The sequence below is a fragment of the Nicotiana tabacum genome, chromosome 3 (assembly GCF_000715075.1).
Source record: "Nicotiana tabacum cultivar K326 chromosome 3, ASM71507v2, whole genome shotgun sequence".
NCBI lineage: Eukaryota > Viridiplantae > Streptophyta > Magnoliopsida > Solanales > Solanaceae > Nicotiana > Nicotiana tabacum.
Window position 1 is genome coordinate 18,150,486 of NC_134082.1, and position 54,192 is coordinate 18,204,677.

General features: G+C 39.0%; 1 protein-coding gene across 1 annotated transcript; it reads right to left on the reverse strand.

Annotated features, from left to right (window-relative positions):
• Positions 1-26,651: 26,651 nt before the first annotated feature.
• LOC107821858 (uncharacterized) lies at positions 26,652-31,376 on the reverse strand. The gene is made up of 5 exons (XM_016648313.2): positions 31,153-31,376; positions 29,415-29,666; positions 28,060-28,203; positions 27,289-27,978; positions 26,652-27,163 (listed from the first exon to the last, which is right to left on the reverse strand). The coding sequence occupies exons 1-5, from the start codon at positions 31,258-31,260 to the stop codon at positions 26,924-26,926; spliced, it is 1,434 nt and encodes a 477-aa protein (XP_016503799.1). The 5' UTR covers positions 31,261-31,376; the 3' UTR covers positions 26,652-26,923.
• Between the last annotated feature and the right edge of the window lie 22,816 nt (positions 31,377-54,192).

Consider the following 54,192-nt stretch of genomic DNA (forward strand, 5'->3'; position numbering starts at 1 on the left):
TGCCCTTTTTCCTTTTCAGATTCCAATTAGTTATTTAAGTATTAACCCCCATCAACATTCCCTGGCAGACTTAAATTTTAAAAGGTTTAATACTTTTAAACTAAAGCAAGGTATGGGCAATAGAATCTATCTGACAGCATATGCTATCAAATTATTTAAAACTTGACAAAGACCTTTATGCAGGCCACAGGTTGTGCACAAAGCACATGAGGTGCACCAATGCACATGCTGTGCACGAGTGCACATGCCCTCCAATTCAGAATTTAAACCAAACATCCCTCTCACATTACTGATCCAATTCGACAGCTATAAGTAAACAAAAACTGGTTCTTAATTGATTCATCAAATGCTTAGCAGAAGTAAGTCGATTTGTTATTGTTCGGATAGCTGAAACTAATTGACGACACATGTCGACTCGACTATATTAGCATTAACATACACAATCGTAGCCAAAAATCAGACATTCAAAAGTATGGGACACATGACTCGACTTATACTGATTAAACAGAATTATACTTCGAGGAATCAGTTAGTCAGTACAAATTTGGAATACAACCAATACACATGCCTTATCAGAATAGGAGGGGTTCAAAACAAACACAGTGGTTCGGGCAAAGTGGACAAACAGAAGTTGGTAAAAATTCAAAGACGCAAATTGAAACAAAACATGGACAGACATTTAATCACTCACATGGACCAAACAGAAATAAGAAAGAAAACAAGACTCACCTCAAATCTTAAAAATCAAAAACCTTGACTCGGACTTGGACAGACTCTTCTTAAGGCTGAACGGACTTTAATCGAAGTGTTTCTCAGATGAGAAACACTTCGATTAAGGTCCCTTAGACCTTAATTTCCTTGGCTCGAACGGGTATGAACCAGTGACGAGGAACCTTGTGGTTTCAAATCTCAGATCTAGGATTCGTGCTTCTCTGGTCATATTCGGACCAAACCAAGTATGGTTTGGTCACGAGGGGGGTCTGGGGAGTATCTGGTATGAATTTAGGGCCGATCGGTGTAGATTAAGTTCCGACTCGAATCTTCAAATGAAGATTAGAGAAGGTGGGATAGGATTCGAGGTGTGTGGTTGGTAGATTCGGGTTCAAGACGGCATGGGGGTTCTATGGTGTTCAGGTGGAGGTCACCGGCGTTCATGCCGCCGGGTTTCTGGTGAAGGTGTGCAGGGGCGGCTAGGGTTTGAGGGGAAGGGTTCGTGGAGATGAAGGCTGGGGTTCGGATGGGGGGCAGGGTAAAGGTTCTGGGCTTATATAGTTAGTGGGTGGGTTGATCTCAACCGTTAGATCAATCTAGATCTACGGTTTGGATCTGATGGTCTTAAGTGGAACGGTGTCGTTTTGAGGGTAAAGGGTTTTGGGTTGGTCCGGGTGAAAACGGGTCGGGTTCCTCAGGTGGGTTGTGGGGAAGTGATCTTGGCCGTTGATCAATCTGAGATCAACGGCCCAGGTCACACTGGACTAAAACGGCGTCGTTTGGACGCCCTGGGTATCAGGTGGTCTGGACCGGGCGGGCCTGGGTTTTGGGCTGTTTGTTTGGGCCAATTTTGTCAAAATTGGCCCAAGTCCGGAAGGGGTCTTTTCTTTTTCTTTTCTTTCTCTTTTTTTTTATTTAAAAACAAAACTAAGCAAAAAATCAAATTAAAAAAATTAAATACACACTCAATACAATTATTCACACACACTAAAATATTTCAAAACAGGTAAAATCAAACAAATCAAAATCACGGACGAAGATGCCTATTTATGATTTTCTTTTTTTAACGACCGGATTACGGTTCGAATTATGCCTGACACACACATTTTGTATTTTAAATAAATGAATAAGAAAAAATAAAAATGGGCAAAAGTCACAAATAAATCAACAAAGTGCCGCACAGAAATCCGAAAATTGTACAGCAGGGCGAATTATTATTTTTTATTTCTTTTGGAGCGATTGTCGTGCGAAACAAAAATCACGTGCTCACAGCTGCCCCTCTTTGTTCGGAAACACGAAGAGTTTTCGTGCAAAGATAAAGTGAGCGTGTATGAGCGATTTTTGCCTATGGACCACTCCGTATGAAGCATGTTTTTGAAAGATCTGACCGAATCTTGCTTCAAAGATTTCCTACATATCCTGGGCTAAACAGGAATCAGGTCAATGTAGTTCGAGAAGTTTTGGTAGCTGGGACTACCATGGGATTGCAATGCTTGCTGCTACTGCTGTTGCTGTTGTCACTGCTGCGTCACTGACCGCCTTATTACAACCAAACGAAAATTGGAAACTGAGCTAACTACTTATATGTATGTCAACTGCTAGTTACAAGATTCCTATCTATGATTCTTTTACGACTTGATCTTGGGTCTTAGCTGATTCTGCTTGTAGACTCCGATCTGAATCTTGATGCTTGCGAGTTGCGGTGACCTGTTTAATCTCTGGGATACTGAGTGAGACGCGATCGGCAGGGTTCAGGACCTCGGCCAAATGTTGGAGTCAATTTTCCTTCCATTTACTCCGATATCTCGGGACCTTCTTTTTTCTTTTTCTTCTAGGACTCATCTCGTGGGTCATTTCGATCCATGTGGCTCGAGGTTAGACCTGCGGGAGAAAACAAACAAACGAACGAAATTTTCTGCCCCAGTTTCACTAGGAAAATTTCGTTAATTATTCGCCAGGAAGTTCGTAAAATTGATGAAGGAAGATAAAAATGTTCAGTTCAGGGTTAGAGCCCTAATACCGACTAGCTGGGGAAAGGTTCAGCTTAGGGTTTAAAACCCTAATGCTGGCTGAAAGGAAAAGTTCAGTTTAGGGTTTAAAACCCTAATGCTGACTAAAAGGAAAATTCAGTTTAGGGTTTAAAACCCTAATGCTGATTGCATGGAAAAGCTCAGTTTAGGGTTTAAAACCCTAATGCTGGCTGAAAGGAAAAAGTTCAGTTTAGGGTTTAAAACCCTAATGCTGACTGTATGGAAAAGCGCAGTTTAGGGTTTAAAACCCTAATGCTGGCTGAAAGGAAAAAGTTCAGTTTAGGGTTTAAAACCCTAATGCTGACTAAAAGGAAAATTCAGTTTAGGGTTTAAAACCCTAATGCTGACTGCATGGAAAAGCGCAGTTTAGGGTTTAAAACCCTAATGCTGGCTGAATGGAAAAAGTTCAGTTTAGGGTTTTAAAACCCTAATGCTGACTAAAAGGAAAATTCAGTTTAGGGTTTAAAACCCTAATGCTGATTGCATGGAAAAGCTCAGTTTAGGGTTTAAAACCCTAATGCTGGTTGAAAGGAAAAAGTTCAGTTTAGGGTTTAAAACCCTAATGCTGACTAAAAGGAAAATTCAGTTTAGGGTTTAAAACCCTAATGCTGATTGCATGGAAAAGCTCAGTTTAGGGTTTAAAACCCTAATGCTGGCTGAAAGGAAAAAGTTCAGTTTAGGGTTTAAAACCCTAATGCTAACTAAAAGGAAAATTCAGTTTAGGGTTTAAAACCCTAATGCTGATTGCATGGAAAAGCTCAGTTTAGGGTTTAAAACCCTAATGCTGGCTGAAAGGAAAAGTTCAGTTTAGGTTTTAAAACCCTAATACTGACTAAAAGGAAAATTCAGTTTAGGGTTTAAAACCCTAATGCTGATTGCATGGAAAAGCTCAGTTTAGGGTTTAAAACCCTAATGCTGGCTGAAAGGAAAAAGTTCAGTTTAGGGTTTAAAACCCTAATGCTGACTAAAAGGAAAATTCAGTTTAGGGTTTAAAACCCTAATGCTGACTAAAAGGAAAATTCAGTTTAGGGTTTAAAACCCTAATGCTGACTGCATGGAAAAGCGCAGTTTAGGGTTTAAAACCCTAATGCTGGCTGAATGGAAAAAGTTCAGTTTAGGGTTTTAAAACCCTAATGCTGACTAAAAGTAAAATTCAGTTTAGGGTTTAAAACCCTAATGCTGATTGCATGGAAAAGCTCAGTTTAGGGTTTAAAACCCTAATGCTGGCCGAATGAAAAAAGTCCAGTTTAGGGTTTAAAACCCTAATGCTGACTAAAAGGAAAATTCAGTTTAGGGTTTAAAACCCTAATGCTGATTGCATGGAAAAACTCAGTTTAGGGTTTAAAACCCTAATGCTGGCCGAATAGAAAATTCAGTTTAGGGTTTAAAACCCTAATGTTGATTGCATGGAAAAGCGCAGTTTAGGGTTTAAAACCGTAATGCTGGCTGAAAGGAAAAATTCAGTTTAGGTTTTAAAACCCTAATGCTGACTAAAAGAAAATTCAGTTTAGGATTTAAAACCCTAATGCTGACTGGCTGGGGATAAAGCTCGAGAATACTACACGATCTATTTTTTTTGAGTTTTCCTGTTTTAATAGAAGATAAAAGGGAGTTTCGTGGAAGCTTACCTTTCGAGTGAATTCATTATTGCCGAAGTACTTCCTGTACCTGTGTACCTTCTTCTTTGGGCGACACCTACTTCTTGCACGGTTGTCTTGGATCGGACCTGTTTCAACTTTTCAGACAAAGAATCATTTGTTAGTTCGGAAAGGACGGTCGGTTTGGTGACCTTGATCGTTCCCAGTTGCTTTCTTGCGTCTTTATTTTTGTTGTGAAGTTCCGCCATTGATTTGATTCGAATGGCGAAACCTTTAGACTACTCAGGCTTGTATTTCCAGATTCTGTGATGACTTGCCTCGTAAGGCCTCTCTTTTTGTCCCGTTTTGATTGGAGGTTCTCAACGGGGATTTTATTGGGGGTGTTCTGTGGGAATTTGTACAAAAGGAAGCTCTGTGGGGGGGATATTTACAAAGTGGATTCTTTGTGCGGATTCTGTACAATGGGGTATGCTGGGTTTTTTGTTTCAAAACGAGTTTCCCAGGGTTTGTTGGGGCAAGCTTGTTGGGGAATATTTACAAAAGGACTCGCTGGGGATGTGCTGATGAAATTCCAACGGGGATTTTTTTCTTTTTTTTTTTTTTTTCTCTCTTTTTTTTCTTTTTTTTCATACTGGGGAGACTTTGTGGGAGATTGTACAAAAGGAGAAACTCTGTGGGGATTTGTACAGGGGGAGACTCTGTGGGGATTTGTCCGAAGGCGGGCTTGCTGGGGAAGATTTCAAGATTTCCTCTTTAAACACCATCAAATGTCATGACCCATCAGGCTTGGGCAATCGTACCAACGAAATGAGGCGCTTTCCTTCATGAGACGGGATTTCGTGCAAACAAACCTGCCACCTGCCCTTTCCGGTGTATCCTGAACTTGGGGTTAAAACACAAAAAGGATTTGAAAAGAAGCAAAAAAAGGAGAAAACAAATTTTTAGGAAGGGAGTGTCCTTTTCGGGACGAGAAAGACTTATCTGAGGAAGATAACGTTGGCTTTAGATGACATGACATGCTCTTTGGACTGGACGCCTGATCTTCCATGAACTTGCGTTCTCCTGAACCCGAACGGATCTGTGATTCCAAACCGGTGGCATTTTGCCGAAACCTTCTTGGGGTGGAGTCATTCTTTTTCGGCCAACAGCGCCCTTTGCGGGTTTTCGCTGGCTGACCTCTCTCATTTCTCTTCCTGTCATCGCTTGATAGCACTCTTTGAGAGTTTTTATTAAACAAGCTCTCTCATTTCGGTTTCTCTACTCCCGTTGCCTCGTGGTGCCCGAAGGTTTTCACCGCCGAGACTCTCTCATTTTATCTCTCTTAATTCAGAGTGTGCTGGTCTCCATTTGTGACGCTTATTGGTTCCCACCATATTTGGTAATTGATCTGAAGGCTTGTGCTTGGTAAAGAGAGGTAGTGATACTAACTTCTCAACTGCTCGACGTGCCCCGGTTTTCAATTTCAGGGTGAATGGGATTTTATTGTTGGTGTGACTGAACCTCAAGGAGAGGCTGCCTACGTATCCTTTCGGAATCAAGTCAAACGTAGTTCAGGCCTCAATCAATGTTTTGTTTTTGCTGTTGTTTTTTTTTTTTGTAAGTGGCTCAAAAATTGGTGGAGAGAATTGGGTAGTGTTTGGGGAATAGTGGGGAATAAAACCTTCGCCATTTTCAAACGTGTCGGGACCACTGGAGTATGATTTAGACGTAGTACCTCTTGACTGCATCTGCATTTACTGCTGTGTCGGGGTCATTTCCTTTGATATCACCTAAATACAAGGCTCCTCTCGGCAATATCTTCCTTACGATGTATGGGCCTTTCCAATTTGGGGCAAACTTTCCTTTTGCTTCTTCATGATGCGGCAGAATACGCCTTAGTACCAGCTGACCTACTTCGAAATTCTGGGGTCGGACTTTCTTGTTGTAAGCACGGGCCATCCTTCGTTGGTATAACTGTCCGTGACAAACTGCGGCCATCCGCTTTTCATCAATCAACGTCAATTGCTCCAGTCGAGCCTTGACCCACTCGCTGTCTTCGATTTCTGCTTCGACAATGATTCGAAGCGAAGGAATCTCTACCTCTGCCGGTATTACAGCCTCGGTCCCATAAACCAAAAGATAAGGAGTCGCTCCCACCGATGTGCGTACCGTAGTTCGGTACCCCAATAATGCAAAAGGTAACTGCTCATGCCACTGTCGAGAACTTTGGATCGTTTTCCTCAAAATCTTCTTGATGTTTTTATTTGCAGCTTCCACAGCACTATTGGCTTTCGGCCGATAAGGAGTGGAATTCCTATGCGTTATCTTGAATTGCTCACATACATCTCCCATCAAGTGACTGTTCAAGTTCGCTGCGTTATCTGTAATGATAGTCGCAGGAATACCGAAGCGACAGATAAGATTTGAGTGTACAAAATCCACCACAGCTTTCTTAGTGACCGACTTGAGAGTGACAGCTTCTACCCATTTTGTGAAGTAATCGATGGCAACCAGTATAAACATGTGTCCATTCGAAGCCTTTGGTTCAATTGGTCCAATGACGTCCATGCCCCAAGCGACAAATGGCCAAGGTGCGAACATGGGATGCAGTTCCGTGGGGGTGCATGGATCAAATCACCGTGCACCTGACACTGATGACATTTCCGAACGAAGCTGAAGCAATTCTTTTCCATGGTCATCCAGTAATAACCTGCTCTAAGGATTTTCTTCGCTAAGACATACCCGTTCATGTGAGGTCCGCACACACCTGCGTGTAGTTTGTGCATGATCTTTCTCGCTTCCTCGATATCGACACATCTTAGGAGATTGAGGTCCGGGGTCCTTTTATACAACACTTCGCCGCTCAGAAAGAAACCACTTGCATGTCGCCTAATGGTCCTTTTTTGATCTCCAGTAGCGTACTCGGGGTATTCTTGTGTCTTTAGGAACCTCTTGATGTCATGGTACCAAGGCTGCATATTTGATCCTGCCTCGATTACACTGCAGTAACCGTGTCTTTCCTTGATTTGGATTTCCAAAGGATCGACATGGGCGTTGCCCGGGTAGGGTAGCATTGAAGCCAAAGTAGCAAGTGCATCTGCCAGTTCATTATGACACCTCGGAATGTACCTGAATTCTATTGATGTAAAGCGCTTGCTGAGGTCCTCCACATGTTGTCGGTACGGGATAAGTTTGACATCTCGAGTTTCCCATTCGCCTTGAGATTGCCGGATGATCAGGTCAGAATCTCCCATAATCAGTAAGTCTTCAACATCCTGATCGATTGCCATATGCATGCCCATGATGCAGGCTTCATACTCAGCTGTATTATTTGTGCAAAAGAAACGAAGTCTAGCTGTGGCAGGATAATGCTGACCAGAAGGCGAGATCAAAATTGCCCCAATCCCTACACCCTTGGCGTTCACGGCTCCGTCAAAGAACATCTCCCAAACATGAGCTTCCTCCGAAATTACTTCTACGGTGTTTACTTCTTCATCTGGAAAGTAGGTATCTAATGGCTGGTATTCCTCATCGACCGGATTTTCGGCCAAATGATCTGCTAATGCCTGGGCTTTCATTGCCGTGCGAGTGACATAAACTATGTCGAATTCCGTAAGCAAGATTTGCCATTTAGCCAATCTCCCAGTAGGCATTGGTTTCTGAAATATATACTTCAAAGGATCCAACCTGCTTATGAGGAACGTAGTGTGGGCTTGGAGATAATGTCTCAGCTTTTGAGCAACCCATGTGAGAGCGCAGCATGTCCTTTCCAGCAGAGTGTATTTGGCCTCGTAGCCGGTGAATTTCTTGCTCAAGTAGTAGATTGCTTGTTCCTTCTTTCCGGTTACGTCGTGTTGCCCGAGGACGCAGCCGAACGAGTTCTCCAAGACTATCAGATACAAGAAAAGTGGCCTTCCCGGTTCTGGAGGGACCAAGACCGGGGGATTCGAAAGGTATTCTTTGACTTTATCAAAGGCTTCTTGACACTCAGGTGTCCATCTGATCGCCGCATCTTTCCTTAACAGCTTGAATATGGGCTCACACGTGCTTGTCAGCTGGGCAATAAACCGACTGATGTAGTTCAACCTGCCCAAAAGACTCATCACGTCTTTCTTCGTTTTTGGGGGAGGCAGATCTCTGATGGATTTTATCTTAGTTGGATCTAGCTCGATACCTCTCCTGCTTACGATGAAGCCCAGAAGTTTGCCCGACGGAACTCCGAAAGCGCATTTGGCTGGGTTTAGCTTCAAGTCATACTTCCTTAATCTCTCGAAGAATTTCCTCAAGTCTTGGATGTGATTATCTTGCGTCCTGGACTTGACTATCACATCGTCCACGTACACCTCTATTTCCTGGTGCATCATGTCATGGAAAATGGCAGTCATGGCCCTCATGTAAGTAGCCCCAGCATTCTTCAGACCAAATGGCATGACCCGGTAACAGTAGGTGCCCCAAGGCATGGTGAAGGCAGTTTTCTCGGCGTCCTCTTCATCCATCAGTACCTAATGATACCCAGCGTAACAATCTACAAAAGACTGTATCTCGTGTTTGGCACAATTATCAACGAGGATGTGGATGTTGGGCAGCGGGAAATTATCCTTAGGACTTGCTCTGTTCAAATCTCGGTAATCTACACATACTCGAGTTTTCCCGTCCTTCTTTGGTACTGGAACCACATTTGCCAACCATGTTGTATATTGGACTACCCGAATCACTCCCGTTTTCAGTTGTTTGGTGATCTCCTCTTTAATCTTGTCGCTGACCTCAGTTTTGAACTTTCGTTGCTTTTGTTGAACTGGGGGACAGTCAGGATGAATCAGCAATTTATGAACCACTAGATCAACACCTAGCCCCGGCATGTCATCATATGACCAAGCAAACACGTCTTTAAATTCGAAAAGAAGTTGAATTATCGCCTCTCGCGTTTTCTTGTCCGTGTGAATGCTTATTTTGGTCTCCCGGATTTCTTCCGGGGTTCCCAAATTTACCGGTTCAGTGTCATTCAGATTTGGCTTAGGTTTATTCTCGAAATATTCCAACTCTCGGTTTATTTCCCTAAAAGCCTCTTCTGCATCATATTCTGGTTCTGGGTTCATTAATTCGCAGTTAAATAGCTCATTGTGATCTGGGCGTGAAGTCCGCAAGCATGTCATATTTAAAGCCGCATTATTAAGACTGAAAAGAAAGATAAAAAGGAAAAATAACAAAAAAATTAGAACAAAAGGAATAATGGGAAAGCAAAAGATGATTTTTTTTTATTTTTTCTTTGGAAAGTTGGAAGACAACAATGTTTACAACTCAGGAATTCAAAACAACAATTGAAAAGGAGAAAACGTTCAAGTTATGTCCTGGAGATAACTTGTGACACAGGAAAGGTGGCAGGACAGTTCTACCCGGACTTCCGTCTAGTCGGGAATGGCGTAGCCTCCCAGTTTTGGAGTTGGGCGGTCGGCCCCATGTACAGCATCTCAGCAGTGCTCGTTCCTTCACCTGGCTGAACCATGTGAATCTCGTAGAGCATCTCCCTCATTGCCCTACATATCTCCTCGATTTCCTCAGCTGTGAAGACCTCATCATCTTCTTCAACATACCTTGGCCTGATGAAAGTCGCATATAAATCCGGCAGGGGTTGAGGTAACTTCCAACCCTCGTTTCTCCTCTTCTTTGCCCATTCTTCGTCTGCTGGAGTAGGTTTGAAACCTAGTCCAAAAGGTTTCTTGATGACTGGCAAAGTAATGGGTTCTGTTATTCCCTGAAGGGTTCGTCCAAGTCCCTTCCCTGGCCTAAATCCGTGCCGGATCATCTCTTTGGCCACCATGACCGAGGCGTTAGACAAGAAAGGCTGGGGGCAAGGTATTCCCTCTTCGTGCTGCTCTGCCAGTACAACCTCGAAAGCTTGATAGACCGTATGTTCGCCCCCTTCTCTCGGTTCAAGATACGGGATGGATGGATCCCGATAAATGGCATGTTCGTCTTTCCCATGGACCATGATCTCTTGGTCTTCGTACTCGAACTTCACCATCTGGTGAAGAGTGGAAGGCACGGCTCCTGCCGCATGGATCCAAGGTCTGCCAAGGAGAAAATTGTAGGATGTATCCATGTCGATCACCTGGAAGGTTACTTGAAATTCGACTGGTCCTATGACCAACAACAGGTCTATTTCTCCCATGGTGTCTCTCTTGATGCCGTCGAAAGCTCTTACGCAGACATTGTTGGGTCGAATTCTTCCGGTCCCCATTTCCATCCTTTGTAGCGTGGAGAGAGGGCAAATGTCAACACCTGAGCCTCCATCCAACATTACCCGCTTGACATAATAGTCTTCGCATTTAACTGTTAGATGCAAAGCCTTGTTGTGTGCCGCTCCTTCCGGGGGTAAATCATTCTTGCTGAAAGAGATTTGGTTGACGGCGAAGAATCTTTCTGCCATCCGCTCTAGTTGCTCCACCGAGGTTTCAACTGGTACATATGCTTCATTCAGGGTTTTCAGCAGGATCTTTTGATGCTCGGTTGACCTTATTAATAATGATAGCATGGATACTTGCTCAGGGTGCTTGCGGAGCTGATCTATCACTTCGTAATCCGGCATCTTCATTTGTTGGAAGAACACTTCCGCTTCTTCAACACTCACGGGTTTCTTTGGAGGGAAGCGCCTTTGTGTGGCGTTGTTCAGTTCTTGGGTATTTGAGTACCCTCCAATGAAAGTATTTTCTGGAAGTTCTCCCGTGACCTCTTTACCTTTGTACATTACCAAAGTCTTTTGATAATTCCACGGTACTGTGGACGGGTTGGTCATTGGCTTTTGTGGCACGCGTCCGATAACCACTGGCTCATTCAGCCGAGGTGGTTGAATCGTCCCCCGGACCACATAGGCTCCTTTTGGCACGTACATAGGTTTTGTCTTTTTGATCCCGAAGTTCTGCGCCTTTTGCGCTCGACCTCGTGGTATGTAAAGAACTTCATTTTTTACAGGTACCACTTTCTTCTCTACCTTCTTTTCAGGCTTGTTCTTTATAGCCTTGACCTCTTCCTCCTTTTCTGGTTTCTGGTCCATTTCGGGCCTCTTCCCCGTGTCGACAATGGCAATTATAGCTTTCAGAGCAGGATCGAACTCTTTGTCTTCACAAATCATTCCGATCAGCGGCCCATTATTGTGAGCAGGTAATGGATTGTTAGTTATGTTCGGGATTTCCTCGTCCCTTAGCACTATTTTCCCTTGCTCTATCAAATTTTCGACCACTCTTTTCAACGACCAGCAGTCATTTGTATCATGTCCCTCGGCCCCTGAATGATAGGCGCATCTGACTCCGGCTTTGTAAGAAGGCGATGTTGGGTTTTGCCTCGTTTGGGGAATTGGTTGCAAGAAACCCAACTGGACTAGCTTAGGGAACAAAGTAGAGTATTGTTCACCGATGGGCGTGAAAGTCCGCCGTCGAGGTGGCTCCTGGGGGCGGTAGTTATTCTGCGGGGGTTGTGGGTTATAGTGGTTGCGGTAAGGAGGCTGATTTCTGGGAGGTGGAGCTGGGCCTCGGTTGTCTTCTTGTGGTGGATGGTTATAAGGTTGGGCATTCATGACCATATAAGGTTGATGAGCATATGCCAAATTTGAGTGGGGGTAGTAGTGGCGTGGGGCTCTTTCCGGAAAATGGGGCCTGGGATGACGATACTCCCTTGCTTCAGAGGCTGCCATAGTCGTTTCTTCTTTCTTCTTCCCCCTTGTCGTTCCTCCAGACCCGCTTTGGACGGCCTGGGAAGTTGCCCTTATGGCTGCTTGACTCAGAATCCTACCCGTTTTCAAACCATTTTCCACCATCTCTCCAATCTTGATCGCTTCCGCGAATGGCTTACCCATGGCCGACATCATGTTTTGGAAATAGTCAGACTCTTGAGCCTGGAGAAAGGTAGTGACCATTTCCACTTCATCCATGGGAGGCTTCACTCTCGACGCCTATTCACGCCACTTAATAGCATACTCTCTAAAGCTTTCCGAAGGCTTCTTCTTCAAATTCGACAGAGAGTTTCGGTCTGGCGCAATATCGATGTTATACTGGAATTGTTTTACAAAATCTCTGGCGAGATCATCCCATATATGCCATCGGGACATTTCCTGATCCATATACCATTCCGAAGCTATCCCTACTAGGCTTTCCCCAAAATATGCCATTAGCAGTTCTTCTTTTCCGCCGGCTCCCCGCAATTGGTTGCAGTATTTCTTAAGATGCGCAATGGGGTCACCGTGCCCATCGTATTTCTCGAACTTAGGGGTCTTGAAACCCGTTGGCAGGTGCACGTGAGGGAACATGCACAGGTCGGCGTAAGAGACGCTCTTTTGTCCGCTCAATCCTTGCATATTCTTCAGACTTTGTTCAAGGCTTCTCATCCTTTTGGCAATCTCATTTTGTTCTACAAATCTGGGGTTCTGATCCTGCCCTGGTGCGAGCTCGCACTGAGGCGGTAGAGGATTAGTACTGGTAGCGAACCTAGTTGGTTCCATTGAGAACGATGGTGCTTGGAATGTAAAAGAGGATGAGTCAAAGCTCGGCTTGTACGTGGTAGGCTGTGCCGTAACCGGGCAAGGCGATGCAGTAAAGATGTTCATGCTTGCATCAGTGGATGACATTCGGGGATGAGGCTCAGAAGGCGATCCAGCAGAGAAAGCTGAGGTGGCTGGGTACCTGAATGGGGTAGCAGGATAATTTATGGGGACATTAGAAGTCCCACTTGACCTGGAGAATAATTCAGGGAATCCGGGGACGACACTTGGCGGCTCTTTCCCATTATTCCAGTCGTCCAGCATTTCCAACATGCGGAGCCGTAGGATTCTATTTTCCTCCGCAGTTGCGGATTCAGGTGTGAGGACGGCTGAGATCGAGCTTTCCTCAGAAACAGGGATTGTTTGCAATGGAATTTCTGAAGACATTTCCACACTTCCTTTTGACCTGGTGAAGTAAGTGTGAGTACTGCTTCTGGTCCTAACAACAGGTAGTTGAACACTTCTCCTTGACCTCGTGAAGTACGAGTGCGAGGCCAGACTTTCACCAAACCAACCGTCTTTCCAAAAACCCTGGGAATATTCATCGACAAATGCACGGTTAATTTGCAGCAAATAACAGATAGTTAATCTCACGTTGGGCATGATGCACCTATACAGTTAAGTGGATTACTATATGTTTGCTACAAGAGCATGCGTCATTCCGGCATTTTTCCTCTTATTAGTTTTCCCTTTTTTTTCTCCCCTTTTTTATTCTATTATTTTTTTTATTTTGCAGTAAAAGAAATGCGACCGGATCCGATGAGGATTGCCTACGTATCACGATGCCTACGTGAATCAGATCATTACGTAGTTCGAAAAACACAAATGATCGTAAAAGAAACAACCTCTTTATTGTTGAAATGTTCTGTTACAAACTACATTTTGCAAAAGAAAGAGCAAACTTCAAAAGTAAACCTAGACTCAAAAATAAACTAAAAATCACCCTGATGGGAAACACAGGCGGAAGATGCTAAGATACAGGCTTGACTTATGAGTGCATTATGGTTTTGAAAATCGGTGTCCGCGGGGCATCGTTCGGCCTCGCCGCGGTCCTAGGTGTGAGATCCCTCTCAAGTTGCTCCAACTCATGCATAGTCTGTTTGACATAACCCATTACTGCCGAGAGGACGGTAATACTGGACATGCTCTCACATCGTAGACATCGTCTGGTGATGGCATGGGCAATGGCCTTGATCCTGTCTCTGGTTTGCTTCTTCTCTACGAGTAGGCGTTTTATCTGATCGCTGCATATCTTAAAAACTTGAGCATCTTGTACATGCTGATGCTTCAGTTGCCGTACTTCCAACTTCATCTGGGCTATTGAGTCGTACCAATATCTGCTCTCAGTTTGGAAATCCTTGGCCTGATTAGCTGCTTTGATCTCAAGTGCAGCCATCTCTCTCTTTATCTTAGCAACGGTTTTCTCGTGGTCGCCTTCCAATTGGTTTAGGTATCTGCGATGCTTATCTGCTCTCGTATCCCACTGCGCTTTGAGCTCTGCTATGACGTTTTCAGACTTCTCCAAACCGTCTTGCCATTCTCTGATCTCGCTTTTTAGCCTTTTTATCAGGTGCTCGTCTGATTGACGCCTTGGTTGTTTGTCTGCATCCAACCTTATCTGTTTGATCTGGGCTCTGAGCATTTCATTTTCTTGAATTAACCTGTTCCGCTCTCCCAGATTGGTGGCAATTTGCACGTTGTGCTCGTATTTCATGCCTTCTACTCGTTGCTTTAAACTGCTGATTTCGACACAATAGCCTCTCTCCTTTGCTAACCAATCCCAATGCCTTTGCGATGACTCGGTGAAATTCCGGAGGTGGGGTCTCTTAGCTGGCCTTTCATGCTTGGATTCCCTTCTATACCATGCAAGGTAACCTGACGCCGTCTCTCCTTTGGCTCGATCCCGCACGCAAGTATCTGATTTCAAATATTGACACTCACTCCAGATTTGGCGAATCTTTGCTTCTGGGAATTGTCCGTTAGGACTTATCTCAACTGCTTGAGCGCTAATATCTTCCTCATGAGGTACCGTCTGGCATCTTCCGAACTGTCTCAAAACTCGGCAGGGTGCGTAAGGTTGAATGCTCTTAAGCCCCATCAGCAAGAAATGAGTTTTAGCTGCAGACATATATAGGATCTCATCAACAGGCAACCATCCCAACGTCCATTGTATTTGGCTGGCCGTAAGAGCTTGAAAGAATGAAGTCCATGCCAAGACTCCTTTGGGCAAAATGATCTCTTTGGTTCTCGTGTAGGATTCTTCTATGCAGGTCTTTTCCGGGGAACCATGGCTCAAAATCTCGGAATGATGGCAGAGGTGCTCGGTCATCCATATCTGTAGGAGCAAGTTACAACCTTCGAAGAAATTTCCCCCCGCTTTACAAGCTGTGAGAGCTCGAAAGATGTCAGATACCACCATTGGCGCGAGAGTACTGTCACTTTGCGTGAGTAAAGTGCTGACGACCCCAGATATCTTCAAATCAATGTTTCCATCTTTCCTCGGAAATACCAGAAGACCCAGGAACATTATCATGAACGCTACCCGTCTGTGCTCGTCCCACTTCTGACGAACTCCTTTGCTGCACAGTTTGTTGATTGGATTGTTGAATCCCCCCTCATGACCGTACCTATCATATATGAAGCATGGAGTACAAAATCCGGCTGCCAGATTCCGGGTTGTGGACTGTTCTAGGTATTTTCAATGAATCCAGGAACCGATGTACCGTGACGACTCTCGGGGCGACCAAGTATTTTTCCCTCAACGGAAGTTCAGTATTCCCGATGTATCCGGCCATTTCTTCCAAAGTCGGGGTGAGCTCAAAATCAGAGAAATGGAAAACATTGTGCGCCGGGTCCCAATAGGTAACCAAAGCTCTTATGATATCTCCCCGAGGCTGGACTTCCAATAAACCCACAAGACCTTTCAGATATTTCTTAACCTCATTTTGTCCTTCAATGCCTAGATCATTCCACCATAGCCGTAACTTGACAGGGATTTTGGTCATTATTGAAAAATATTCATTTTGCATCGTGCTCATCCTGCACATTTATTAAGGTGATTTTAACAAAACGAACTAACTCAAAATTTTTTTTTTTACAGGGGGATCGAGTTTAAAAACACGGCCTTTAAACATTTCGGGGACGAAGATCTTAAGACTGTGTGGGTCTACTGGATGAAAATGCTAAACAAGACCCAAAGGTGGCTATTTATGCAAAGTCAGCCTTCCGGCGTCCCTTTCGGGAACATTCGGCTATTTACGACAAAACAGCGTCACCCGATTTATTTACGACTCTTTAAAAATTTGACACATTATTTATTTATTTATTTATTGATTTTTGGCTATTTAGAAAAATGGGGGTTGAACCCGGCGAGGGTTGCCTACGTATCTCACATCCGGTGAGAATCAAACCGGCGTAGTTCGGGCACATCATGAATAGAGAAAATCAAATAAACCTAGAAATCAAGAATAAGTATTTTTATTATTTTTGAAAAAAGATAAAGACTAAAGAAAAATATTATATTTTTTTTTGCAATATTTGGACTATTAGTCTGAATTTAAAAAGGGGTACTACAAAGAAACAACACATTTTTTTTTTGAATTATGAATTTTCCATTTTTTTTACTTTTAAAATAAATACCTTTCTCTTTTTGATTTTGGACATGAAAGAAATTTTTTTTTATTTTTTTTAATAATTCAAACTAAGAAGACAAATTTTGTTTTTATTCTCTTTTTTTTAGAAAAAATTCCGGCGAGGTTTTGACAATACTTGGACACTGGTTTTATAAGTAATTATCTCCCTACATTGCTATTTTCCCTTTTTAGAAACCGGTCAGCATGCGGAACCGAAGCAAATAAATGCACAACACAGATAGGAATGCAGCATGATGGTCTTTTTCATTTCAGGTTGCCTGTCCTAGACGGACCCAACCCCTGTGTTGAGTCCCCTAAGTCAAATGCAACATGATGCAAATAAGCGTTCCTACTAGGGATCCGGCATGAAGTCAAGTTATTCTAGGTTCGTAACCTGGGTATTTGTTCTAGACTGTGTACCCGAGCGGACAACTCGAGTCGAGGAGGGGGCTACGTACCGGGGACCCGCGAGATCGTCCGGCTTTGTAACTTGTCCGACCTCTTTCTTATTTCAGATATTGACACTAACAGAATAGGGAGTCTCGACCAGCGAGCTTCTCCCCGGAGGTAAGAAAAGAAGGGTTTCGGCACAGTTTATATACAGTTCAGATAATATCAAAGCAGTAAAAGACAACATTTAGTACATTATGCAAAAACATGTAATAAAGATCAGATAATAAAGCCAAATATAACAATTATTCTAAGCTCAAATTCTTGAACCCTGAACCAGTGGTTCTGGGAACTTGTCCCCAGCAGAGTCGCCAGAGCTGTCACACCTCCTTTTTGTGCGTCCGCCCCGAAGGATAAATGCGCGAGGGGAGTTTTTCCAATTTAAGTGACAATATTCGAAATGGGATTATTTATTTAATTCAGAGTCGCCACTTGGGAAAGGTTTGGCTTTTGGTGTCCCAAGTCACCGGTTTATCTTGAATCCCAAATCGAGGAAATTTTCGACTTTTCCAAATGAAGTCTGCGAACCAGAAATTCTAAGTAAGGAACTCTGTTGACCCGAGGGAAGGTGTTAGGCACCCTCGAATCCCGTGGTTCTAGCACGGTCGCTTAAATTGTTATAATGGCTAAATATCTGATTTAAATACATGTTATGACTTATGTGCTTTTATTAAGTTTAAACTGCTTTTATTATTATCATTTATTCTTATAGAATTGCAACGTCGTGAAAATGCATCTCGAACCACGTCACAATCAATGCACCCGTGGTTGTCAACACATTTCGACTCCGTTGAGATTTGGATTCGGGTCGCATCAATGCGCACCCGAATTTAAGAATATAATTCACTTAAAGTCGCGCCTAAAGAATCTAACGCGTTATTCTCTTTAGGGAGGGCAGTGGAATTCACTAAACAGTCCGTCCCAAATTCTAAGTATTTATCATGATCAATTATTGAGGGCCCCGCAATTTGCATTTTTATTCGGCGAGGCTCGTCTCATTATTTTAGAAGGGAACCCTACAGTGGCTACATTTCTACTACGTTTATCTTTAAAAGAAGGATGATACCGAACTTTGCTTGTTTGAACAAATACAGACATGAATCTTTATTATGTTTGCCGAACCTAAATTTGTTTGATTACCTGATTGATTGTTTATGAGGTGAGAGTTACCTCATGCTTTGTCTTCATCGAGTGAATACGCTTATTAATTTGCTAAGTGAGATTGCAAGCAAACTAACAACATATATTGAGTTATGTTTAACGACCTCCAAGTTCTATTTTTAAACTCTAACCTATTTGAAATTGATAAACGAAATCGGCTGTTTATTAGGAAAATTACTACTAATTGAACTCAAAATGACTATTAGTTTCTCTCAACAATCATCACATTATTTCGAAACAAGGAATCTATACCGAAACCCGATATCGAACCTATATTGGAACAAATAATCTGACAGGAGAGCTGGCATTCATAGCCAGACTCTTAATGTGACTGCATGAGAGTTTGTTTGGGATACATTTATCCCAGACCTAGTACCACAGATTTGTCAATTCAGTGGTCTAGACAAAAATACATACAAGTGCTTGCCATGACTCTATGTCATACAGTCATAACTAAGCCAAACAGAGTGTTATACTGAACTGAATGTATACTAAATCAAACATGCTGTCTATGTCATACTGTCATTACTATTGAACAATGCTATCTAACAGTTCATCTCAAACAGAATGTATGCTAGTTTATACAAAATATTTTGCAGTTTGCAGTAAAAATACAAGCCCAACTAACATTCGACCTATTTTTTAACACCAATGTTATAACATAAACAACTGTTCGTTTCTTTATTTCTGCTTCAACTTCAAACTTTCAACAATACAAGGTTTCAGAGGTTGTGTACCTGGAAATATTTGACAATTGAAGAAAAGGGGAGTCAGCAGAGTACAATGACAACAAAATGCAGCAACAATCACAGCACTATCAGTAGCAGCAGGGCAGAATAGCAGCAGGCAAAGCAATACAGCAAGAACAGGCTCGAGTGCAGAAATGCAACTATGACCAATAGAAAGCAATAGCCAAATGACAGCAACACCCAGTGGAGTAGAATCAGAACTCCAGACAGACCAAACCAGTGGTAAACCAATGAAAACACTCGACTAATAGACACAACTGGAACTTCAAAGAATCAGAATTGATTTGAACAAGTTGAACAACTGAAACCCAAATAATAATAGGAGGAAACAGTTTCTGATTTGTTGATTGTACACCTTCTATCTCTTAACCTCTCTCTATCTGTGTTTTCCTAAAATCAGTTCTATCTTTTCCCTTCTATCTTCACAGTGTATGTCCTCTCCTTAATACCAGGTGGTATCTTTTCTCTTTTGCTCTCTTCTCTGTGTGTGTGTTTTTCTTTTTCAGCTCTCAAGGTCCAGTGTGTATCCTCCTTTCCTTCTGTATGTCTATCTCCTCTTTATATCTCTCAATGTGCCCCCTTTATAAGCCTTCACATTACTCCTTTTAACAGCCTGTTTAGAATATCACAGTACCCCTCCTATGTGCCCTTTTTCCTTTTCAGATTCCAATTAGTTATTTAAGTATTAACCCCCATCAACATTCCCTGGCAGACTTAACTTTTAAAAGGTTTAATACTTTTAAACTAAAGCAAGGTATGGGCAGTAGAATCTATCTGACAGCATATGCTGTCAAATTATTTAAAACTTGACAAAGACCTTTATGCAGGCCACAGGTTGTGCACAAAGCACATGAGGTGCACCAATGCACATGCTGTGCACGAGTGCACATGCCCTCCAATTCAGAATTTAAACCAAACATCCCTCTCACATTACTGATCCAATTCGACAGCTATAAGTAAACAAAAACTGGTTCTTAATTGATTCATCAAATGCTTAGCAGAAGTAAGTCGATTTGTTATTGTTCGGATAGCTGAAACTAATTGACGACACATGTCGACTCGACTATATTAGCATTAACATACACAATCGTAGCCAAACGGGTATGAACCAGTGACGAGGAACCTTGACCTTAATTTCCTTGGCTCGAACGGGTATGAACCAGTGACGAGGAACCTTGTGGTTTCAAAACTCAGATCTAGGATTCGTGCTTCCCTGGTCATATTCGGACCAAACCAAGTATGGTTTGGTCACGAGGGGGGTCTGGGGAGTGTCTGGTATGAATTTAGGGCCGATCGGTGTAGATTAAGTTCCAACTCGAATCTTCAAATGAAGATTAGAGAAGGTGGGATAGGATTCGAGGTGTGTGGTTGGTAGATTCGGGTTCAGGACGGCATGGGGGTTCTATGGTGTTCAGGTGGAGGTCACCGGCGTTCATGCCGCCGGGTTTCTGGTGAAGGTGTGCAGGGGCGGCTAGGGTTTGAGGGGAAGGGTTCGTGGAGACGAAGGCTGGGGTTCGGATAGGGGGGCAGGGTAAAGGTTCTGGGCTTATATAGTTAGTGGGTGGGTTGATCTCAACCGTTAGATCAATCTAGATCTACGGTTTGGATCTGATGGTCTTAAGTGGAACGGTGTCGTTTTGAGGGTAAAGGGTTTTGGGTTGGTCCGGGTGAAAACGGGTCGGGTTCCTCAGTGGGTTGTGGGGAAGTGATCTTGGCCGTTGATCAATCTGAGATCAACGGCCCAGGTCACACTGGACTAAAACGGCGTCGTTTGGACGCCCTGGGTATCAGGTGGTCTGGACCGGGCGGGCCTGGGTTTTGGGCTGTTTGTTTGGGCCAATTTTGTCAAAATTGGCCCAAGTCCGGAAGGGGTCTTTTCTTTTTCTTTTCTTTCTCTTTTTTTTTATTTAAAAACAAAACTAAGCAAAAAATCAAATTAAAAAAATTAAATACACACTCAATACAATTATTCACACACACTAAAATATTTCAAAACAGGTAAAATCAAACAAATCAAAATCACGGACGAAGATGCCTATTTATGATTTTCTTTTTTTTAACGACCGGATTACGGTTCGAATTATGCCTGACACACACACTTTGTATTTTCAATAAATGAATAAGAAAAAATAAAAATGGGCAAAAGTCACAAATAAATCAACAAAGTGCCGCACAGAAATCCGAAAATTGTACAGCAGGGCCAATTATTATTTTTTATTTCTTTTGGAGCGATTGTCGTGCGAAACAAAAATCACGTGCTCACAGTGGCCGAAATCATTGTCAACATGTAGAGGTGCCGACTGAGAGTTTAACAACTGAGAGTTTGACATTTTAGTCCTGTAATCAAGATACTTCAAAGAACAGGTGTAAAATAGTGTGTCTTACGAAAGTTTTTACCAGGTAATCACTATTATCCTTAGCCCCACGGTGGGCGACAAACTATTTACCCTAAAATCGGATAACAATTGAATTTATACGCGATTTTTAAGGATACGTGATATAACTTGACACAATTTAAGAAGATAAATTAATATTGAGATTAACGATAAGAAAATGAATGCAAACCACACAAATTGAACAGTCTTGGCCTTAGAGTTTGATCACCCTCGAGCCAAGAAATGCCTCTTCTCTGATGTAAGAGCAGAATAACAAGGTGATGAGAGCTAAAAATAACAATAAATTGCTTTGTATTGCGTATTTCAATGTGTCTTACAAATGATCAGACCCCACTTTATATAGTAGGGGTGTCCTACTCTTGGTACAATTCTATACAGGGTAAAAAATCTTATGATTTGCTAATTACTCGGCCTATACTTGATATGTGCCGAGATATCCGCCGTGATCCTCGACCGATCGCGGATATTTTAGCTTTCCGTTATTTGGCTCGGTAAGTTTCCCTCGATCTTGCTCGGTTTCGATCTTGCTCGATCTCGATCTTGATCGGTCTTTGGGTCACGAGCTCGACAATCTAATTTTGCGCCATGGTTTGATATAATATGAGGTCGAACCTTAACCTATCATATTCCAGTCTTGGTTAATCGCACAAGGAGCGAGCCCGATTTTGACCGTATACATTAATGTCAAGAACCAAATCCTTTTATACTCACCTTCAAATCACTCTTTCCGACTAGTGACGGCGATTAACTGCAAAAAGAAAATGAATTCGCAGCACTACTTAGCTAAACTATAAGGCTAAAAGTTGTATGTTTCCTTTCTGTAACGTTGCCAAACTAGTCACACCAAGAACAACATCGACTCAAATGTCTGTATGTCGACTATTATTTCATGTCTGTAGCTATAGTCACACTGGGGTAGTTAAGAATTACGTCAAGGATATTTAAAGTTTAACCAAGTTAATTTTTTTTTTTGGATTAATGGTATACCAAAATATTTAAATCAAACTATGCAACATTCGCTAAACAGTAAAAAAAAACTTTTAATAGAACTACAGTTTTATAAATCAAAATTAAAAGAACATAAAGACAACATTAGAAATTTTACTAATAAAAGTAAATATAAAACCAAAGGAAAGAGAGTCGAGGAAATTTGTAGTTTGTAGAGAGATTTTATTAAAGAAATTTTATAAAGCTTGACTTTTAAATTATAAAATTTATTAAGAAATAATTTAGTTAAAAAATTACTTTTAAAATTAGTTGTTTATTTCTACATAAATTTTAAGTTTTAAGAGTTATTTTATTAGAAATAGTATTATTACCCGCACAATGTGCGGATAATATTATGATCCTGCTATATTTTATAAATTAAAAAGAATAAATTATATGAATAACTATTGGCATAAACTTAAATATTATAACCTCATATATGGTCGGTGATACAAACAAATAAAAATACAAAATGATTCAAAAATAAATACTCATTTCCTTTCAATTTACATAAAGTATTTTTCTTATTAGTCTATTCCAAAAGAATGACAGATTTCTATACTTGGAAATAATCTAACTTTTAATTTTTTATTTTACTCATTTTACCCGTAATGAGAAGTTTTTACACTCATACAACTATCACGGCCCCACAAAGCTTTTAGGACCACAAGTTTTAAAAGTTTTCTTTTTCGTTCTTAAACTTTGTGCCAAGTCAAACAACAACAACCCAATAAGATCCCAAAAGTGGGGTCTAGGGAGGGTAGTGTGTATGCAGACCTTACCCCTACTCCGGAGGAGTAGAGATGCTATTTCCGATAGACCCTCAGCACAAGAAGAAAGAAAGAGATAGTGTATCAGTAACAGCTAAATTCAAACTATCTCATCAAGTTAAAACTTAGTGAAATAATACTAAATAGAGTAATAACTAATAAAATTATTTTTAGTAATATCTTAATTTAAATTATAAAAATATATTATATTATTATCTCAATATAATAATTTCTCACATCAACAACAACTTCTACCAACCAAAAATTTCACACAGAAAAATTAATATATACACACATGATGATTTATTGACAACTAATATATTCTAACTTTTGGGAATTACCAACATATAAAATAGTTGGATCGCAATTTTCTCAATAATTTTAATGTCACCTCAATTTTAACCACACAATTAAAGCCACTTTATTTTTAACAATTTAAATGATATTTTTGGGATATAGTTAAGCTTAGTTATTATAATAAAATAAATATTAAACTACTTTAAATGTACCATGCACATGTACTAAAAGAAGTGAGTTCTTACAGGTAATTCTTAATTAAATGAAATTTACCTTATGATTTTTGTAATTCACTTCATTTTGTGTAAATTGTAATCCACATCAGTTGCTCAATCAATTAGCTCATACACTTTGAGAGAACATAAATATCAATAACCGGCTAAAAAGTCATAGTCAATACGTGACCCATTAGAGAAGAATCCATCCTCCCTTATCTAATTTAGCATGGCAACTGCTAGCACTAATAGAAAAATAAAATATAGTGTATGCATTGCTTCCAAATAATTGACATATAAAATAAATTATAAAATATTGGATAATTAATTTTACCATAAGGCAATATAATTGACATTTAGTTTAGTTGATGTCTGAGTTGCTTCATAGTTTAAAACATTATCCCGGCAAAAATATATGTCATCAGTTCCTCTATTCTTGTGTAAAATTATGATTGATTAACATCCTTCCAACATTATTGGAATTGCTTTAAAATTGATCGAATCGAACTGTATTTATGTGACTATTTTCTTTTTGAGAGTAATTTTAAGAATATTCGGCTCCAAACTACATACATCACACATCTTGATTCTTAAAACTAAAATACTAATTGAGCAAGAGATATAGATTTATTTTTAAATTAATTCAAAATATCAATTTACTCACATTATCTTTATACCCCCTTTCTATATTATTCCCTCTAGTATGAAATTTTATATAATTATTTCATTTATATGGAAGTTTGACATTAACTTTCCATTTAAATTAACTATATAAGAATTTAAATTATATTTAAATATTTTTAGTATGTTTCTTGGAATTATGTCAAATGTCTATATATTTTTTTAGTTTTATCCATTATAACGATTTTAAATACGTGTATCTCATTCATATAATATGACTTATCTTATTATTATTTTAGAAACGTTCTCTTCTCAAAGATCAAATAAATTTTATCATTCTATATACATCTGCTACTGAGATTATTATTTATTTACATATTTTTCTTCTTTTTTGATTCATTGTTCATGTTATTGCATTACCCATAAGTTAGAGTTGTTTGTATTATTACCCACAACTCCCATTAGTAGATGAATTTAATTTTTCCTTTTCTTGTAATAAAAATTATATACACTATTTTTTATTCTACTGCTCAAATTAATATTTAAATTTATCTATAATATTTTTTAGTATCATTTATTTATTATCTTTAATTTATATTTTAGCTGAATGGAGTAGTGGTACTCATAGTATGTGTTGATAATACCTCCATATTTATCTTTATAATGAGTTAAGATAAAGGTGTTATTTTTATCTTTAGCTCAATATTTTCTTGTGGTCAAAAACTTATTAGTTAAGATAGGATAGTTAGTTATATCGTTATAAGACTATTATTCTTTCTTTCCATTGAGATTCAAAATAATTTTATTTACTACCTTTTCATTTAAGTTAAAAAATTATCTTTTAATTTAACTTAAATTAAACATTATTATAAATATTATCCTAAATTGTCTTTCAGTTCAATTTTTTTGTGGTCAAAACTTTATTAGTTAAGATAGGGTAGTTGGTTATATTTATAATAATATTTAGCTTATCCACAAATGCACATTATTCCTTTAATATATATAATGTACATATAAATATAGATATAGATTGATTTGAACATTGAGTTTATTAATTGATGAAGAAAGTGCGCTATCACCAAAGCAAATTTCCTTTATTAATCACCATACTCAATATTTTCTTGTGATCAAAAACTTATTAGTTAAGATAGGGTAGTTGGTTATATCGTTATAAGACTATTATTCTTTCTTTCCATTCAGATTCAGAATAATTTTATTTACTACCTTTCCATTTAAGTTAAAAAAAATTATCTTTTAATTTTAACTTAAATTAAACATTATTATAAATATTATCCTAAATTGTCTTTTAGTTCAATTTTTTTGTGGATATATATATATATATATATATATATATATATATATATATATATATATATATATATATATATATTGATTTGAACATTGATGAAGAAGGTGCGCTATCACCAAAGCAAATTTTCCTTTATTAATCACCATACAAGTTGGCGCTTCAATTCATATTTTCACTCTTCTGTTATCACTACTAATATAATATAAATCTTAATTTCATATTTGTTATATTTAAATTTATTGAATTAACGTCTTAGGGCACAGGGAGAAGTGAACGTTATTGATCAACTAAGATAGTTACGAAAGTTAAGTTTTGATCCAATAATTCGGTAATTATGATTATGGGTTCAAACCTAGATTTTTTAGTTTTATTTCTAGTAACAAACACTTTTTATTTTTTTCTGTTATTTTTGTTGTGAAAAGTTTCAAAAAACTCTTTCTTATTATTTAGAACAATTCACCTCACTCATTGAGCCTCTCATTTCAATTGGAACATTTATGTGTTGCTTAGCTTTCCTAATTAATTAAACAATCAATTCAAATTTAACTTTCTTTCTATTTAGATTCAAAAGAATCTTATTTACTAACTTTCTATTTAAATTAAAGAAATATCTTATTTTTTAATTTAAATTAAATACTATAACAAATATTGTCCTAAATTGCCAAGTGGCTTCATATTAGCTTGCCACTCGGCTAAATGAGAATGTAAACTTTCTTGCTTTAATATATATATATATATATATATATATATGCTAAATCAGCATGGTAAACTTTATATATATATATATAGAGATTTTTAGATTGAAAAAGAATCAAATAGATCATACATGGTGGTCTCCATTTAGTTTTGGCAAATAAAATGAGCAAAACTTTGAATCTGAAAACAACACGTCACTTTGAGCACCCTAAACCGCTGGTTTGCCTCACTCAACTGTGTTAAGGATATTCAAAATATAATATACAACTGTATAAAATAATATTTAGCTAGTATAATTTTCGATGAAGGGTGTGCGCTTGACCACCCTTGACATAGGGTGGCTACGCCAATAGAGTAGCTTTAGGTGTCAATCACTTAAAGGCAAAACTTCAATATAGGCAGAAGCTTTAAAGTGATCTCCAGAAAATAAACTAAAGCCGATCTCCAGATAATGAACTCACAAAAGGATAGTGCATATACCCCACCTACTGGACAGATTCTAGAGCATATATAGGCAATCTTTCAAGTTTCAAATTGAAACCATTCACCCATCGTAATCAAGATACAAGATAATTTATATATGCTAAACTTTGAACTTTGCTCAAGTGCAGATGACACACTGCTTATTTATCGACATTGTGAACAGGCAGCCAGCAAATTCTCAAACTCAGATGTTAGCTCAACTTGTGAAAGCGCGCGCTATAGCTCTACTGATGTAGATAGACTCTTAGAAGATAAGAAGAAAAGAGTAGAGGATAAAAAAATTTGTTTCCCGATATTATACATATGCCTCTAGCTAATGCTGCATTCAGAATTTCCTGTAACGCCCTCCTCAGTATCACTATCTGGAAACCCTAATATATAAGCCTCTTCCCCATCATCTTCATCACTCTCAACATCATCTCTGCTGTGTCTTCTCTCAACATAAGCCACCCCTTGCCTCCTTTGCAGACGTAAAACATGCATTATTACATCTGGGGTCAGTGTAACCCGTGAATGGTCCTCTCGACCTCGCCTGTTAGCTTCCATTATCTGCTCATAGCAAGACACAGTGCAGAAAAGGAAAAACAAAAATTCAATACCAGATTACATGAACCAACTCTGACTTCCGATTCTAACACATGAATAATTATTAAGAGAACTGCTAAGATATGCACCTTAAGGACATCACGAGGCAATGCAGAAACATTATTCGACGACGGGGTCCAAAGCTTTATGGTTTTTTCTAATCCACATGTTGCAAGAACAGGAATACAGGGATGGGGCTCAAGCTGATTTACTATGTGCTTATCACCAGCCATCAACCTAACAAGGTTAGCGCCCTTTTTCTTCCAGATAAATATATGGCCACAATCAGATCCACTCAAGACATATTCATCATATGGACCAAAGAAACTCACACCTTTAATGGTTCTCGAATTTCTATGCCCAGAATAAACTTGTGGCTCTTCCAGTTTCTTTGCATCTTCACCTCGTGAAGACAGGGGAGACAGACCCAATCCCATGTTCTTCTGAAACAAATATATCAACTCGTCATTGTATGAGACCAGCAACTCACTAGAGCTCGAGTAAGCCAATGCTGTAATGTGAACGTCATGTGCTTTGATCAGGTGAGGGGGGCAAAATGTGTTGACAGGCCTATCAGAATTATGCAACGCGTCCATTTCATACATTCTGATGTCATATACACGTGCATATTCGTCAGAACCACCAACAGCAAAATAATTTGGGTTTCTCGGATCTATCACAATGGCGTTCAAACTTATGCTGCTAGAAGATTGCTTATTGTTTTCCGCTAAAGATGAACAACGGAATATCTTTGTGGAAGAATTACTTCGCAGGTCATACTGCAGAATAAATGCAAGTTACGGTAAAATAACCTGAAGAAGAGAACTTTTTACATCTAAAACAGCAACGTGGCAACCTACGTGTTGAACAAAACCATCTTCACCGCAGCTATAGAATATGTAGGGGCTTCCTGGTTCCACGGCAAGCTTATGTACACGACCTTGGTGCCTACCTAGCCTTTTAGTTTCTACTTGACCATTCTCCAGCAACAGACCAAGCCTGACCTGCAGTGGGAAACCAGTGTTTGCAATGGCGGAAGTCAGAGAAGATTGAAGAATAAGCCCATAGGTTTCTTTTAAAAAAAATCTTGAGCTTTCTCAAATTACGAATTAAGCAACTCCAGCAGGACTAAACTATTATCTATCTATACAGCAAGGGGGCAACTATGTCTGGATGTATAAACATGTGGTACTTAATATTAAGGACAATAAAAGGAATATGTGTTGTATGAAAATTACTTGTCCAATCATTCAATGCTGCCATGTAATCTGGTGATCGCAGTAATTCAATTGTAATGCAAAAGAACTCCTCAATCCTTGAAGTGTTAGGCACAGATTCCTTGCGTCATTGAGAAGAAGATGGACAAACGAAGCAGAGGATGCCATACAGTAGCTGATAGTTGCGCAGGTAATTCTTATAGGTAATTATAACGCAAGGATTGCTATTAGATACTTTTTTAAAGGTGGTGTCTAGGCTAGCTTCGCGCACCCTGACTTTTCCCACAGGATACTTGCTACCTCCCACTAACAATGTATCGGGTAAATCTAGCCACCAAGGTTTCAGCAAATGGAAAGAAACACCTAGCATTGTTTTGTCTCTACTGGAATTTGAACAATTCTCCCATGGTTTTCACTCACTTCATTGACCACTAGGCCCCTTGGGTGCTTGTCTTTAATACTCTTATCCAGGTCTTGTTAATAAATGTACTGTTAATCCACATTGTATCCGCGTAATGCATAGATTCCTGTCTTATGCGAGTATTAGCATTGCGGAGTTTAATATTGCAAACCAAGCACTGCGTCAGTTATGAAGGCAGAGATTGCTGTAGTTATGCAGAGATTAAATTAGTAATGCCATGATTTATATTGAAATCAAATATTACACTAGTTATGCAGAATTTCATGCTCGAATTATTTTTCCTTATGAGGCCAACCAAATCGACCGCTTAGATTTGCTTTAAGGGCGTGATCTGCTCCAAGAATTTGACAGGACTTCCCCTTTTCGATATAGGCCACTAATGTTATCATCATTTGACAGTTCTTCGTGTTTCATAATGACTGGGATCATGATTAAATCACAATAGGAGGATGGTCCAGTAAGCAGAAGTCATATCTACTACAGCATACTTCAGACATACACATGAATATTTGCTCATACACCTTGGCATTCTTTCAGATTTCACATATTAATGTGCACAAGATGTGCAAAACATCACCTGGCCATCAGCAGCGGCAGTTACTATTCTCCGATCATCGGTGAAGGGCATGAACTTGGCCTGGAATATGTTGTCCATGTGGCCTGATTGGTAAGACAGTTTTGATTTCCTTGTCGCCCAGTCCCATAGTATTACTCGTCGGTCATCGGAACCTGAGGCAAGAACATCACCAGTGGCATTGAAGTCAATTGTGTTAACACATCCCTCGTGACCATTTAATTTCCCGTACAGATCCAGTCGCTTCACTGTAACCTGCCCCAAAGTTGAAAAAAGAATAGTTTCAGCAGCTTTGCATAATGGAGAATTCTAGAGAAAAGAATTTCAAACACCTAAAGATTCATTGGCCTCTGCAGAATACAATAGAGTGGAATGAATATTGAGCGTTCATATAGCCGACCCAACTAATTTAGGATTTAGCATTGATTGATTGATTGAGTGACTGATATGGAATTATCTTAATATCAAAATGTCAAAAAAAAAAAAATTACACAAAATTAAGTTCCAACCGAAACTTAAAACATCACCGAATATGAATGCCTTCTTTTTGTTACCTTCTAATAATAATGTGAAAAGTTCTCACAACAATAGAGAGACTTAACATGAGTGAACACGAGGGCCTTAATCTTGGTTTATCTATTTATTTGTTTGTTCCATCTTATTGGATGTGCCACAGATATTTCACATCAGGCTCTGCTATTAAGAGGAAATGGATACAAGGAAATCAACCGTGCATACCTGGTGATAAACTGAAAGACCATCACTCAGATGATAAAGGGCAATAAATAGTAACTGGTATTAATTGAAGGACTAAGTATTATTCGGTCAAATTGAAACAAAGAAAAAAAAGAAGCAGGTGAGCTCCTACACTGAGCATGTGTTGCCAATTTGGAAAAGCAGGGTTGTACCCTGTTGGAGCATGTCAAATTATAGTAATCGTATAAATATGTTTGTACCGTTACTGTAGTAAATTCTTATCCAAAACACTAGTTGGTTGAATAGCTTATGATTCCTGGCACTCAATAAACTTTGTAGGTATTAACCAAAAATACATATATGTATCGTTCAACTCATTTCGCAAGGTAATTACCTCTCTGTAACTCAAACATTTACATGTACCGTAGCTATTTCCTTACAACTGGAGCTTGATCAAATCCAAAAATAAAATTAAAAAAATAATCAAGCTTACTAGCCAAAGGTGTCAGGTAGTATGGTCTTTCCTATACCTAAAAACCAGTGGAGACCATTAACAATTCACCAGAAGCCAGTTCTTGCAAAAGTCTAACAAGTTAATCAATATCCTTATTTTTACCCTCCAAAATGAACAATAATATATGCAATTCAAAAGGATAAAAACATTGAATTTAAATTCCGTATCTACAATCTACTATTGTCTAGTGACCAATGAAGTGGGATGAAACCATAAGAGACTAGGGTTCAAATTCCCGCAGAAACAAAACACACTGCGCGGCTTCTTCCTATCTGTCTAAACCTTAGTTGACAGAGTTATCCTACAGTTACGTTATTGGAGGTAGCACGTGCCTAGTGAATTAGTCGAGGCGTTCACAAACTAATCCGAACACCACTGCCTACAAGCACAGGTACTAATCACAAGCAAGAAAAGGGTAATTTTAACTGGGGAGAATTTCAATAGTCTCAAACATTTCATCAAGCAAATAGAGCTCAACCGACTAATTCTAATCTATAAAGACAAATAATTAAAGCTATAAATAACTGAGACCTCAGAAGCAGAGATTCGGCGAGCGAAGTTTCTGGGCTGAGAAATCCCAATTTCTCTCTTATACAACTCCAAGAAGTCATCCCCGAAAGCCTTGTACAGCCTCTCCATGTTTCATCACAAGTGCTTAAATTCTCTATATCCTTTTTGCGTGTCTTTTGTGAGAGAGAAATAAGAAACTGAGCTTTTTTGTCTACTACTCGGGCAATTATATGCCATTTAGACGCAATTTAAGAAAGTAAGTTTGGATATGGTTGTTAAACTAATATACGCACTTTTGCTTATTTACCTATTTGATAAAAATTAAATGTAAAAGTACTTTATTTTATACATAAAAGTACTTTAAATACATTATTCTATAAGTACACCTAAGGGCGTTTAATTTTTACCCAAAAAGTTCTACATATCAACTACTCACTACATCCCATTTGTGTAATGCAGTTTAACTGTGCATAGAGTTTAAGCTAGCGTTTGGCCATAGATTCTCAAATTTATTTTGAAAAATCTGATTTGGATGAAGTTTGATTCGAAGATAAAAATGTGTTTGGACATAAGTTTTCAAAATATATTTCACCGTTTCTTTGAAAAAACATGAAACATGACTTAGACCCACAAGTTCTAAAAACTAGCACAAATACCCAACAGTACCTTTATTAATATTATCACAAATCATGGTCCTGAACAAAAAAAAATTGGTACAAAATTATTATTTTTATAATGAACTACATTATACACTATTAGATGACCGAGAAGACGAAGCGGCATTGTTACAAAATAATAAATGATGAGCTCTTTATAAAATACAAAAGCTTGGGGCAAGTTTTAAAAAATGTAATAGTGATATTTTGGGCCAAAACCAGCTCTTTGGATTTTGGATTTTGGGAATTTGCCAAAATATAGATAAAATCTATGGCCAAATATGTATTTGCCAAAAAACCCCAAATATATTTTGACAAAATCTATGGCTAAACGGGTCCAAAGAAAAAAGTTTAAACTATTAATCTAAAACAGTCATGGGTATTTGTATAGTTATAAATCGCTTTACCAAAGATAAAGTGAGATGTGTAAAATCAGATTATTTCTTAACAAAGGTATTTCTTTGGGACATATGAAAAGAGAAAGTGCAAGGGAATATGAATTATTTTAACACATGTATACAAGCTGCTAAAATAGCGAGATAAGAAGGATTGAAAACCCTAATTGGGAGAGACGAGGAAGAAGACACTGGCATACATGAGAGAAGAAAAGAGAAATTTGATTTCATTGCTTAGAAATGAAGTGTACATCTCCTCATATACAAGTATGGCTAACTACCATCTATCAGCTAAATTTACCGACTTAAATGATAAGCTAACAAACTAATACCCCTAACCAATATACAGTTTCATATATAGTTCAAACTGCCCTCATGGTTAAGTAGCATCTTTCTTCTCAATACTCCCCTCAAGCTAGGTGTTATGTACACATTGAGTACCCCCTAACTTGGCGATCAGATACTCATGTTGCACTCTGTTTAAGTATTTAGTTAATAATATTTACCCTCAAAATCGGCAATCGATTTCAATGTGTTTTGTCCTCTCTTGAAAGACAAGATTTGTTGCAATATGGATAGTTGTTTTACTGTCAGTATACACACTCATAGGTAGTTCAACTATCACTACAATATCCTTTAGCATGTCTAAGATCTATTTCAATTCAGTCACACTAGATACCACACTTATGTATTTAGGTTCGGCAGAACTCCTAGAAATAATGTTTTGTTTCTTAGACTTCTAGTATATTAGGGAGTCTCCATACTCAATAAAAAACCCACTCACATACTCCCTAGTGAAGGGACATGATGTACAGTCCGCATCACAATAAGCTGTGACAGAGTTGTTCTTTCTGCTTGACAACAGAATGACTTATCCAGGCTGAATTTTCACACTCATCACCCTCTCAGCAACCTCCATCTGAGATATCTTGGGATGTTGTAGAAACTGGCTTAGTATTTGAACACCGTAGGCAATGCCTGGTCTAGTGACTATAAAGTACATAAGTTTTCCAATCAACCTTTATTACTTGCTAGGATCTGCTGGATGTTTATTTCCAAAGCTGCTAGATATGCATATATGTTCATCAAACTTCTTAGAGGTGAGTCTTGCATTGGTTTCAAAAGGAATGGCTACAACTATTGTTTTATACTTCAATACCACACAAGAAGGGAAATGAGTAATATGTGTGGTATCCAATTTTTACATACACTAGATTATCAAAGGACTCGGTTCTTCGATGTGTTTCTTATATCACAATTTCCGAATAAATAAAGCAGAAGGTAAAGAGCACAAGGATTTTTACGTAAAAAATACCCGGCTCAAAAAGGTGCAAAAATCACGACCTACTCCCAGTAGGATTTTTTCCAAACAATTTACTAAACTCTGACCCAAAGCAAAGTTGAAAAACTCTTACAAACCTAAAGATTAAAGTCTAACCCTTGTGGCAACACACCAAAGGCTGTTGCGACTACTTCAAGTTAACTCTAACTTGAATATAATACTTCATGTATATAGTACAATTGCTTCTAAGAAATCTGAAAGGTACAACTCAAATTACCTACTGCACTTTGAACTAGAAGTAAAGACAGACACATAAAATCCTTTATGAAACTGATTCTTCAATCTGGTTCATGTAGCTTCAAGTTTGCACTCTTGAATCTCATAGGAATTTCTCACAAATTCATATAAACAATAAGTAACTAAAAGTCTAATGCTTTACTCTTCCTTGGTGGAAGATTTCTATTTCACTTCAACCTCTGACTCTTTCCTTCTCTTGGATTAAGTTTTCTCTAGTAAGGAGTCATGCTCTTTATCACACATGCAATATTTTTATTCAGGGTTTATCAGAAATAACTACTTATACTTATCCCTATTACGTGTATGCCTTTTGCTTGTTTTCAACTATGACATGCGTACTGCATCTATGAATCTAGTTCATGCATGTGTTCATTTGTCAAATCATCAAAACCTATAACGCTTAAATCAATAATTTTTCCCTTTTTGATGATGCAACCTTCGTGCTTTTCAAGATCATAGAATCTGCTTCAACTCAACTCAACATCAACCATAATATCATAATACTTTCCATTTAAAGTCACAACTCATCAAGTATCAGGTTCATTAGGTTATAAACATCACAGTTTTAAGCAAAAGGACAACCTATCTTTCCCATTTCAGCATTATTCAAAAGTTGCATAATTTAGTTAAGTAATCGGATTTTAACAAATATTACTCTTGGACACTGAGGCTATTTTAAATTCAATCATGGATTCAAAATTCTCTTTCTTTAATTTAAGGATATTAGGCATATAAGAAATATCAACAACAAACAGTTTAAGCAAAAACAGTGATTTTCATTGATAGATTGTGCCCTACCACAAAGTATAAAAAGAAATAAACTAAAACCCAAAGAAAATAGAAACATCCTACTTGGGTCTTAGAAGGGACTGGTTACTTCTAGGTTTAGGGGGGGAGTTTAAGATTGGCAAGGACCAGGTTCTTGTATTTTTGGCATGAAGCAGTTTAAGAATATCTTGGAGAATGCCATCATTCTTCTTCTTCTTCTTCTTCTTCTTTTCTTTTTCTAGCTCATACTTGAGAGAATATATCGTAGCTTCAACTTCAACCAACCTTTTTTGTAGCCTCTCAAACTCTGCATCATTCACCTCACTTTCCTGCTCTAATTCCCTAACCTTGTTGTTCTTAGGAACCTTCTTGGATGAACCAGGTTCTTTGGGAGCAGTCTGGACTTGATAGTCCAATCAGTTAAAGTTTCTACCCTAAAGTAATTCTTGTTATTATAAACATCCTATTTTCTGAGAGGGGCCTTTAAATATGCAAGAACAACAGTTAGAATGAAGCCATAGGAAATGACATGAGCCTTAGTTCCAGATACAACCCTATGAATGAGCTGGATCATGAAGCTTGGCAAATTTATCTGCTTCCGACTGTCCGGATATTCCATAAGGAACATGTCCATGAAATTTTCCTGATGCCTCATTTCTTACCTAGGAAGAACCACCTTGTTCATAAACTCACAAAGTACATTTTGAAAGGGCTTCATTAATTACTGTAATGAAGGAACATGTCCATGAAATTTTCCTGATGCCTTATTTCTTACCTAGGAAGAACGACCTTGTTCATAAACTCACAAAGTACCTTTTGCAAGGGCTTCATTAATAACTGTAAAGACCCGATTGGTTATTTTGAGAAACTGTATTTAGATCGGTAGCTTGAGGTCATGAGTAGCTTCATAAGGTGTATTATGACTCGCGTATATTGTCGGTTTTGGCTTTAGGTGCCTCAGGCTTGATTTAGAAGAATGATTCTCATTTTAGAAGCTTTAAGTTGAAAGAGTTGACCAAGTTTGACTTTTATGCATTTGACCTTGAGTCACAGATTTTATGGTTCCGGTAGGTCCGAATGGTAATTTTAAAATTGGGCATAAGCCTAGATTTGCATTTGGATATTTCTAGAAGGTTTCAGCACTATTTAGCGAAAGTCGGTAATTTGAAGGTTTGAAATGGTCATAAGTTTGACCTGGAGTTGATGTCACGACCCGAATCTACGTGACCGGCACACTTTCCAACCCGAGCGAACCAACCCATATGATTCCCCAGAACTATATGCATGAAAACCAATTTATCTGCGGAAGCTCTTTGAAAAATATATATATTTTCAAGTTAAATGATGGAATATTTTTCCAATTCAACATTACATGAAGCCTCTCATAATCGTAATAATGAAACTAAGTAAAATAATTATCTTTTTATGTATGTCGTGTACAAGCTCGTTATTACAACTTTTCACAATTATCTATAGAACCTCTATACTAAAGAATAGAATTAAATACTTGGGCTAATGCCTGACTAACATAAATTAAGAAAATAAATTATAGTTACCACGAAATAGGAGTGGTGCCTCACCATATACCTCAGGAAGAGAGTCATCATATCCCTCTCTGCATGCCACATATCATACCTCATCCTGAAACATGTAAAGTAAGTGGGGCCCTAAAGGGGCGCCCCTGAGGGCAGCTGAGTACACCATGGCGATACTCAATAGTTGTCATAGAATCTCTCTAACTCAAGTTCCTGGGACAGGATTTTTGCAAAAACTATGCAACCAATATTTAACATAAAGTGTTAAACAATTATATAAATCATGCTATTTATTATTTAAATAAAAGACAAGTGAAATGTAATCCATGCTATAAAGTTTTAGAACATCTCTATCAATCCAAGATTTTTATAGAAATCATATAAAATCATTTCAATCTCATAAAGTCATTAAAAAAAATTTTGGCTCCTTAATCCTAAACATAAGATAGTTCTCTTTTTTCTTTTACCGAGAGTACTATACCGACACTGACATAATGAACAACTACTAGGTGATCAACCTAGCAACAAGTATTTGACCCTACTTGTCTGGGCGGCTTCCCGTAGCGCCATGCGAATTGACATAATCTCATTACTTTAAGTAATAATCATTTGCCCTCTCAATGAGGGACTTTATCCCACAAACCTCGGCTTATCCTTGGAATGTGTCCCTACACCAACACGTGTAGTTTTATGGTAATGAACTCAACATTCGAACCAATCTCGGTGGTTTCCACTAGTAATTCCCAAAATATTTGACATATCAAAAATAGATTCATAGCATAATTGCCTCAAAGGATCTATTTTTATCAAATCATAATTTTCATAACCAATCCAAACCATTTGAAAAAATTAAATGAATAACTTCTTCAATTTTAAATCCTTTAGCAATTAACATCAATCTAAAGATACAACAAGTGCTTTCTTTGTTGAAATTTCGAAAGAATTTTTTTTATGAAAATATATCTTTAGCACTCAAACATTTGTACTATCAACATTTAAGTTTTAAGTCCTGGACCAATGGGTTCAAAATATTCTTGACGTTACAACGCTAGAAAACCAACAGTGGAAGGAGATGACCCCCAAATATGGGTGAAAAGCTAAGAACCACGGTAAACCGATTCATTCTTCCTTCTGCCTCCTCATGAACATAAATTAATTTATTAACTACATTTTTTGCTTGATTTTAGGGGCCCCACATGCTTCGTTACCTGTCCCAGAGTGGATGTTTTGGCCGATCTCGTAGAGGCTGCAGGATTGCTACAAGATGCTCTCACTCGGAGCAGTGCCCTCGGAACTGCTTCCGGTGCAGGTGCTTCCTCTCGGAGTCTCCATCTAGAGAACAAGCAACCAAAAAGCGGTATTCTTCCTCGACTAGGGATAAAAATAAGAAAATAAAGAAGGCCACGACCCAGCTGGCCACCGTCATAGTGGTCATTGAAGATAACGGGGAAGCCAGTGATGAAGAGGCTTTGCTTCAGAGGAGACAACGACCTTCATCAGCTCAATAGAATTATAAATCTTGAGAGCTTAGAACCCAACAGAAGGCGAGGTCCGAGCACTTTGGGGAGAAATTGAGATAGTAGAGAATGTCGATTCTTGCTTTTTGACCCTTGTTGTTGTTTTCGATCCTGCGAGGTCGGAGACCGGGCCTCTTCTACCTTTTGTTGATGAGCAACAAATAATCAACACTGCCACTATCGTAGCTGCTTCTCAGCCTACAACACCATCAACTTCATCCCCTTCCACATCAACTGCTCCTTCATCACCAGCAACCGCTACATCTCCCCCACCAGCCATAAATGTCCGAAAGAGGCTACTTCTGCACCCCAATCTCCCAATCACGGGAATTGGGGGGATAATTATTCACCCCTTCTCCAAATCCCCGAGGAAGGAGGAGTGTCACTCTTCGATTTCAAAAGGGTGCCATCTTCTGGCTAGGCTAGTAGAGCTTGTCAACCGCCTGAAGCCGCAAGCTTCAGAGAAAGATAAGAAGAAGATGCATTCCCTTTATAGGGAGTTTATGTTTAACAACGCTATGCACAATGCGGCAGCGGTACCGTACTTGTTCTCTTATTGCTTGTTCTTTGTTTATCTGTTATGATGGGCTTTCTAACTTTGATAAATGTTTTCAGGCCAACTTCCATGCATCCGAGGGCCTTCAAAGATTGATCCTTGATAAAGAAGGACTTATATCTGAGTGGGATCAGCTGTTGGCTGAGAGGGACCAATTTGTTGCTCGTCTCCTAGTGCTGGAGGCAAAGGCTACCGAGGCGAGTGAGTTTGAGGCCCAATTTCAGCTAAGCGAGCAAGAAGTAATGGCCCTTAGCCAAGAAGCCACTCAGCTTAATGTATAGTTTCAAGAAGCTAAGGCTAAGTGGGCTGAGGTTCAAGATGTTGTGCTCATTGTTGCCGAGCGCGAGTCTACCTCCATTGAACAAGTGAATAATTTGGAGGCAGCGTTGAGCTCCATAGCCGAATAGGCTGTTGCTATCGAGGAGAAGCGGGCCCGGATGGAAGAGAGGTTTAAGAAGATTATGGAGCAAAACCAGGTTCACATATCTACAATCCGAGATCTTGATCTTAGCCTTGGCGCCACAAGATCCGAGCGGGATGGCCTTTTGGCCGAGGTTGATAGACTTAAGGAAAAGCTCCAACACCAAGGGGATTCCATCGTCTTTGAAAAGACATACTCTATGTATCATATGAGGAGGAAAATCTTGGAAGAGGCCAAAGCAGGTTGTGATGACCCGGTCAGTTGTCTCATGAGTTACCGCTCTATTTCCCCTATTTCTGCTTCTTTATGCTTTGTTTATCCATGTTATGTGGTATTGGGTTGGTCAGATCGAATTCGGAAAGGATTTGGTAAGGTTTGAAATACTTAGTCTCTTTTAAGGAAGGTTAAGTTGGAAAAGTCAACCGGATGTTGATTTATGTGTTAGAGGGCTCGGATGTGAGTTTCGACAATTCGGTTACCTTTGGGAGGTGATTTGGGGACTTAGGAGCATGATCGGAATTAGTTTTGGAGGTTCAGAGTAGATTTAGGCTTGAATTGGCGAAATTGGATTTTTGGCGATTTCCGATTGATAGGTGAGATTTTGATATAGTGGTTGGAATGGAGTTCTGAGAGTTACAGTAGTTCCGTTGTGTCATTTGGGATGTGTGTGCAAAATTTCAAGTCATTCGGACGGGGTTTAGTTGGGTTTTTGATCAAAAGCGGAATTCGGAAGATTTTAGAAAAGTTTGGCTTGAATCCGATGTGTTTTGGGTGATTTGATGTTATTTGAGGTGTTTTGATGATTGGAATAAGTTTTAATAAGGTATTAGGATGTGTTTGTGCCTTTGGTTGAGGTCCCGGGGGCCTCGGGTAAGTTTCGGGTGGTCAATCGGATCATTTTGAAATTAAGAAAGTTGCAGAAATTGTAGGTTCAGCAGTTGCAGGTATTTACTCTTCGCGTTCGTTAGTGGACCCTCGCGTTCGCGAAGAGTCAGCTGAGGGAGGTGGAAATTTACCCTTCGCATTCGCGAGGTAGGTTACGCGTTCGCGAAGGGCTACAAGATTGTACATCGCGTTCGCGAGCGTGTAGTCGCGTTCGCGTAGAAGGAATTGAGAGGCTGAGCTTCAGTGGAATTAACCCATCGCGTTTGCGATAGATGGAACGCGTTCGCGAAGGTTTGTCTGAGTAAAGCATCGCATCCGCGAAGGACTTGTCGCATTCGTGTAAGAGTATTTTGGTCAAAGTTATTTTTGTGCTTCGCAAACGTGAGGCTTTGACCGCGTTCGCGAAGAAGGATTTTCAAGCCTGGGCAGAAGTTTAAAAGGTCGTCTTGTTCGCGAATGTGGGGTTTATTTCCTCCATAGTTGGTCGTTTTTGGAGCTTTTTGAAGGAGATTGAAAAGGGATTCAAGGGGAATCACTTGGAGGTAAGATTCTTGGACTTAAAACTCGATTATTATGTAAATTCCACCTAGAAAATTATGGAAATTAAGCCAAAAATTGAAGAACTAAGGCTTGGAAATCAAGACCTTTAATTGAGGATTTGAAGGACCATTTGAGGTCGAATTTGAGAACTTTTGATATGTATGAACTCGTGGGGAGATAAGGAATCTATTGATGCAAAAATTATTGAATTCCGAGATGTGGGCCCGGGGGTCGGGTTTTGGTAATTTCGAGATTCTTGGTATTATTTGATTGTTTTTGCTTGGGCTTCGTTCCCTTAGCATATTTTGATGCCGTGATTCTGATTTTGGATAGATTTGACGCAAGTGGAGGCCGATTCAAGGGGCAAAGGTGTCGCGGAGTAGTATTTTCACCGGTTTGAGGTAAGTAACCATTGTAAATCTTGAACTGAGGGTACAAACCCCGGTATTTGACTTGTTTTGATAAATGCAGTGACGCACATGCTAGGTGACGAGCGTGTGGGCGTGCACCGGTAGGGATTATGACTTGGTCCATCCCATAGCGACTATTAAGCTATGTATTTGATTTGGAAATGTTATATTATTCCGTATTTTGGATATTTATACTGTATTATGGGTTGTATGCCATGTTTGGGGCTTTGTGCCGACCTGTAGAAACCCTTAGGGGCATTTTGGCTATTTTTCCTCACTTTACTTGCTAAAAACATATCCTCAGTCATGTCTTACCTGTTTAAATGTTTAAAATTGGTTTTATCTTTCCACTTCTAATTGTGAAGACTGTTTGGGCTGAGTTCCCTAATTTCTATTATTGTGCCCGAGAGGCTGTGAGGTTAATGACTGAGAGAGGTTGAGAACCTAATAGTGAGATATGATATATATATATTACGGATCGGGCTACATGCCGCAGCGATACTTGTATGGATCGGGCTGCACGCTACAACGATATATATGCTGGATCGGGCTACACGCCGTTGCGATATGTATATTGGATCGGGCTGCATGCTGCAACGATATGACGCTTGGGATGTAGGATCCCCTCCAGAGTCTGTACACCCCTAGTGAGCGTAGTCGACTATAAATTACGGATCGGGCTGCACGCCACAACGGTTACTATGATTATTACTATTATGAGATATTAATGAGCCTGAGTGCTGAGAGTGAGTACTGAGTGACGAGAGCTGAGTCACGAGTGACCGAAAGGCTTCCTGAGAGGCCATATTTTGAGCGATACCTTGCCCGAGGGGCCCATTTATGATATTTGCACTGATTTCACTCTTCTTTTGAAATAATCCTCTGTTGAAAAGTGGTTAAGTAAAAGATTTTAAGTATTCCAATTGAAATTGAAGTTTTTATGACGAAACTGGCTTTTAAACTGTGGAGTTTGATATGTTATTCTGTTATTTACTCCTTATATGATTTTAAACTGCTCGTCACTGCTTTCAGACTTTATTTACTTTAGTTACTTACTGAGTTAGCATACTCACATTACTCCCTGCACCTTGTGTGCAGATCCAGGTGCCTGAGTGGTAGAGTGAGGGTCCTCAGCTGATTCAGAGGTTGCCGGGGATTTCAAGGTAGCTACATGGCGGCCGCAACCCTGTTATCTCCTTCTTATCTTGTTCTACTTCCGCATTTTGCTAGACTTTTGTTGTATCAGACAGTCAGTTATATAGTAGAGGCTCTACACTCGTGACATCAGATATTTGGGGTTGTGTTGTTTTTTGTTTTATTGGATTCCGTATTATTTTAGTTGTTTTAAACACTTCTTATGAAAACTAGTATTTAGTCCTATGTTGGAACAATGGTTTTATAAAAGAAATTCGATGTGATTGATGGTCTGGGTTGGCTTGCCTAGTAGTGTGATAGGCACCATCACGACCGGGTATTTGGGATCGTGACACGGGTAACATTAATTTTGATGATGACATCGCCAAGGCCCGAGCACTGGAGTTAACTGCATGAGAACATCTCCCGGCTTAGTCTAATGCAACTGACTCTTCGAATACTGCTTCCGAGTATTAGGAATTGAGGGGGTACTTAATTATGATGAAGGCCAAGGTCCCGTACTGGCAATTGATCCACCCACTTCTCTCGGGGGCGTAGATGCCTCTCCCCCCCCCCCCCCGAGTTCAAATTTTTAGATTTTTCTACTTTTCTTTTGTTGTCTTCTTTAGTATCTTTGTACTTATGTCATTTGGTATTTTGATAAATAAAGATGAATTTTGCTAAAGTATGTGCAATGTTTTATTCCTTTTGCGTCAAATTGAATAAGGCTTCGAGTGTATTTTCGTCCGACAACTTTTCGTTCCAGGCATAAACTCTTCTGAAATCAACCCTTTACTATGAGGTTTTCATAAGAGGTGACCCTCTTATGATTTACGGTGCTCTTGAAGAGTACGTCTCTTGTTCATCCCAGCACAAGCATTTGATATTTTTTGTTAACTTTCAAATGATAAAATCAATTCATTGTTTGGACAAGAAATAAGATAAAAATAAAAGGACTTTATTTTATTCCTTCTATCTTCAAAGGTACATAAGCATTCATTTGCCGAAAAAGTAAATTGCTAATACATGTGGCTAACTTGTACAACTTGTTTCTACGGGGTTGGTCCTGCTGTCCCCGATCCCAAGAAGATATTATTGTTACTGGGTCTTGTAGTCCCGATTTTCATAGCAATCATATTCCTATATTCTCATAATATTCTCCCCTCTCCCCACTTAAGTTTTCGAATGTGAAGTATGTGAATTGGAGCACTAGAATTCTTGCTCCATTGAGGAAAACACTTGTGAATTGTTGAATAATTTTTGGTTCAACGATAATCTTTGCTTCCCATTAGGAACTTTGCCATCAAGTCAAAGATTATCTAACCATCTCGTAGTGTCTTATCATATAGATTCCTTGTCATTTAAAGGTCTTAACTTTGACGCTCTTTTCATAGTATGCTTTCTGTTACTGCCTCATTAAAAATATTGCCAGAAAAACCCGACTGAGACAAAAACTGGTCGAAGGGAAAAGAGTAGTGCAACACATACTTTTAGTATAGGTAGGATTCATCAGAAATAATACCTTTTGAGGTGAGTCATGTTACAATTTCTAGGCAATTTGACTCCATCTTGGTTCTCCAGCTCGTATGATCCTTTACCGGTGATAGCTGAAACCCAGTAGGGGCCTTCCCATGTCAGAACCAACTTCATAACTTTGATTTCTCGAGTATTATAAGTCATTTTCCTCAAAACCAAGTCTCCTACTTTAAAGTACCAGATATTGGCCCTCCGGTTATGTATATTTCCATCCTTTTCTTCTGAGCCATTATCCTCACTTATGCCAAGTCCCTGTGTTTGTCGAGTAGTTTCAGCTTTACCAGCAACGCCTCATTATTTTCTTCTTTATCTATTCAGTAAAATCGTAAGGTTGGTTCTCCTACTTCTACCGAGATTAGGGTTTTTGCGCCATATATGAGAGAAAAAGTTGTTTCTCCCGTACTTGATTTTGTCGTCGTCCGGAACACCCATAGCATGCCCAGTAACTCTTCGGGCCATTTTCCTTTACCAGCTTCTAACCTTTTGTTGAATTTTTGGATGATTACCTTATTGTTTGACACTGCATGTCCGTTAGCGCCCGGATGGTATGGTGAGGAGGTAATTCTTTTGATTTTCAAATCCTCAAGAAATTTTGACACTTTAGAGCCTAAGAACTATGGTCCGTTATCGCAGGAAATCTCCTTCGATATGCCGATCCGACAAATTCTATATTTCCATAGGAAGTCGATTACTTTGTGCTCATCAGGTAAGGCCTGTTTCAATCCATTTAGTGAAATAATCGGGTAAGATTAAAATAAATCTTGCCTTTTTGGGGACCCGACGGCAGTGGACCTACTATATCCATCCCCATTTCATGAATGGCCACGGGGACAGTACCGAATGCAAGAGTTCTGCTAGTTAGGGCACCAACTATGCATGGTGCTGAAACTTACCACATTTTTGAATGAATGCCTTTGCGTCTTGTTCCATTTTGGGCCAATAATATCCTTCCCTAACTAGCTGTAGCCTATGATACGTCTCTTGTGGCATATGTGTCACACCCCTACCCCGAAACGATATGTGTTTTATGGATTTCACGTTAAAGAGTTTTTCCAATTAAAGTGAAAAACTTGAGTAGAGATTATTTTATTTAAAGAGTCGCCACTTGGAATTGATTTTTTTTTCCGGAGTTCCAAGTCACCTTTTATTTGAATCCCTAGTCAAAGGAAGGTTTGACTCTTTTATTATTGGTATGCAAAAATAAAGTCCGGATAAAGAATTCTGTTGAATGGGGAGAAGGTGTAAGTTATTCCCCGAGTCCCGTGGTTCTAGCACAGTCACTTTATTGACTACATCTGGCTTTAATTCTAAATAAACCGTGCTTTATTTGATTTTTATGTTTGCCTATCTCCACTTTTATTGTTGATGACTTTATTAATCTCAAACTAAGATGAGTATCCCCGACCATAGCTTATACTAACCACGACGAGTATCCCCAACTTTAGTTTGTGCGTCGTACCCAAAATTGGAGTCTACTCGAAGTTAATTAAATAACAAACTTTTATTTTCCTAGAAAGAATTAGAACAAGACGTCTTCACGACCTTGCCATTTTATTTATGCCTTTATTCCGAAGCGAGTCTTCCCGACATCAGTTAAGACGAAATTATTTACCTTAGTTAAGACGAATTACTATAGGGGTTAAATTATGGAAAAATAATTGTTCATCTTTATTATGAAAAGAAAATGCCTCTTTATAGGTTAATGGTTGTAGGACAACATATGAATATTATTGATATTGGACCTTTTAACTTTTTTCTTATTATCATTATTATTACTTAAAAGAATGGAATTAGCATGAACAAAAAAATAAATAAATAAATTATGTGCACATGTTCTTGCCAACGTATTTAGTGCTCAGATTATTTAAGAGTATCTAAACTATTAAATTAGTTCAAAAAATCTGATTTTTGGATTAATTATTGTGGGAGAACATGACAATTTAATATTGGATCAACTCTATCTATTTTAAAGAAATGGGCTAACTTCTTGATAAAAAAATAGACCAACTTATTATGAAGTAAGTTGTTGGGACCAATTCTAGTTAAACACAAATGTAAGTCATTAGCTGATATAAGCCAATAGCTTAACAACTGCACAAACAACTCACACTATTTTCATGTGACTTGGAAGAAAGAAAAATTTCAGCTTTCACTAACTAAAGTAGTACTAAAGGGGACTAGTAAAAGAAACATGAAATCTAGAACGAACAATTGGGTAACGAGAAATCAACTAAAGCCGAAAATAACATTGCTACAATAGGGGAATAATAAAACTAGATCATTATGTGATTCTTTGATGATATTAATTCCAACTTCCAGCAAGCAAAATGACAGAGATCTTAAGCCAAACAAGACTCTTTTCCACAAACTCCATAGCTTTTGTCCACTCCAAAGTCTTCATTAAATATTTAAAATACTATTTTCTTTTCTAAAATATTGCCAAGATTATATTGAAATACTACTTGTACCCTTGAGCGAACAACTCAAGGGGGAAAAAACAGAGCAACAAAGTCATGGATTTAGCACTATGAGCCCCAAGGTGGGTTCAAAAGTAGAACTTCTGGCAAACTCCTTTAAAGATGCTTAAATAATATAAACGTGCCCAAACCTCACTGATTGCTATTACAAAGGATGAAGGATTACCTGAAATGTAGAAAACACCAAAATACAGCAAAATGAAGTGAAATTCCAGCACAAATGACAGCCAAAAACATCAACAACCAGCAGCAAATCAGCAACTTTTAACCCGAGAAACAGCCCAAAAAAGTCCCTTAAACTTAGTAACTTTAAAAGAAAAAAGATCCCAGCAATCAACTTCAACACTCTTATGCTTTTGAAAGGTTTTGCTCACAGAGAATTCAATCACAAAAGCTCACCACTTTCAGCTTACTACTAAGTGTTTAGATCCTACTTTGACTCTCAAAGTTGTGTCTTTTTAATGTATAAAAGATGTCTTTCAAGTGTGTTCAAGAACTTCAAAGATGTTATCAAAGTATGTGTGTCTTTTTTAGAGTCAAAAGATCTCTAGAAGATGTGTAAAGACCTCACCTTTATATGAGAGGAGGAGGACTCTTAGGACAGATTTTATTTTGCCAAAAATCTGTCCAAAACGATGATTTTTTGACGAAAAATCCGTCCAAACCCACAATTTTGGTTAATGAATAGTTTTTCTTACCAATAGTGGACAGAATTTTGGAGTATTGTATTCCAAAATAGTCCGCAATAGTAAAAGCAACCAAACAAAGAACCCTACACTCAAGTATTCTCTTTTCTTTTCCTTTTCTCTTAATTTCTCAAACCAAATTCAAAACTAACTAGTCCACAAAGAGAACCCAGATTCAATCTAGTTCAAATAGTTAGTAATTCGAATAAGATTAGTTAAGAGTCAACTAGTAGGAATTAAACAAGACTGAACCATATAATTACTTATACTAAATAACTACTTCGATCTCAATCTAGTTAATTAGGACTAATACCAGATCTTTGAATACACAAACTACTAACTCAAACTAAAACATGACAACGTAGGAAAGACAAACTCGAAACTACAATCCAATAGGTGATTTAAGCTTAACGACTGAACGAAATCAATACAACTCAACCATACTAACTAAACAATTGTTCTAGATTATTAGAAAGAGTAATTACTCAACTAATCACAAAGTTAAACTACATGTCGAGCTACTGAAACGATAAACAAGAAACTAAACATATATTCTTTGAGAAATTGAACTACTGCTTCAAACTATTAAGATGCAAAAATCAAATAACCGAAGCTAAACTATTAACTACCACTACTAATCAAACTTGGAAGATTATAATTAAGCAAAAAAATCAAAAATAATATTATACAAAGTAGTCGATCTATCATTATTAGAACTTAAACCTAAACAAAACAATCAAATCGAATAAGAAAAACTGAAAATCTAAGACAAAGAGAAAGGGATTAGGAATTTTACCAAACTCGAGCACTCGGGCAATGGCGGGACAGTGGCAATGGTTGCGATTCGAGAAGTGTTCGATCCCGAGCAAGCTCTTATTGTTGATAAAGACTGAAACATTTAAACTCTAGTGAACCGGAGTTCAGTTTCAATGTAATCAACAATAAAATCTCGCTCTAGGTCGGAATATAGACAAAAACAAAGAGATTCACCATTTTTGGTGACTGTCGGTGATCCGCCGGAATCTATTCGCTGGAATTTCGGGTCGAGGCCAAGTCCGTTGGTAGCCCACATCGAGCTCTATACATCCATGTGGGTATTAGGTAGAGGAGATGGCTCAATCTTCACGATTTTAAGAAAAAAATGGGTTATGAGGTTTCTTAGATCTAAAAATCATGGAATTTGAGTGGGTTTGGAGAGATTTAGGTTGGAAATTTAGAAAGAGGAGGTGGAAGGGAGTGTATGGTAATGATTTGGGGGTGTTTGGAGGTGCTTGTCACGACCCGGATTTTCCGCCCTCGGGAGTCGTGATGGAGCCTACTAATGAAAGCTAGGCAAGCCAACCGTTTGAACAAATTACCTTTTTCCCATTTTTAATTCTTTAACCAATGTGAATCAATAGTTTATAAACAACAGAAATTAAAACAAGCGGAAAAAAACAATTAAACTATTTAAATAATTCCAACATGATTTCTTAAACAAAAACTACCTAGAACTGGTGTCATAACTCCACGGACAGTCTAAGAATTCTACAAACAAGGTCCGAAAAATAAGTGCAACACTGTTTCTAAATTACATAAGTGAAACAGGAAGAAAAGATAGAGGGAGATGCCAGGGCCTGCGGACGCCTACATGACTATCTTGGATCTCCGTATGCACTGAAGGCAGCCACCCAAGCTAAGGTCCAAAATCTGTTGCGCCGGGATCTGCACACAGTGCAAAGTGCAGTATCAGCACAACTGAACCCATGTGCTAGTAAGTGCCTAGCCTAACCTCGGCGAAGTAGTTACGAGGCTAGGACCAGACTACTAAACAAACTTGTGTAGTTAAATCATATACAACAGAAAGTAGAAGTAGGAATATACAGTTAAGGATGGGAGGGGGAAACATGATGTGGGAGAAGCATCAATTCATAATAGAAAGACAGCAAGTAATTACGAGGAACACCATATCTCAATTATTAACAAGAACCAGAAATCAAACAAATGCACGACATCACCCTTCGTGCTTTTACTCTCGTCCTCACCATAAGAATCAATATAAACTGCACGGCATCACCCTTCGTGCTTTTACTCTCATCCTCACCATAAAATAGATATAATCGGCATAGAATTGTACATCGTGCGGCATGGCATCACCCTTCGTGATTTAGACTCTTCCTCACAAAAATCATACACGGCATCACCCTTCATGCTTTAATACTCTTCCTTACTTAAACAAAAAATCACAAGCAATAAGGCAAGGAAATAAATAAAATTGCAATAAAATCCCGGCAAGGGAACAATAGTTCAACAATCAAATTCCGGCAAGGGAACAATGTCAAAAGCATCAACATCCCGACAAGGGAGATAACATTAAAAGCAACAACATCCCGGCAAGGGAGACAATATGATAATTCTCTTCTCTTTTTCACTTTTACTTCACAACTCACTTCACAACTTGAGTCAATGTTCTATAAGGTTCAATTTCCAATTATACTTCCACAATTCCTTATACAACTTGAGCCAACGCTCTTCAATACTCAAATACCACTATTACTTCAACAAACTTTACTCAACAATAGAAATCATCACAAAAAGACATGAACAATACAAACAGAGTCAAAATAATCATAATATAAGACTCACGGGCATGCTTGACACCAACATATAGATACTCATCACCATGCCTATACGTCATACTCAACAAATAACACATAGCAAATAGGATACAACTCCTAATTCCCCAAGCTAAGGTTAGACCAAACACTTACCTCGATGCCATGAACACAATTCAAGTCTCAACTATCGCTTTACCTCTTGATTCCACCACCAATTCGCTCGTATCTAGCCACAAGTTACTTAATTACATCAATAAATGCTAAATGAATCAATTCTAATGCATGAAGATAAGTTTTCTAAAGTTTTTCCCAAAAAGTCAAAAATCGCCCTCGGGCCCACATGATCAAAACTCGAGGTTCAAACCAAAACCCGATTACCCCTTCCCCCACAAACCCAAATATATAATTTGTTTTGAAATCGGACCTCAAATCGAGGTCCAAATCCCCAAAATTTGAAAAGCCTATGTTCTACCCAAAACACCCAATTTCCCCCATGAAAATCATTGATTTTGAGATGAAATCATGTGAAAAGATGTTAAAGATTAAAGAAAACAAGTTAGAAATGACTTACAATTGATTTGGAGGAGAAGTTGTCTTTGAAAAATCGCCCAAGAGTGTTTTGGTTTTGAAATGGTTTGAAAAATGGAAGATTTTTGGCTAAGTTACAAATTTGCAGGTCGCAGATGTCGCAATTGCGACCAGGGTTCGCAATTGTGAACCCTTAAGGAACCTGCTACCTTCGCATTTGGGATCATATGTTCGCAATTGCGAACTCACATTTGCGAAGGTGGTGTCACATTTGCGACCACTGGCTTCTACTGAAGGCAACGTATTTGCGATGTGTACCTCGCATTTGCGAGGTAATGCTGGCCCTGGGCTTTTTGCATTTGCGACATAACTCTCGTATTTGCGAGCCAGGCTTCGCAAATGCGAAGCCTGCAGGCCTGCAATATACCAGCTAAAAACCTGCAACTTCCTAAATCCAAATTTCACTATGTGGCCTATCTAAAACTCACCCGAGCCCTCGAGGCTCCAAACCAAACATGAACACCAACCTAAAACATCATACGGACTTGCTCGTGTAATCAAATCCTCAAAATAACATCAATAACCATGAATTTACCACCAAAATCAAAGGAAATCGTATGAACTTTCAAGGTTCCAAATTTTCCAACTAAAGTTCCGAATCACGTCATTTCAAGTCCGTTTCTTACCAAATTTTATAGGCTCAACTTAAATCATACATAAGACTGTACTGGGATCCAAAACCAAAATACGGGCCCGATACCAATAGTTTCAAACATAAACTCTTTTCTTTATTTCATAAATAATTCAGTAAAACAATTTCTTTCAAAAATTCATTTCTCGAGCTTAGAACCATGGAATTCGATTCCGGGCATACGCCCAAGTCCTATATTTTCCTACGGATCCTCCGGGACCGTCAAATCATGTGTCCGTTTACCCAAAATATTGATCGAAGTCAACTTAAATTAAATTCTTAAAGGCCAAATTAATATTATTATCACATTTTCACATAAAAGCATTCCGGATATATGCCCGGACCATGCACGCAAATCGAGGTGAGGATAAGAGAGGCTTCTAAGGCCTCGGAACGCAGAATTTACGGGTGGAGCGGGGGGATTAGGTCAGAGAGTGAGAGAGGGTGAGAAGAGAGAGGAAGAAGAGGGGAATTAAGGGGAAATGGGGCCAAATTATGGGAAATTATGGGTTTAAATACCTGGGTGGGAGATAGATAAGGGCCGTTGGATCAATAAAATTGGACGGATGAGATTAGATCTTAGATTTACTTATCAAAACTACGTAGTTTAGGTATGAAACTACGTCGTTTCGTGATCTACTAGCAGCCCTATTTGGACTAGATCTGAGCTCTTTAGGCTTCTAATTTTGGGCTAATTTTGGCTCAATTTCAATTAAAATATACTAGCGCAATCTCTTAACCCCCTAACTATCTTATTTAGTCCTAAAGAAAATATACAAGTAGAAAGAAAAATCTTTTTGGTATATATAACTTAAAGATGCAAACTAAAATATACAAATAAAAGGTAAAAAATATTTTTGGTATTTTTAATAAAGGAAGGAAAATAAAATGCATAAATAACTACAAATCATCCAAATATTAGTATTTGTAAGAGAATTAGAAGCGAGCAAAAATTAGGTATTCATAGCTGCCCCTCTTTGCTCGAGAACATGAAGAGTTTTCATGCAAAGAAAAGTGAACGCCATGGCTAATTTTTGCTCATATATCACTCCAATGAAAGCATTTTATGAAAAAAGTGACTGAACCTTACTTCTGAGGTTGCCTACATATCTTTGGCTATAAAGTAATCAGGTCTGTGTAGTTCTGAAAATTTTTGATAGCTGGGACTACCAGACACTGGAGTTAAGACTACTACTGTTGTTGTTGTTGTTATTGTTACTCGCTTCTTACATCAAAAGAAAAAGAGGAGAGCACTACATATGTCTGCAAATTAAGAGTACAAAATTCCTATCTATGTGTCTTTTGGAGTCAAATCTTGATTCTTGACCTGCTCGCTTGTGTTGACCTTAGATTGGATCTTGATGCCTTTTTGAAGAAAAGATTATGGATCATTCTCGATTTCTTGATTTCCTGCTCAGAACTTGAAAAGATGAATCTTGAGAAGCCGAGTTGTTGACACCTCATCGAAACTAACTCCAACTGTCTTATGATCAACAATCTTCTTTCTTCTGATGAGAACTGAAATTGCCAGCTTTAAACTCTACAATATGTGTTTTACGGCAGGGTCCTGCAAAGCCATCAAAAATGAACAAAATAAACAAAATTTTTCTGCCTCAGTCTGCCACTAGGAAAATTTTGTGAGTTATTAGAGAAAGCTTTAAATTATCTAATTCACTGAAAGGAAGACAAAGACAGTAGTATAAACTACTATGTGAAGATATGCCACCACGGGGTAGTACCTAGTGTTACCAAAGGGAATGGAATTAGAGGATGTTACCCTGTATTACTGAAGGTAAACACAACCGGGGGTTAACACCATGTATTACCAAAAAAGAGTGTAGTTATGGGTTGGTATCATGTATAACTAGGAAGTAAAGTGACCAGGGGTTGGTACCCTGTGCTAGTAAAGAGAAATGTAACCAAGGATTGGAGCCCTTTATAACTAGGAAGAAATGTAACTAGGGGTTAGAGCCTTGTGTTATTGATAAAGTGTTGAATCCCTCTAGACGAAAAGGTTCTACCTGAGTTAAGCTATGAAAACAACCTGAGCGAAGAGTACTTCTAACCGACAATATGAGTTGGATCCCCTTAGGTGAAAAGATTCTACCTGAGTTAAGCTACGTAAAACAACCTGAGTAAAGAGTACATCTACCCGAATCTATGAGCTGGATCCCTCTAGACGAAACAGTTCTACCTGAGTTAAGCTACGTAAAACACTCGGAGCGAAGAGTACTTCTACCTGGAACTATGAGCTGGATCCCCCTAGACGAAATGGTTCTACTTGAGTTAAGCTAAGTAAAAAAAACTTGAGCGAAGATTACTACTACCCGGAACTATGAGCTGGATCCCCCTAGGCGAAACAGTTCTACCTGAGTTAAGCTACGTAAAACACCTTGAGCGAAGAGTACTTCTACCCGGAACTATGAGATGGATCCCCCTAGGAGAAACGGTTCTACCTGATTTAAGCAAAGTAAAACAACCTGAGCAAAGATTACTTCTACCCGAAACTATGAGCTGGATCCCCCTAGGCGAAACGGTTCTACCTGAGTAAAGCTACGTAAAACACCCTGATCGAAGAGTACTTCTACCCGGAACTATGAGCTGGATCCCCCTAGGAGAAACAGTTCTACCTGAGTTAAGCAAAGTAAAACAACCTTAGCGAAAATTACTACTACCCGGAACTATGAGCTAGATCCCCCTAGGCGAAACGGTTCTACCTGAGTTAAGCTAAGTAAAACACCTTAAGCAAAGAGTACTTCTACCCGGAACTATGAGCTGGATCCCCCTAGGAGAAACGGTTCTACCTGAGTTAACAAAGTAAACAACCTGAGCGAAGATTACTTCTACCCGGAACTATGAGCTGGATCCCCCTAGGCGAAACGATTCTACTTGAGTTAAGCTACGTAAAACACCCTGAGTGAAGAGTACTTCTACCCGGAACTATAAGCTGTATCCCCCTAGGCGAAATGGTTCTACCTGAGTTAAGCTACGTAAAACAACCTGAGCGAAGATTACTTCTACCCGGAACTATGAACTGGATCCCCCTAGGCGAAACGGTTCTACCTGAGTTAAGCTATGTAAAACACCTTGAGCGAAGAGTACTTCTACCCGGAACTATGAACTAGATCCCTCTAGGCGAAATAGTTCTACCTGAGTTAAGCTATATCAAACAACCTGAGCGAAGATTACCTCTACCCGAAACTATGAGCTGGATTGCCCTAGGCAAAACAGTTCTACCTGAGTTAAGCTACGTAAAACACCTTGAGCGAAGAGTACTTCTACCCGGAACTATAAGATGCATCCCCCTAGGCGAAACAGTTCTACCTGAGTTAAGCTATATTAAACAACCTGAGCGAAAATTACTTCTACCCGAAACTATGAGCTGGATTGCCCTAGGCGAAACAGTTCTACCTGAGTTAAGCTACGTAAAACACCTTGAGCGAAGAGTACTTCTACCCGGAACTATGAGCTGGATCCTAGGCGAAATATTTCTACCTGAGTTAAGCTATATTAAATAACCTAAGCGAAGATTACTTCTACCCGATACTATGAGTTGGATCCCCCTAGGCAAAACGGTTCTACATGAGTTAAGCTATGTAAAACAACCTGAGCGAAGAGTACTTCTACCTGAAACTATGAGCTGGATCCCCCTAGGCGAAACAGTTCTACCCTGAGCTAAGCTATATAAAACACCCGGAGTGAAGAGTACTTCTACCCGAAACTATGAGCTGGATCCCCCTAGGCGAAACAGTTCTACCTGAGTTAAGCTAAGTAAAACAACCTGAGCGAAGATTAATTCTACCTGGAACTATGAGCTGAATCCCCCTAGGCAAAATGGTTCTACCTGAGTTAAGCTACGTAAAACACCTTGAGTGAAGAGTTCTTCTACTCGGAACTATGAGCTGGATTCCCTAGGCAAAACGGTTCAACCTGAGTTAAGCCAAGTAAAACAACCTGAGCAAAGATTACTTCTACCCGAAATTATAAGCTGGATCTCCCTAGGCGAAACGGTTCTACCTGAGTTAAGCTATGTAAAACACCCTGAGCGAAGATTACTTCTACTCCGAACTATGAGTTTGATCCCCCTAGGAGAAACGGTTCTACCTGAGTTAAGCTACGTAAAACAACCTAAGCGAAAAGTACTTCTACC

Excerpts from the sequence above, each read along its gene's own strand:
- LOC107821858 (XM_016648313.2), bottom strand. The coding sequence starts at position 31,260 with ATGGAGAGGCTGTACAAGGCTTTCGGGGATGACTTCTTGGAGTTGTAT. Across the intron at positions 28,204-29,414 it reads CTGCCGCTGCTGATGGCCAG|GTCAGGCTTGGTCTGTTGCT; the intron begins GTGATGTTTTGC and ends TTCCCACTGCAG. Across the intron at positions 27,979-28,059 it reads AAGATGGTTTTGTTCAACAC|TATGACCTGCGAAGTAATTC; the intron begins GTAGGTTGCCAC and ends TTTATTCTGCAG.